At 45.9% G+C, this 72,089-nt stretch overlaps 2 protein-coding genes across 2 annotated transcripts; both read left to right on the forward strand.

Annotated features, from left to right (window-relative positions):
• Positions 1–15,052: 15,052 nt before the first annotated feature.
• Positions 15,053–25,319, forward strand: LOC142922843 (exosome complex exonuclease RRP44-like). Its single transcript, XM_076063785.1, has 8 exons — positions 15,053–15,972; positions 17,172–17,330; positions 19,015–19,125; positions 19,477–19,614; positions 20,766–20,912; positions 22,053–22,169; positions 24,279–24,363; positions 25,205–25,319. Exons 1-7 carry the CDS (start codon positions 15,787–15,789, stop codon positions 24,318–24,320), a joined length of 900 nt encoding a protein of 299 aa, XP_075919900.1. The 5' UTR covers positions 15,053–15,786; the 3' UTR covers positions 24,321–24,363; positions 25,205–25,319.
• Positions 25,320–26,681: 1,362 nt separating this feature from the next.
• Positions 26,682–34,111, forward strand: LOC142922844 (exosome complex exonuclease RRP44-like). The gene is made up of 3 exons (XM_076063786.1): positions 26,682–27,252; positions 28,960–30,298; positions 30,821–34,111. Exons 1-2 carry the CDS (start codon positions 27,109–27,111, stop codon positions 29,179–29,181), a joined length of 366 nt encoding a protein of 121 aa, XP_075919901.1. The 5' UTR covers positions 26,682–27,108; the 3' UTR covers positions 29,182–30,298; positions 30,821–34,111.
• The last annotated feature ends 37,978 nt before the right edge of the window (positions 34,112–72,089 follow it).

The raw sequence follows: 72,089 nt of genomic DNA on the forward strand, positions 1-72,089 counted from the left end.
AAGCAGCAGTACGAAGACCAGGACGCCGTGGCCGACCATGAGGACGGAAATTGGCCTCGCCCGGTCACAACGTACGACAGCAGCACAGGTTTCCCTCCACACATGCACACACCTACGAGTTTCCCACTGCAGAGACGAGGATCCCCCATATAGCCTTAACAGACTGTTGTGGCAAGTGCTGTTCGCAAGCACCAATGAAGGTCGGCATGGTATACCAGGGGGTAGGTGGCCAACACCACACCCGGCCGCCTTTGTCTCCCAAGTGGTGACGTATTACACACACCGCTCCAGGTATTCATTGAGGTTGAATCGACCCAGGACCAGTTCAGATAAATAATCGTTATTGGTGTTGGCCATGAGCGGGACTCCAACTCGCATGTGTGCGGGGTTCGGAGCGCAGCGTACTATCCACTGCGCCACTGCTACCCTCACATAACGCACACAGAAACAACACACACACACAGGGACCCACACGCACGGACACACAGGGACCTGCTCAACATTGAAATGTGCAGCCCTTGTGTGGCGGCCTGCATTGAATTTGGGCGTTCATCTCGTCACCCATACAAAAGGTCTCGACACAATCATTGGCAGTCCCCCTTGCCCTGCCTGGCACGCACATCGGGCCAGTCACCCCACGCACAGCGCACACAACGTGCGCGTTACGTATGCCAAATCAAGAGTCGTCCCCGAGTGTCCGGCAAATTGGACCGACTATCCCGGGCCCCGCGCTTTGGGGGAGGCCCCACGTGTAGACATCAGTGTCACATGTAATGCTTCCGGTTTAGTTTGAAGGCATCGGGGGGGGGGGCCACGCACCCACTATGGACGGCCCTGGTCAAAGCACACGGCAGCGCGGAGCACGCGCGTCACGCGCACGGGCCACGTGCGTCACGGGTACGTGACATCTACAAGGCAAGCACCTGCATCGCGTGGTCATCACTTGTAAGGCATGCCCTTTGTGCATGGGACGTGCGTAGTGTGTGCAACACGTGGCACATGTATGTCACACATGCGCATCGCAATGTGATGTCATGTGTACGTGGACATTTGAATCGCATGTAGCTGTCTGGTGGGCAGGACGGATCTACGCGTGGGCAAGTAAGGGGGTGGCTGAGTAAGACTGATACGGAGACACGTCAAGCCACACACTCACCACACACTCACCGGCACACTCACACACACCACATTCACCGCACACTCACTTACCGGCACACTCGCACACCGGCACTCACTGCACACTCACACACCGCACACTCACCACGCACTCACTTACCGGCACACTGACTGCACATTCACACACACTCACCGCTCTCACCACGCACTCACTTACCGGCACACTGACTGCACATTCACACACTCACTGGACCCTCACTGCACACTCACCACGCACTCACGGCACACTGACTGCACATTCACACACACTCACCGCACACTCACTTACCAACACTCTGACTGCACACTCACACACACCGCACTCACACCGCATTCACACACACTCACACACACTCACACCGCACTCATTCACTCACACACACTCACTCACACACACTCACACAAATTTACACACACTCACCGCACACTCACACACACTCACACTCACCGGCACACTCGTGTGCATGCACACTAGTGAGCTTCCACAAAATGTGCTGCACATTAGTGAGGCCACACACCAGCAGGTTTACACATCAGTGAGCTTACACAGTAGTGTGCACACACAGTCGTAAGCTTACAGATTAGATAGCGTACACACCAGCTCACCGGTGAGGTGAGCTACACACTGGTGAGTTAACACACCCACCTGTTTACGTGCGCAAAGCTCTTAACCCTAAACCTAACATATCCCAAATGTCATGGCTAAATTTCGATTTAAAGCTTTCGTGACTGCAAGGATTCATCTTCTTTGGTTCTTTCGGTAAAGTCATGTAGAATGAGAATAAAATAATAAATTGATAAAATAAAATAACACAATAATATTCTCACGACGTTTCGGCCACAACAGGACAGCGCTGTCTTCCAGACAGTCTCGTCCCCTTCACCTGATGAAGGCCGCTTGTGTTGTGGCCGACACGTCGTGAGAATATTATTGTGTTCTTTTATTTTATCAATTTATTCTTTTATTCTCATTCGTCATGGCTAAAGTTATTTTACACACGCACGTGCATACACACGCATGTGCATACACGCATGCGCATATGAAGGCACGCATGCACACATACGTGCACACAAACACACATGCACGCACATGTTTAAACATATACAATTCCATGGCGTTGGACTTGAGACTCCCAGAAGTTGAATCAGGACTCCTGAGTGTGCGATATAGCTCAGTGGGCCTTACTTGGTAAAATTGAAATAATTAATTTAGTTTCAGGATGTAGGGTTCTGAAGATATTTCATCTTTCAGTCCTTTCTGACCGTTTGAGTGTGGGTGAGTGAGTGACAACTACTTATGCATTTTTTTTATTACAAATACAAGCATTTCCAGCTATTGACATGAAATGTATTAACTCTGGAAGATGATGGTGATACAGGTCGTGGGTAGCGGTAGTGTAGCGTTTAGCACGCTGCGCTACGAACCCGGCGACCCGAGTTAAATTCTCGCTCATGCCCAACGCAGGTAACGACTCTCTGAACCGGTCATGGGCCTCCCCTAGGTCGACTCAGCCTCAAATGAGTACCTGGTGTGGTGTAAACATCACTACTGGGGAGACAAAGGCGGCCGGGCGTGGTGTTGGCCACCCACCCCTCGTGTGCCATGCTGGCCTTCACAGGTACTCGCTAACAGCACTTGCCCCAACAGTCTATTCTGGCTATACGGGGAGTCTTTGCTTTGGTGGTGATGATACAGATGGTGATTGATTATACAGATGGTTAGGATGATGGTAATGATACATTTTGTGATGATGGTGGTGATGATGGTAATATTAAGACACACTAATATAAAATGTAATAATTAAAGCACAATATATAACATTTGTAATTTCTGTTGAGAGCATGTGCTTATAATTGTCACGTGTATTTGTACGTGGTTGTGCATGAATGCACGTGTTTTTTATTTTCTGTATTAGGTGCTTGACGACTGCACTTGGCCCAACAGTCTATATTGGTTGTACAGGAAATCTTTTGTGTTTTGATTTACGAATGTTCCATTCACGAAATTTAGTGAAAACGAAATTGACAAATTAAGGATACTTTTCGACTTACGAAATAGAATTTCAGCGGAAACAATATATCACATGGCACGCACCATGAGATCATCAAGCAAAAAGCTGTCATCCATCCACGACAGTGTCACAGTATCCCCATAGTGCAAAAGTAACGCCTCGTCACCTCTCCAGTCATTCCAACATGCAGATCTTTTGGTGAGTTCCTTGAAGATGTTAATTATTTTTTTAATTGATTATTATTCAACCATTGTAATATTTGTTCTTTATTATTTTTTGCATTGTGAAATATTGGTGTTTATTTTGGGTTTATAGTAGAAATAACTGTCTGAAAAACATCGCAAGTTTTTCGTATCCAATTAATCGGAAAAGCCATTCCGATTTACGATATTTTGTTTTACGTGCGTTTTTCGAAGAACGCATCCCTTTCGTAAGTAGAGGCATACATCTACAGGAATCCATTGCCAACCGCTAATTTACCAACCACGAGATTTTAGTAAACACGGATTGACTACTGGACACCTGTTTACTAGCCACGAGCATCTCGCTTTGAGTATTTGCGAGTCGCGCCGAGTCGTGAAATCAAAACAACACGATGTACCTTATGGGGGGGGGGGGGGGGTTCTTGTATTTGTTCTTGTATTTGTACGAGCTGTTGTTTGTTTATGTTACCGATGTTTACGGGGAGCGTTAGTGCAGCGGGTTAGCGAGCTGTACTATGGAGCCATAAATCCTGGCATAATTCCTGCTCACGGCCAACACCAGTGGCAATTATCTGAACCATTCCTGGACCTACCCTCGGCCTCAAATGAGTACTTGGTGCATTGTGAAAACATCAGCACTGGCAGAGACAAACCCCATATGCTGTGCTGGCCTGCATAAGTGCTCATAACGGCACTTACTCCAACAGTCTGTTACATGGGGGGATCTTTGTCTTTGCGTGTAAGTGAGAGTTTTTGGACTTTGCATGTTCTTCCCCTGTTGTGCACGCGTTTTCTCAGGGTTCTCAGCTTTCAAAAAAGAACAACCCATTCTAATTGTAAGATTTTACTTGCAAATTACTTAAACAGGGATTACACACCGTGGCAACATCGCCCCCTTCTGTGAAAGCTGGACAGGACCCTCCTGCAAAAGAGTGAGACTTCCCTGAATAAACAAATGTAGCACGGTAATCTTTGAAATAATAAAAAAAACTTCACCCCTAGAGTGGACAAGGTAGCGAGGGCGATCCTAGCAAGCGAGGGAGCTGTGCTCGGATGGAACGGACGACGGCTCCCAGCCGACCTCTTCGCCTTTGTCGATCTTGTCATGGTTGGAGGCCGGTCTCAGCTCTGCGAGGATCGCCTCAAACGTGGGGCGCTCTAACGGCGCGTAGCTCCAGCAGCGGTGCATCACCTTGCGGCTGTGGGGCGAGGGGAGGGTGCGGTGAGGGTGCGAGGAAGGCGAATCGCGCACAAGCTCGGTCTGCGCTTTCACCTCTTCCAGTGCGCGTTCGTTCTCAGAATGGTTGAATGAGTGCTGATGATGTTAATGACGTCACAGGGGGAGGAAGGGGGTCAGGTGGCGAGGGAGGTGAGGGGGGGTGAGTAGGTAGAGGGTCATGAAGGCATAAAATATCTACAGTATGGATTCACACAGCGGCGTCTAAATGCCACTGCATCTCCATACGTAGTGCAGAAACACTGGTCATGTTTATCTTGTAGAGAGAGAAGCAGTCTGTGGGTCTCTACAATGAGGGAAAAAGTATTTGATCCCCTGCTGATTTTGTACGTTTGCCCACTGACAAAGAAATTATCAGTCTATCATTTTAATGGTAGGTTTATTTGAACAGTGAGAGACAGAACAACAACAACAAAATCCAGAAAAACGCATGTCAAAAATATTATGAATTTATTTGCATTTTAAGGAGGGAAATAAGAATTTGACCCCTCTGCAAAACATGACTTAGTACTTGGTGGCAAAACCCTTGTTGGCAATCACAGAGGTGAGACGTTTCTTGTAGTTGGCCACCAGGTTTGCACACATCTCAGGAGGGATTTTGTCCCACTCCTCTTTGCAGATCTTCTCCAAGTCATTAAGGTTTCGAGGCTGACGTTTGGCAACGCAAACCTTCAGCTCCCTCCACAGATTTTTTTTATGCGATTAAGGTCTGGAGACTGGCTAGGCCACTCCAGGACCTTAATGTGTTTCTTTTTGAGCCACTCTTTTGTTGCCTTGGCCGTGTGTTTTTTGTTATTGTCATGCTGGAATACCCATCCACGACCCATTTTCAATGCCCTGGCTGAGGGAAGGAGGTTCTCACCCAAGATTTGATGGTACATGGCCCCGTCTATCGTCGCTTTGATGCGGTGAAGTTGTCCTGTCCCCTTAGCAGAAAAACACCCCCAAAGCATAATGTTTCCACCTCCATGCTTGACGGTGGGGATTGTGTTCTTGGGGTCATAGGCAGCATTCCTCCTCCTCCTCCAAACACTGCGAGTTGAGTTGATGCCATAGAGCTCCATTTTGGTCTCATCTGACCACAACACTTTCACCCAATTGTCCTCTGAATCATGCAGATGTTCATTGGCAGGGAAAAAAGTATTTGATCCCCTGCTGATTTTGTACGTTTGCCCACTGACAAAGAAATGATGAGTCTATATTTTTAATGGTAGGTTTATTTGAACAGTGAGAGACAGAATAACAACAAAAAAATCCAGAAAAATGCATGTCAAAAATGTTATAAATTGATTTGCATTTTAATGAGGTAAATAAGTATTTGACCCCCTCTCAATCAGAAACATTTCTGGCTCCCAGGTGTCTTTTATACAGGTAATGAGCCGAGGTTAGGAGCACACTCTTAAAGGGAGTGCTCCTAATCTCAGCTTGTTACCTGTATAAAAGACACCTGTCCACTGAAGCAATCAATCAATCAGATTCCAAACTCTCCACCATGGCCAAGACCAAAGAGCTCTCCAAGGATGTCGTACAAGATTGTAGACCTACGCAAGGCTGGAATGGGCTACAAGACCATTGCCAAGCAGCTTGGTGAGAAGGTGACAAAAGTTGGTGCGATTATTCGCAAATGGAAGAAACACAAAAGAACTGTCAATCTCCCTTGGCCTGGGGCTCCATGCAAGATCTCACCTCGTGGAGTTGCGATGATCATGAGAACAGTGAGGAATCAGCCCAGAACTACACGGGAGGATCTTGTCAATGATCTCAAGGCAGCTGGGACCATAGTCACCAAGAAAACAATTGGAATACACTACGCCGCGAAGGACTGAAATCCTGCAGCGCCCGCAAGGTTCCCCTGCTCAAGAAAGCACATATACATGCCGGTCTGAAGTTTGCCAATAAACATCTGAATGATTCAGAGGACAACTGGGTGAAAGTGTTGTGGTCAGATGAGACCAAAATGGAGCTCTTTGGCATCAACTCAACTCGTCGTGTTTGGAGGAGGAATGCTGCCTATGACCCCAAGAACACCATCCCCACCGTCAAACATGGAGGTGGAAATATGTTTTTGAGGTGTTTTTCTGCTAAGGGGACAGGACAACTTCACCCCATCAAAGGGACGATGGACGGGGCCATGTACCGTCAAATCTTGGGTGAGAACCTCCTTCCCTCAGCCAGGGCATTGAAAATGGGTCGTGGATGGGTATTCCAGCATGACAATGACCCAAAACACACGGCCAAGGCAACAAAGGAGTGGCTCAAGAAGAAGCACATTAAGGTCCTGGAGTAGCCTAGCCAATCTCCAGACCTTAATCCCATAGAAAATCTGTGGAGGGAGCTGAAGGTTCGAGTTGCCAAACGTCAGCCTCGAAATCTTAATGACTTGGAGAAGATCTGCAAAGAGGAGTGGGACAAAATCCCTCCTGAGATGTGTGCAAACCTGGTGGCCAACTACAAGAAACGTCTGACCTCTGTGATTGCCAACAAGGGTTTTGCCACCAAGTGCAGAGGGGTCAAATACGTATTTCCCTCATTATAATGCAAATCAATTCATAACATTTTTGACATGCATTTTTCTGGATTTTGTTGTTGTTATTCTGTCTCTCACTGTTCAAATAAACCTACCATTAAAAATATAGACTGATCATTTCTTTGTCAGTGGGCAAACGTACAAAATCAGCAGGGGATAAAATACTTTTTTCCCTCACTGTATATGTGCTTTCTTGAGCAGGCGGACCTTGCGTGCGCTGCAGGATTTCAGTCCTTCACGGCGTAGTGTGTTACCAATTTTTTTCTTGGTGACTATGGTCCCAGCTGCCTTGAGATCATTGACAAGATCCTCCCGTGTAGTTCTGGGCTGATTCCTCACCGTTCTCATGATCATTGCAACTCCACGAGGTGAGATCTTGCATGGAGCCGCAGGCCGAGGGAGATTGACAGTTCTTTTGTGTTTCTTCCATTTGCGAATAATCGCACCAACTGTTGTCACCTTCTCACAAGCTGCTTGGCAATGGTCTTGTAGCCCATTCCAGCCTTGTGTAGGTCTACAATCTTGTCCCTGACATCCTTGGAGAGCTCTTTGGTCTTGGCCATGGTGAAGAGTTTGGAATCTGATTGATTGCTTCTGTGGACAGGTGTCTTTTATACAGGTAGCAAGCTGAGATTAGGAGCACTCCCTTTAAGAGTGTGCTCCTAATCTCAGCTCGTTACCTGTATCAAAGACACCTGGGAGCCAGACTTCTTTCTGATTGAGAGGGGGTCAAATACTTATTTCCCTCATTAAAATGCAAATCAATTTATAACATTTTTGACATGCGTTTTTCTGGATTTTTTTGTTGTTATTCTGTCTCTCACTGTTCAAATAAACCTACCATTAAAATTATAGACTGATCATTTCTTTGTCAGTGGGCAAACGTACAAAATCAACAGGGGATCGAATACTTTTTTCCCTCATTGTATGTGAGGAGTCTGTGGGTCGCAACAGCACGTACGGCTGGAAGTAGGACATTCCAGACTAAGATGGTTCATAATGGCCGTGTCAACGAGACTGAACGAGCCAGCACAACTCACTGCCAATAACACATCACGTAATTCACCCTTAAGCAATTGTTCAATCAATTAATTGAATCACTACAATTAAAATCAAAGAATATCCCAGAACAAACACTTCGCACTCTCCTCCGTCAGCCACCTGCATCCACAATAGAAACGCATCAGTCCAGCAGTGGATAAAACCTGGTGTGGGAGGTATGGGGGGGCGGCTTACACTTGCGGTGGGCAGCAGGGGGGTGGCTGCATGCAGTAGCCATCGCAGATCAAGCGGTAGAACTTGTCATCGACTGCCATGCGCCAGGGTAAGGGGCCTCTCCTACACCCACACACGTCACACCGAGCGTCACGCACGTCACACCGAGGAGCACGCACGTCAAACCAAGGAGCACGCACATCACACATCCAGCGGCACGCACATCACACACCGAGGAGCACGCACATCACACACCGAGCAGGTTGCACAGGTCTCCTTTATCAAGACAAACGTGGAGCAGATTACACCTACTACAATACGCCTGTCACAATGCCCCGCTCTCCCCCCCCCCCAGTTTATGGGGGGGCGCGGGCCTCACTCCCCCCTTCGCGTCAGCCCCCCCTAATAAATGGTCCGGTTGCATTGTGAATGCACCACTCGAATGACGTGCAGTCCCGTGGTGCACTGTAACGGGCTCGTGATTTACTCAATAAAATTCAACGTAAAAAAATAAAAACGATCCCAAGACATTAGTTAAAATAAAGTATGGCCATCGTGTGTCAGCATCACAGGCGAAAATTGGCATGTAAAAAAAAACTTCACTGCGACTCACTCAATTGGGATTGCTCGCAGCAAACAGCACTTGACCTGCTTACAGGTTAGGTGCAGAATAACCGTGTGTCACACAGAGAACAGTTGCCACTGTGGGTGCCCTTTTCAAATGCTTGAGATGAGACGTGATTATCGCGTATAAATGTACACACTCAAATAACGAAAAAATTATAAGCGAACTATTATCGTTTCAGGTGGCAGGGTGGTGCAGCGGTGATATTTGACCCTCGCAACAAGAAGGGCCTTGGTTAATTATCCGACTGGCACTTTGCGGAGTTTTCTACGTTCTCCCCTTTGTTCTGTATGGGTTATCCAGTTTGCTCACATAGCTAGAAAACACACAATCACAATGTAACTGGGTATTGGCCAAGCATCCCAATGCTAAAGTTACCTGCAAATTACTTCATTGGGATGACACTCGGCAGCAGAGCCGGATGATGGCATTGCTGGGGCCCTATGCCATTGTCAAGCTTAAGAGGCCCCTTCTATGAATGCCTGTATATTTTTGTTAGCAGAATGAAAATAACTGCTTTGGAGAGTCTTTTTTTCTCACCGATCTTTATTTATTAAACAATTATGTTAAAACTCTAAACCTCGTGTCTATTTCTTGTTTCGTATTTAGAGACCCCCCCCCTCTCTTAATGCGAGGCCCTAAGCTGTAAGTGTAGCCGGTGTGAGCTCGCCTGTGATGAATCACACGTATAATTGTGCACTCTTATTTTCTATGGGTGGCCAGGAGAATTTATTATTATTTAAGTGAATGCAATTGTGATCAGGGGATTGGACCCAGAGCCCCACGTAGACAGTAGAGTACAAGGGAACGCCCACAATACAGATTTGAGCTGACCTCCGGATTGAGAAATTGAACTGTTTTGTGACGTGGAGGGTGTTTCTGAACGCTATTGTGACCGACCCGTCCTGACGGGAGGAGAGAGGACAGGGTGGACCGGCTGCATGAGCTTACTCTCCGGCACTGCACAGCACAACATCGCCTCCCTACTGCAATAATAGGACCCTCCTGAAAATAAAAGTCTTCGGAATCAGTGAGGCCTGTCCTTGGGAGGACAGGCGTAGCCTTGGTCGTCACAAGCGAACATTTGTTTCTCCACATTAATTTGTATCCCCGGGTTACCATCAGGGCTGGGCATTGCAAGCTTAGCTTCTGAGATCTGATGAGACTGGTAGCCGTTTTTTAAAAGGTAATTTCGGCATCTGGAGCCCAAGCATGCAACAACTCTATGCAACTTCTTGGTTCTTTTGGTAAAGTCACGTTGAATGGAAATAAAATAATAAAAATAAAACATAATAAAAAAATAAATTCTCACGACGTTTCGGCCACAACGCAAGTAGCCTTCAGGTGAAGGAACAGAACTGTAGGACGACAGCGCTTCAATAACTGCTGCTAAGATTCGCAGCGTCTTTTAAGCTCGCTGGGAGAGGTAAAGCGCCTTGACAAAGGAGTTTACATATCAAACAGGAGAATTTAGCATTGAAATCGCTGTGTTAAAGTGTTGGATCAGCAGGGTGTTAAAGTCAGAAATTAGCATGTAACTGGGAGATTAGCATCATGTTAATGTGAGGGATTAGCATGTGACTGGTCACGGAAATAGCTATGTTAAAGTCAAAGTTTACATCTCAACAGAGGCGTTTAGTTTATGGACGCTAAAGGACTGCAACTACCCAACTATCATACAATAAACCGATGTGAAAAAACTAAGTATAAACTACATCAATATAATAAATGTACTCAATATATTCTTCAATAAGTTGAGCTATAAACATAAAGTAACTGGGTATACACTACACTATATAATGAATACCATATAGTAAACGAATTAATACAACTAAAATATAAACTACATCAATGTTATCAATAAACTCTATATACTCTCCAATCAGCTGAGCTACTAACAATAAGTCATTATACATTACAATGCCATATGGCGAAAAAAAGGGTGGCGGTTTTTTCCTTCTTTCCAACGTTAGCACCACGGAGAGCGACGAGCCTCGTTCAGACGGACGAGTCCATCCATGCTCGGAACGGAGGAGGGGGGAGAAACAGCCACGATGTGCTGCTCTGTCCTGTGTTGCGTTACAACCATGCCATAAACTAGACTACTATACATTGTAATGTTATACCTTCCAATCTAAACTACATTGTATAATATCGTATACACAGCCCAATGTAAGCTCGAACATTATGCAGTATATTGATATGTCTCCAACTAAACTTTTTCCTACATTACACAACTATACACCGTAATATACACTACCATAGACAAACCCACCCTTGAATTATACAATGCGTTACTTTACACTACCCTATACTTTAGACTGTAAAATGTTAGACTTGTAATATTACACTATGTATTATTCTACCAACCCTACTGTATACCACACTGCTGTATATTCACTATACAATTACGATACTATATATTGCCTTATGAATTATGTTAAACATTACAATGTTATACTATTTTGTATTATTATATAACATGCTATAAACCATACCATTGATCGTCGTGTGAAGAGGCAGTGCCAGCGAATGGACTGCGGTCTGAAAGTCACCATAAAATACAAGCCGGATGGCTTGCAGAGAACCTCCGTCTTGGAGAAGTCAATGTCATGTGAGCCCACTGAATTATAACAGTGATCTGCCACGGCTAAGGTGTTCGTCCTACAGTGTTTCAAGTCTGCTTTATGTTCACGGATGCGGTCCGAGATATGTCGTTTGTTTTCTCCAATGTAACTGCTACCACAAAGGCAACTTAGTTTGTAGACGCCCAGGTACTGTATGTCTGGAACCACATCTTTTACAGACGGAACCAGATCACGGATTTTATGTACTGTGTTGAATCGGACCTGGATCTTGTGTTTATTCAGGATTTTGGAGATCTTATTTGTGACCCCCGCAATGTAGGGTAAGGTGATGGTTTTGAATGGCTCCTCAAGAGGATCCTTCTTCATGGCTGGAGTGATGGCTTTGCGGATTGTGTAGTCGGAGTAACCATTAGCCTTGAGAGCTTGGTGTACATGCTTGAGTTCACTGGCAATGTGTTCCTGGTCGGAAATGCATTGGGCTCTATGGTATAGAGTCTTGATGAGGGAGTTCTTCTGGGATGGATGGTGGTGGGAATCCGGTTTTAAGTAAGCATCCGTATGGGTAGCTTTACTGTAGACAGAGTGGCTCATTGAACCATCAGCTCTCCTTTTAATTAGGACATAAAAAAGGGTCCCTTGCCATCTTTTTCGACTTCCATGGTAAATCTGATGGCTGGGTATATGGAATTGATGTGGTCGAGGAATTGGTCTAGAGCAGGCCAGCCATGTGGCCAGATGACAAAAGTGTCATCCACGTACCTCTTCTATAACGTCGGGCGTAGAGTGGCAGTCTGGATGGCGTCAGTTTCAAATTTCTCCATGAAAACGTTGGCTACAACCGGAGATAGGGGGGTGCCCATTGGGGTGCCCTCAGTTTATTTGTAGAAAGTTCCATTCCAGGTGAAATATGTGTTGGTTAAGCAGTGTCTCACCAGGGGGAGTACATCAGTATGCAGTCCTTGATGAACCAAGTCTTCAGTGATTGCGATGGTGTCAGGTATCGGAACTTTGGTGAATAAGGAAAGCACATCAAAACTGACAAGCAAGTCGTCTGGGGACAGGGAAATGCCCTTAACCACACGTCGCTCTGCACCTTGTAGAGCCCATGGAACATGCTTTCTGGAGACATGACCGCATGGCCACAAGCACAACAACAATACGTTCAGTAAATTCAGTTCAGGGCGATGCTTCGCGATTCGTCATACGTTTTTTTGCCTGAGGCCACATTCATCTGGCCAAATTAGCGTAATCTAGCCCTCCACTACCCTGAAGGGTTAAATGTGTAATGATATCACGGGATGTCACTGTGTAGTGCCAGGTGTAGTACCGGCCCTAGAAGGGCTCGGTCAGCGCTGATTGATCAGCTGGATGGCATCACGCTTGGCGTGCAGTGCCAGCCCGACAGGATAGGGTGTGGGAATGCCGGCCGTAGTAAAGGGGTTACTAAAGGCCATGGCACTCTGGTTGACCCGAGAGGACACGTGACCGGCTAAGTCTACAAAGGGGCCCCAAGTGGGGGCTAGGGGTGGTCACGTGGTCGGGGTCCAGATCCTGCTGCTCGAGGATTCTAGAAGGTGGTCGTGGCCAAGGGCGGAGCCAGCCACGCCACAGAGAATATAAGCCGGGTCCCCTAGAGGGACTGGCGTTGTTGTTCATCTTGAAGAAACCTTTGTCTGCGTCTACGTTCTACCGAGTCTCCAACACGTGGACCTGGACCCGAGCTGTGGTCCCGGTCTGTCGTAGCTAGTCATGTTGTAATTAGTGTAGTTAGCCTGGTGGTCACCACCACAGGTTGTTATTCTGGGCCAGTTACCCCGTGTACCACATGGTGGGGGGGGGGGGGAGGCGATTTGTAAAATTGCGCCATATTTTAAACTGTCGGCAGAGCAGAGAGATTGAATCCAATTACCGACCTCTGGATTGCAAGTCCAGGGTGGGAGAGCCATTGCACCACCGTGTGTGGCAGCACCCCCACTCTTTTTTTCTTAGGGGCTGTGCAAAATAAAATAAAAACATTGAGTACAATTAAAGTGATGGGCCTTCTATCCCGATGATGGTGATGACATTAGCGATACTGATAATGATGCTGATGATGCTAAGTAAGGTTAAGGACTCACATTGCCCTTCACCACGTAGTTGGGGTCAAGCTGGACATCCCGTGCCAGCCCAAAGTCGCAAATCTTGGCGATGTGTCCATGGGTTACCAGCAATTTCCTCGCAGCCAGGTCGCGGTGGATGCACTAAAAAAAAGAAAAAAAATCCCTGTGTGGCCTTCAACAAACTTGGGGCAACTTCTGTGAAGGTCGGCCACGGTACAAGACGGGGTGGGTGCCCAGCACCACGCTCGGCCGCCTTTGTCTCCCCAGTGTAGATGTTTACACACCGCACCAGGTACTCATTTGAGACTGAGTCCACCTGGGGAGGCCCAAGACCGGTTCAGATAATTGTCACTGGTGTTGGCCATGAGCGGGAATCGAACTCTGGCCGTTGGGTTCGTAGCGCAGTGAACTAACCACTGAGCGACCACTCGCCACCCAGACAGCCATATTAAGGGCAACAAAGACGTGCACCACAGACACAGTCACATACAAAGACACAGTTAAACACGCACAGTCACAGAGACACAGTTAAACATACTCTTTGGTTCTTTCGGTAAAGTAACATAGGTATAAAATTAAACAAATCACGACGTTTCGGGCGCTAAACCCTGTTTGTTTAGTATGCTTCTCTCTCTGTGTCCCCTGTTGTATCTGTGTTAGTTCCCCCCTACTTGTGTGTCTGTATATACATCTGGGGTTATGTGTTTCCTCTCTCTCGTAAATTTAGCTCTTCTGTACCTGATGATGGCTGCTTGTGTTGCAACCGAAACGTCGTACGCTATTATGTTATTTTATTATTTCTTATTTATACGTGACTTTACCGAAAAAACCAAAGAGTAATTCCTGCAGTCACGAAAGCTTTGAATCAAGTCTGTAGTGCCTCTTGTTAAACAGTGCTTCAGTTGAACAGGAAAATTAATAAATCCAGCAGGCATGACTTGAAAAGTAACAAATTTACATTTTGGGTGGCACTCTAAATCGTCCGGTAAATCGTGTCGCCAATTATAATTTCTGCGTTTATCTGCGCGTGTCTGTGTACCCCCAGTGGAGGAATACGTGCGCAGCTTGCTGGACAACCCTGAGTTGATTGACCGTCTGGCACTGGCCTCGGAGCAGGTGAGACTCCGTATGCGTGCATCAGCTCTGCCCCCCCCTCATATTTTTGGTGCGGGCCTGTACCCTTGTCCGACCCCTCACTTCCGCGTTGCATCCAGCTGCCTCACTGAAGAAAGGGACACTTGCCTTGCGCTGAGTACGACGTTTCGCTGGTTGTAATCGCCAGGGAAACGATATACTCGATTTGTAAGTGTTGTGGGTTTACTCTCCAATACACTGGCGTGCTGCAGTAGTAACTAATTGACACGTTTTGTTTTACGTAACAAACCTTACTAATTGGCTGTACCGGGTTAACTACACCAATTTACGTGCTCTTACCCAAAAAAACCTTTATTATGGATAATATTGGTCGCAAAATAATACGTGTTAAACAGCTCCCTTTTAGAATGTCTCATCCTCACCAGCAATGGTCAATCAATCAAATAAATCGGTTTAACACGTAGGCTTTCGCGACCAATATTATTCATAATAAAGGTTTTTGGGTTAGATCGCGTTATTTATAAATGTCTCGTAACCCTCCACCACCTGACACGGCCAATCAGTAAAAAAAGTGTCACGTTGACAAAAGACAAATAATTCACTACTTTAGCCCACCGGTGTGTTGAAGAGTGAATCCACAACATTTACAGTTTGAGTACTCAATTGGATTCACTCTTCAACACACCGGTGGGCTAAAGTAGTGAATTATTTGTCTTTTGTCAACGTGACACTTTTTTTGCTGATTGGCCGTGTCGGGTGGTGGAGGGTTACGACACATTTATAAATAACGCGATCTAACCCAAAAACCTTTATTATGAATCAAATAAATCCTAGATTTATAACGTGGCATATTTATCAAAAAGCAGAGACGGAAGGGTGAAACTCTAGAGGTAGCTCTATGATATCCGCTTTTGTGGAACGTTCTCTAACACGGATGGCCGTACTGCTCTGAGATAAATCAGAATGGATCCTTCGTTTCGTTACGTGATGGCGGTTGCAAAATTGTTGTTGACGCGTGCATGTGCCGTGCATGTGCTGTGTACGTGTGCAGGATGTGGTGGAGTCCTGGGTAATCTTCCCCGAACATCTCTCGCTGTCCCAGCTGCAGCAAGGTGTGCGCTCCGGCCGGTTTGTCCAGGGAACCTTCCTTGCGAGTCGTGAGAATTACCTGGAGGGGACTCTGAGGGTGCGAGGGGACGGTGACAGTGATAAAGAGGTACACGTTTCACAAGCCTGCGTCCGGAAGGAACAATGCTGTTCGATCGTATCTGTGTGAGTTTTAAAAACAAATTTATAATGAAGCAGTGGCATAGCGTTCTTGGCATGAGCAGTAGCTCTTAACCTTTACTGAAAGGCTGCAGTAAAGGTTAAGAGCTACTGGGCTAAAATATTTGTATTTTGAACGTCTTTTGCACCCTACGTAGGTGTCGTAGCCTGGCTCCTGCCCCCCCGGCCTGTGGGTCCTGGTGCAGTTGCACTGCCTGCACACTCGATAGCTACGCCACCACAACCACAGTATATACGTTAATTGTGACTACTTTAATAATAGGGTTTTTCCCTTTTTTTCTGGCAACAAAACTGAAACCTTTTACAAGGAATCATGTGTGCATTAACTACAATACTTGTGGTCAAAATGCAAACAAAAAACACACTATGATAATATATGCATTGTCCTTGAGACTGATTGGTCCACACCAGGGACGGCTTTCTTTTGAGCCTCGACCCAATTGGTGCGAGGCCAGAGGACGCCAAAAGGCGTACGCATATATGGCAAATATTATCAGTGTGTTTTTGTTTGCATTTTCACCACAAGTATTGTGGTTAATGCACACATGATTCCTTGTAAAAGGTTTCATTTTTGTTGCCAGAAAAAAGGGGAAAAACCCTATTATATTTTGGTACTGGCAAAGGAGGTCTAATGATGGTTGTGACTACTTTGTTAACAAAATGAATGGTCTATTTCCACCTCCAAAATGTAACGTTAAATAACAATTAGGTACATTGGCCCTTTGTTGGAAAAAAAAACCCAGTCCAGAAATTGCCCTGCTTGAACATATGTTACTGAAAAACATTGGTTTCAGAAGATTCATGGGCTCACTCTTGTACAGTAAAACCTTGGATTGCGAGCATAATTCGTTCCGGAAACGTGTTTGTAATCCAAAGCACTCGTATATCAAAGCACTCGTATATTAGTTGTGATCACGTGACGCTCGGCAGTACAAAGCTGCTCGTATTGCAAGACCCTCGCTCGTTTATCAAATTAATATTTATTAAAAATTTTGCTCGTCTTGTAAAACACTCGCAGACCAAGTTACTCGCAATCCAAGGTTTTACTGTATATGCTGCTCTCTAACAGCACTTGGCCCAGCGGTCTGTTAAGGCTATAGGGGGGATCTTTTTTTTTCCTGCGTGCAGGTGTTGATCCAGGGGCTGCAGCATTTAAACCGCGCGATGCACGACGACATCGTGTGCGTGGAGATGTTCCCCGAGGAGCGCTGGGTTGCCCCCTCCTCGCTGGTCCTGCACGATGAGGGCGTCGCAGGGGACGTTGCAGAAGAGAATGAAGAGGATGTGGTGAGTGGAGCGCCAACACTGCCGAACCAAAATCAAACCCAGACACCTGCAGTGTGCGTGTCTCTCTCCCCGTGGTCGCATGGATTTTTCTCCAGGTCCTCCGGCTTTTCCCTCCACAGTTACAATCTGACATGCACTTAGAGTATTTGGCTGCTATCAATTTCAAATGTGATAAGATACTTCATTGAACGATCATTTGTGGCCAGGTCACTTAAAAAGAGCTATATAGCTCTCAGGGTCCTTACCTGGTAAAGTTATTTAGTTTATAGTTTTTAAATAGTTTTAATATAGTTTAAACAAAGAATAACAACAAAGACTCAACCATTTCAAGAGAGACCTTAGACATAATGAACACCGTGTGACCAGACAACAATCCACATTAGAGATGCTGTTAGCTTGATTTTGCGTTTATTAAATGACTTTACATTACATTACTTCAAAATCAAGTCAGGAGTGCTAATCATTTCGTACTATTTTTGTATGTACGTAGGGGTTATTTGACCATACTTCGGTGCGGGTTGGTGAAGGGGGGGGGCATAGATCAGGAGCATAGAAGGACAGGATAACAGTTCATTTTGCTGTACTGCGCTCTGCTGCCAGCAATTTTGGCGCAGAGCCTATACCACCTGTTATGCATATCCAGGCTCAACACGGCGTCGCTTCCACGGTCTGAGCTCCTTTTTAATGTTCATTTTAATTAACTTAATTAGAACTCAAGAGATCAGGACACGTATCATTTGCGAGAGTGACCTGGGTCACAGGGTGGCCTCTATATTGAAAACTAATTTCTTTAGTACTGCTTTTTGTATTTAGATTGTAGTCCTTGCCACGCACCTCTTTTTAGCATGGTTGGCTGTGTACGGTGCGAAATAAGTTCTACATGCATACATACCACAGTGACAAAATGCAAAACATAATAAAGTACAGCAATGAAGTTAATTGAAATTGGCACAAAAACAACCGTGGTTTATGAAAAGTCGACAATATTTCACAAACATAAACAAGTGTTAGATGTGAAATCGCATGTAGTGCAAGTTGGCTTGGGCAGATTATTTATATACTGATCATTGCACAGTTATACTTATAAAAACGTTACGTAAACATTAAACACATATAGGGTGACTGATGTGCTAAGCAGGTAAGAGAAAATGTCAATCACAATTGCAAGTGAAATCATAAAGAATCGAGAGATTAAGCATCAAATTGTGAATTAGATGGGAGGGTAACCTTTGTTGTACATAATATTGGTCGCAACAGCCTACGCGTTTTTTTAAACGTGTGGTATCTGATGGGCGTGTTCCGGTTGATTCTATCAATCGCCAGAACTGTTTTAACTTATAAATATTTACTGAGGACTCCTCACTGTGATCTTTTGTCATTTTAACAAAGCGTCAGTCTCATTATTGACATTGATGAGACACAGCATGAAACCACATCCGCAGGTTAAGCGCTATTGTTTTGGATTGCTCCTTCCCCTGTAAGCCAAATTGTATTGTGTTACGCAGTGAGCTGGTAAAAAAATAGTTATTTAATTACTTCAGTGTGTGAGAGAGACGCCACTGTGGTGAGTGCTCATTTGAGTTTGAGTTGTCATCTCCCGGTGCTATCCCAGCCGCTGCTGCTGCTGTCATCGCTCTTGCTTAGATTAAGCAACACGATGTTTGTTCTTTGTTTTGGTCTCCAGCTGAAAGCCGAAAGTGGGAAGATGCGTCGACCCACTGGCAAAGTGGTCGGCATCATCAAGCGGAACTCGAGGCCGCTGTGCGGCATGCTCATGCCCAGCCCAATCAAGGAGGTGGGCTGATCTTCATGTGTGTGTGTACGTGTGGGGAGCGGTGATGTAGCGGTTAGCGCGCTGCGCTACGAATTCTGGGACCCGAGTTGGATTATATTTATCGCTCATAACCAATAAACAGCGGCAAATGTCTGAACCTGTCTTGGGCCCTTCCCTAGGTCGACTCGGCCATAAATGAGTCTCTGATGTGGCATGTAAACATCAGCGCTGTGGAGACAAAGGCGGTCGGGCATGGTGCTGGCCGTACCCACCCCGTCGTTTGCCGTACCAGCTTGAATAGGTGTGTGCTGACGGCACTCGCCCAAACAGTTTGTTGAATGCCTTACTGGGGGCTCTTTGTGCGTGTTGCAGGCCACCCGCCACCTGTTCACGCCCGCGGACCGCCGCATGCCACGAGTGCGGGTGGAGACAAGACAAGCAGCGTCCCTGCAGGCCCACCGCATCGTGGTGGCCATCGGTGACTGGCTGCGACACTCCCGCTACCCGAACGTACGACTGCACCGTGACGCCCCGCACGCCGTGACACCTCACCCGTCCGTCCCGTGGTCGGCATCGTCGGGCTCATCCTTCTGTCACTTGACGCGCGGCCACGTGGCTCTGTATGCAATACAGCCGTCGAACCCAAAACACGAACGGTGACACGGTGAATTGGAAGTCAGGGTGGATGAGCTGGCACCACTGTGATTTATTTGTTTGAAAGCATGGCAAACTCACCTGTGATTCAACCTAGGTTATTAAGGTGTTGTAAGTTGATAGTCTCAGCCCAGTCACCAATAACTGCACCAAAAACGATATTAAATTTGGTCGTGCACTTCTATTGTTTAATTTCAATCTCTGAGAAAACTACTGCGTTTGACTGCCATGTGATGAACATTACTTTGATTGGCAGAGTGGTTGGAAAAGCACTGCCCCCCTACAATTTGGACTGCATTTCACTTCAATGGATCTTAGAAGTAGCTCTGTTATGTCTGCGCCTGTGGGTCGTCCTTGACCACGAAGGGTTTGTATAGATTGCTTGTTTTGTGTGATACCATTAACACAATGAGAAACAAAATTGGTGAAAAGTTAAATATATTGTTAAGATGTATTCTTTGGGTTGTATCTTTGTTTAAACAGATGCCGGTTAATATTCTACATAATGTACGTTAGGTACAAGGTTGGCATTGTGGTTGTGCTTTTCATACCTATTTGCCACTGCACAACCGAGCGGCACCATGGCTGGCACGGTTTAGTAGGCTGCAGGTTGTTTATCCACTGCAAAAGCAGATCCATGCCATGGACGGTCAATGCTTTGAACAAGTCTAGGCACATGCAGATGACGCTGTGGTGCCACGTCCCCGTGGTGTACCGACTGCCGTCACACAATTAACGTGTCTCTAGCCCCGCCCCTGGCCTTCCTCGGCCCCCGGATAGATTTGGATGCCTTGTGGGGCCAGCATATCACGGTTTGGTTCTGGTTCAACACGGCAAAAAGCCAGTGGGTGACCACAGACACCTCGAGAGCTCTGCGCTGTCTGGGTTCCAATGTACCGGTGGAACAGGGATACCGGTGACGATTGGCCACGTATGTGCATATGCATGTTGAACTTCTTCCGTACCATACGTAGACAACCGTGCTAATCGTCGGTGTGCTTGTGCAGGGCCATTTTGTGCGCTCTCTGGGCGAATGTGGGGATAAGGAGACGGAGACAGAGGTGCTGCTGCTGGAGCACGACGTGCCACACCAGCCCTTCAGCCAGGCCGTACTTGCATGCCTGCCCCCTCCCACGTTCAGCATCACAGCAGAGGTACGCATGAGACATGTGACGATATGTCAATTCATCGATTGAGTTCAATTCTTACGCCTGCGGTGTGTTGGTGTGTTCGGTCGTGCATGTGAGAATCCTTTACTTCAGTGCTCTTTATTACAAGGCCCACGGGCCACTGGTGGCCCCTGGGTGGCCTTTGGTGTGGCCAATGACGTGTGGATCCCCGACGTATAGGCCCCTGACAATAGACAAATGCGAAAACACCCCCCATCATCATCATCGTGCTGTCAAACCTCAATAGTTTCAAGATGTTTGGCCTGCGTAGAATACCTTCTAGAGGGCCTCTCTGGAGCTCTCCCTCCAGTCGAGGTCCTTCCGCTGCACTGGCATAAACGAGAAGCCACGGGGCTCTACACCTTTACCGCAGACCGGATATAGAAAAGCCGTCGACCTGAAAGAAAGTCGATGGCTCGGACACATTATCGTAAGAAGAGAGGAAATTCACATCGGAGGAAGGAAGGCGACGGACTTATGGAAGCACCAGGGCGGAGACCCGAGAGGCAGGCCTCGAGAGATGCGGATCAAAGTGGTGAGCCAGGATATGGAGGACTCTGCAGTAGCCGTGGAGATGGTCCAGTACAGAAATAAATGGAGCAAGGGGACTACAGACTTTTTTCCTATAACGCTGTACTTGCGTTCCTGAACAACACCGAATTGTGGAAAAATCGCATAATAAATAATATAGGGTAAAGCACAGTCCGCGATAACACGTGATATGCGTACGCAGGCTTAACAAAGACTTCGGGTACGTGAGTAGCATCTAGAAGCATCCAGAAACATCCCGCCTTGTGTGATGCTACACCGAGGCAACCGTACAACCGCTTATTCTGCCTCGCACAACGCAGTTCTGTTCACTCGATCGCCTTTTATCCAATTCGCATCCATGTTATGAAAAAAATGTGTTCCCTAATGCATTCATCGCATTATATCTAATTCACGATATGAAAACACGCAGAGTTATAGGAGAACGGACTGTACTTTCAAAATATTCAGTCGCCTATTGAGAAGATAGAACGCCATTAGCATGAAGTTGGTTTACCCATGTATGGCTCACCCTGTATTTTGTTTGTTGTAAGGCAGCGTTTTGTTGAACCTGGTGCTGTGTGTGTCCCGTACAAGGACCAGGCTGGCAGGGAGGACCTCCGTGCGTTGTCCATCTGCAGTGTGGATCCTCCAGGCTGCACAGACATCGACGATGCCCTACACTGCAAACCGCTCGACAATGGGAACACCGAGGTATTCATTTGGTGGTGGTAATCGTGGTCACGGTCGCGGTAATTCGTGCCTATTCCTTTCATGGTTTTGTCAATGCTAGCGGAGGTGACAAGGGGAGTTTAGTGGCACAATGATAAGTGCACTGCACATTTATCCTGTCAAGCTGGTTTAGTTCCAGTCATGGCTAACACCGGTACAGAGTGATATCTAAAAAAACTGCCCAAGTTCTCCCCTTCACCACCTGCATTGACCATCGTAATAAAGCAAGGTCAAATGACAATCGCGACCAATTACGGCATGGAGAAGCCCTCATCCTGCAGTGGATTGACAAAGGGGTGGACAATATTCCCGTTATTAAGTTTCCAAACATTGTTGCCTTAGTGCCCGTATTCTTGGTCTCTGCTCGGCTCAGGACTGACTTCAAAATGGCTCGGTTCTGGCTTGATCTGCTCCGTTGCCTCCAAAGAAGTATGAGTGGCTCAGCTGTGCCTTGGCTCAGGCTCAGCTCACGGAAATTCTGAGCGTGGCTGGGAGCATGCAGAGATATACGAGGAGGCACAAGAGACACAGAGGCTCAGGGCTGGAACCATGCTTAGAGGCAGCTGAGGTTTTAAGTGTTGATTTGATGTGGCTTATTGAGAATTAGAATCAGAATATTTATACTGGAGGAATCCAATGAGCTATAAAGCTATTTTTCACATGTCCAGTAGAGTCGGGTAAGAACGTTACAACAACAAACAGTGAAACAACATAATAGTAGTGCAAAGTACAAGAAAGATAAACAAATAACCCAAACACAAACAAATACAACGAAACCATCCCCATCCTACCAGGCAAAGCCCACTGAGGCATTGATTTATTTTTGATTAGTGACCTGGCCACAAATGAATAGCTCAACAAAGTGGCCCATCATTTGCACATTTATAGCAGCCAAAATAATAGAAATAATCTCAATGCATGTTGCGCGAGAGCCAAGCCTGAGCCAAGCCATGGCTAAGACCCCACTGGCCTAAGTGTCCACGTCACTGACCGAATGCCTGGTTCACAATGAATGCACCAGGTAGTAATGGATGTGCATTTCATTTCACATTATTGTGCTTTGGTTGAAGTGGCTATGGTGGAGGTTATACATGCATGTGGAGTGAGCGACTTCCGACAGACGTCTAGTAGAAGGCGTCTTCTCCTCCCTGTTAGTGAATGGGTTTCCTCTGCATTCATCAGATTTCCTCTAAATAAAACCCATACAATCTTAACTGGCATTCACGAAAACATCTCCTTGCTGAACAGTTACCTGCAGGCGACTTAATCATGTGTGGGTTTGCTTGCAAAACACTCGTTGAGTTGGTGCATATGTATTCGCCAGATTGTGTTTATTGACAGAGAAGTGTTTGCGTTTATGTGTTTGTGTGCCTGCAGAGGATTGATATGGTGCCAGAGTTATTGAGCTCAAACCTGTGTTCGTTGAGATCCAACATCGACCGTCGAGATGCACCAACAACTGTTAACTCGCGAGTGCGCACATTGCAACCCATACTCAGCAGCTAACGTGCGTTGTTGCCAGGTGCACATGTAATCCCATGATGCGTGGCACTGTTAAAGTGTCATTGTACAGATCCACACAAGCATGTGTACATACATAAGCAGCCAAACCAGGATGGCACAATAGTAACACGTGTCTCACAGCAAGAATGGCCTAGGATTGATGCCCGACTTGGTTGCCTTTCCATGTAGATTTTGTATGTTCTCCCCCTATTTAGCATGGGTTGACTCCAGGTTATCAGGTTTCCTCTCATCGCTAACATAAACGTGTTATTACTACTATGATCCTTAACCAAGGAAAGCCTCACTGAATCTCATAACTTCGGGAGGGTACTGCAAAGCTTTTGCAGTCGAACAATGGTTGCTACGTATATATTCCAGTTGAATAATTTGTAACAACCCAAACCGGTATTTGGCCAAACATCCCGCTGCTGAAAGAATGACTCGACTACCAAAAACTTGGCAAGACCCTCCTGAAAAAGAGTCTCGAGACTTTGCGAGGCTTTCCTGAGTGAACACCCTGCACCACTCCAATGACGACTCCGCCACTCGACGGTGAATGGCGACGGTGCATGTGCTGTGCGCGTGCAGGCTGGCGTTCTCGTGCATATGGGAGATGACTCCAAAGGATGAGATCGTGAGCACACGTTTTACCAAGAGCATCATCAATTCCAAGGTGATTTCCCCCCACCCCCACAGACGTTCAGTTTTTGTAAAACTCTCGTTTGCTTTCACGTTTATTGTATCGATGCCTTGCTATGTTGGTGCAGTTGAGGTTTCCGGATGGCTGAGAGGTCAGAGCATTGAGCTTGCACCTCTGGGTTCACAAGTGGAGCGAGAAGAACCGGGTTCACAAGTGGCAGTATGTATGTTGAACTTCTTTTGCACCGTACGTAGCCAACTGTGCTAATCGGAGGTGCGAGGTAGAACATGAAAGTAGTGAGTTGATGGTCTCTGTCCAGTCAACAATCACTGCACAAAACACAGGTTTTTTTTTAGGTTAGATCGTATACATATGTAAATGTGTCATTAAACCCACCCCCACCCGACACAGCCAACTAATAAGGGTTGTCACGTAAACAGAACATGCCAATTCGTCACGAGTACAGCACACCGGTGTGTTGTACAAGTGACGAATTGGCCACGTTCTGTTTATGTGACAACCCTTACTAGTCGGCTGTGTCGGGTGGTGGCGGGTTTAACGACACATTTATGTATTTACACAATCTAGCCCAAAAAACCTGTATTATGGATGATATTGATCACGAAAGCCTACGTGTTAAACTCACTGCACAAAAAACCACCAAATTACATTGCACTAAATTTGGTTAAATTCCAGCTTTGAGAATTCAAAAAATATCAATTTTGCTGTCTTTGGGTGAGCGTAACCCTCAGTGGTCATCGGGAGCCACGTAGACATCTGTTGAGTTCTGGCTTGGGCTTGGATCAGGCGTGGGCATTGTGTAATTGCGAGGACCCCATGATTCACCCGTGGTGTGTTCATCGTATCCCCGCAGGCGTCTCTGACGTACGCAGAGGCTCAGCTAATGATGGATGACGCCGGGCGGAAGGACCCGGTCACCAGCAGCTTGCGTGGCCTCAACTCCCTGGCCAAGATCCTCAAGCAGAGGCGCATTCAAAACGGGTAACTCATTGTCAAGATCCTCATCCCCTCCACCGCCTCTGGAGCGCTGAGCAGTATTAATGGGTGCACCACATTTAGTCGATCGGCAGGTCGCCTGTGGCGCGGTAAAGTGTGGTTACTCCCGTGTCTTCTAAGACATCCGGCCAGCGTGAAAGAGTAGGCTAAAATACATTGAGAGGGACTGTAAAAGGGTGTATCTCTAGAGGGGCCCCCTCTTATGGGAGCCCCCTTCTTCCAGAAGTGGCTTGAGCAAGCAATTGCAAGGCTGCACCTGTAGCTTTTTTTGACCCCATGATGCATGAGGCTTGGGTGAATACCATGCACAAACAAGTGTTACAGGATTCATACTCTTTGTTTTTTTTTCAGTAAAGTCACGTAGGTAACCTCCTCTTCTTTGGTTCTTTCGGTAAAGTCACGTAGAATGAGAATAAAATAATAAATTGATAAAATAAAATAACACAATAATATTCTCACGACGTTTCGGCCACAACACAAGCGGCCTTCATCAGGTGAAGGGGGCGAGACTGTCTGGTAGGACAGCGCTGGAGGTAAAACTATAAAATAACTAAATTAAATCACGACGTTGCGGGCGCAACACAAGCGTCCTTCTTCAGGTGGGACAACCACAGACAGAAAAAATTGCTGAAGTGGGCAAAAAAGGGCTGTTGTAACAAGAGGCTATATAGGTAAGAGAGTGTTGGGAAGCAAGGGGGGAGAGATAGAGAGGGGGGATGTGGGATAGGGGAAGTGGGGTGCTGCTAGAGGGATTAAAGGGGCGAGCACGGCAAAATGCCGGGGGGGGGGGGGGAAGTGAGCGGGGCTGGGAGTGGGAGGCTGAAGAAGCTGGAGATGCGGAAATGAAGGCAACAATAAAGAAGTTAAGGTTTTACCTGGTTAATAACATCCTTTTAGATTGGAGTGTTACAGGCTGCTGCGGGGCTACATTGTGGGCAATAGAGGACAATGCAGTGACACAAATTGTTTTACTCTTCTTAATGCTCCCATGTCTGTGCTCCCCCACCTTTGCCAAAGCGTACTGACCACCACGGTTAAGTACCACCCCACGACCCGCATGACATGGGGCGGCCCTCATCCAGCAGTGGATTGACTTAACGAGCTGTGCATGTTCAACTCAAATATCTGAGTTTGTGAAGTGTCTTATATTAAGATTCTGTGTTGTTTTGGCTGGACATGATACTCGCTCATGTCCCTTCTCCACCCGTAGGGCATTGACTCTGGCAGCCCCTGAAGTCCGATTCCACATGGACAGCGAAACCCACGACCCGATCGACCTGCAGACCAAGGAACTCAAGTGAGTCTCGTCAACAAGACACCTCCCATGACTGCAATCCGACTGTTGTGCAGATCTCTCTATCAGAATCAAAATATATTTCTACTGGAAGAATCCGATGAGCTATAAAGCTCTTTTTTCACAGATGTCCAGTTGGGGCAGGTCACAACGTTACAACAACAAACAATACAAGCACACGTTAGGATTGCAAAGTATTGGAAAGGTAAACAAATAACTTAAACAAATATACAAATAAAACTAAACTATTTTTATCTTATTCTTAGTTTTTTCGGTAAAGTCACGTTGAAGAGAAACAACAAAATAACAAAAGTAAAACCCTGACCACAAACGATAGCTGAACAAAGTGGCTTATCACGTAGGAAATTTATTATCGGCAAAATAATCTAAGATAAAGATTCTTGACCCTTGTGGTTGATGTGTTGTGGTGGCGGAAACTGGTGCGTGTACACAGGGAGACCAACTCGATGGTGGAGGAGTTCATGTTGCTCGCCAACATCTCCGTGGCGGAGCGCATCGTAGGCGAATTCCCCGAGTGTGCGCTGCTCCAACGCCATCCGGCGCCTCCGCCTTCCAACTACGACATCTTGGTGAAGGCGGCGAAATCAAAGGTAGAGTTAGAACCCCTTTTAACGACCACCCTTGTTAACTAATCGCTTAACAACGGGCCTCCATAGAGCTCAATGTGTAGGCTTAACCGACCATTTCCCTGTTAACGACGAGCTGTTGTAGGTACAATAAATATGAATTAATGCCACGTAGAAGGAAAACAATAAAATAAAAAAATATATAAAACAATAAAATTGTCACGACGTTTCGACTGCAACACAAGCAATCATCATCAGGTGTGAAAACCACAACAAGAAAATTTGAAAAAAGTGGCAGTTATTTTTAATGTTAGCACCACGGAGAGAGATTTGACAGTTTGTTCAGATGGACGAGTCCAACTATGTTCGGAAAAGAGGAGGGGGGAGACAAAAAATAATGGATGCGTTCTGACAGCCACCTTAAGCGTGATCAATCAATTAAGACCCGAAATGGTTTATCAAATCTCTCTCCGTGGTGCTAACGTTAAAATAACCACCACTTTTGTCACATTTTCTTGTTGTGGTTTTCACACCTGATGATGATTGCTTGTGTTGCAGTCGAAACGTCGTGAGAATTTTATTGTTTTATATTTTTATTATTTTATTGTTTCCCTTCTACGTGAATTTACCGAAAGAACCAAGAATATGAATCCCTGCAGTCACGAAAGCTTTAAATCAAAATGAATTAATGCATTTATTCACAGTGTTTATTTTAATATGATGTGCTTATAATGTTAGTATCTTTATGTATTAATATCCATTGTTTAAATATTATAAAGTACGTTTTTTGGGTGAACAAGGGAAACTTTCGATGCTATCGGACCGAATTAAGCTTTTAACACGTATTTCCTATACTCGCTTAATGACCAAATCCTTTAATGCTCGGGTTCGTGGAACCAATTACCGTCTTAAAGAGGGGTTCTACTGTCTCTAGATTGCTGTTAACCTAACTTCAATATCATCCTCCTCGCAAGGAATTCAGAGGTCGCCGGGTGTCTCAAATTTTTGTTTGAGGTCTTTTGGTTTAACCGGGTGAGAACTCAAGAGACCATAATAGTCTCATTTGCAAGGGTCACCTGGGTCACCCTATGACCCAGAGATTACAGCTGGGACCCTGGCTTCAAAATCCAGCAGCCGCATTGAACATACTGTGTTATCAAGTGTAGGGAGTTGAAGGACTCGGCTCGTTTCCCAGCTACTCCACAGAAATAAGCAACAAAAAACCATCACGATAAATGTAGTACTGTATTTAATTTTAGATAAATTCCAGCACTGAAATGTTTAAATATCAGGTCGACTTATTGTGATGAACATTATGCTCAAGATGGGTGGGAATGTGCTACCCCCTACTGTGAAGCAGAGGTGTCTTGAAACGATGTCAGTATTGGCCTGAGCGAGCAGTTGCAGGGCTGCACCTTTTACCTTTATCTTGAGATGTAGCCGTATAGTTTCCACTCGCCCTTAGAGGCAGAACAACTCAAAAGCTGTGACGAACCACAGACAACGCTGGAAGGCAGCCAGGCACTGTGCCAGATGTAGATTAATCCACTTGCTGTACTGCCTTCTCCTGGCAAGCCAGGTTATGGAAACCTGAATGCCTACAGGAAGTGCGCTGAATAACGTTTTCTTTCCAATACACCACAACCCTTGCTGCTTCCCCAGCACTGAACTACAAGCCACGTGTGGGATAGTCACCTCACAAACGCCGGTGTGCCCGATTTTTTTGCGCAGAACATCGAGATCCAGGTGGATTCAGCTAAGGCGTTGGCCGAGTCCCTGGACCGGGCGGCGGTGCCGGGAGCGCCACCATACCTCAACACTCTGCTGCGCATCCTGGCCACGCGCTGCATGATGCAGGCCATCTACTTCTGCTCCGGCATGGAGCCCGACACCCACCACTACGGGCTCGCCACCGCCATCTACACCCACTTCACGTCGCCCATTCGACGGTGACGTGCTCTGGCGTCAGGCACACGCGTGAAATCGACCTTCGCGATTATTGAGGGGACTATGTTGTTGTCTTGGTGTGGTCTGGGACTGTGCTGCCTTTCCCAAGTTTAGGAATTTATTCATTAATTGATGTACTTATGCAATGTTAATTTGTCATTATGGCACACCTCCGATTAGCACGATTGGCTACGTACTTGTATATCTTTTTTCTATTATTTACTTTTAGTGATTTGTTTACCTTTCCTATTCTTAGCACTCTCTATCATCTACCAACTGGACATCTGTCAAAAAGAGCTTTTATCACGAATCGGATTTCTCCAGGATAAAGATTCAGATTTTGACTTATTTTTCTAAAAGGTCCTATAAACGGGAAGTTTGGCCAATTCCTTAAATGGTTGTTTGGCTTGTGTTGGAGAAAAACTAGAGGATCGGGAGAACACCAACGCCTACAAGGACGGTGACAGTGTTCCACGTGCAGAATCAAGAATCCATTGCCGTGTTGTAGCGGCGGCCAAAAGTGAATTGCAATTCTGCCATGGATCGCTAACGATTTTGTTGTGGATCTTAAATAAGAACACAGATATGAGCAGGCAGCAATTTGCATTACATCTGATGACAAATTAAAAATCCTCAACAAAGAATTAAATTCATACATTAACAAAGATAATTTCCACCAGCAGATGGTGCTAGAACGTGGTATGTCCAGAGTACAGTATTCTATCACAGCGTTAAATCCATCTGAGTCATTGTTTGCGTAGCTTTCTGGTGGATCGTGAAACCCGCTGAGATCCACCAGAATGAATCGCGGTGCTTGGTGGATTAATACCGCTGCTCCGTTGGCATCTCGTGGCCATACCGCAGCCTGTATCTACTGTAAATTTAATCTTCATATTAAATAGAGGCTACAACAAATGTGAATATTGTTGTTGTCTCCCTGTACAGTTACAGATACTCGGATGTGATTGTGCACCGGCTGCTGACCGTGTGCGTGGGCGCCGACCCCACGTACCCGGCGCTCACCGACAAGCAGAAGCAGCAGCAGCAGCTCTGCAACAATCTCAACTACCGCCACAATATGGCGCAGTACGCCCAACGCTCGTCTGTAGCTTTCCACACGCAGGTGGGAGGCGGAAGTGTCGGCCACGTGGAGCTTGCACGGCTTGTGCTTAGGCACCTGATAATGTGTCCATTCGTCTCTTGAAAACCATTTTTAAGGTCACGAAAGCAGGCATCGTATTGTGCGTGTAGTAAGAATCAATTGTTTTCTATTCGCACGCTTACGTGTGGTGGTGCCGTGGCTGTACTGGTTGGCTACACTTGACATTGCTTTTCAGCATTCTTCTGTGTTTGCTGAAAAACCTAGTCACTTGGCACATTTGCCCATGATGTGACAACTTTATTTGATTGGCTCTGTCAGGTGATGGAGGATTATAGTCAATACAATTGACATTGTACCTTCACGATTGAACTCAAACTAATCCCCATGACATGATGCCAATAGCACAACTGGAATAAATTAGCGGGGGGATGCAGAAAAATACCTTAAATTTTGTTAAGTAATTATGGGCTTGGTAAGTGATGCGCGTGTGTCTGCTCTTGGCCACGTAGCGGTGATTAACGGCTGCTGTTGTTGTGGTCTCAGTTGTTCTTCAAGAGCAAGGGAGTGGTGAGCGAAGAGGGCTTCGTGCTGTTTGTGCGCAAGAACGCCGTGGTGGTGCTCATTCCCAAGTACGGCTTGGAGGGGACGGTTTTCTTTGACTCCAAAGATCTCAAGCTCAACGTTACCTTCGACGAGGAGGTAGGGCATGTGTTCACTTAACCGGGAGGCATTGGCATTTCCCGAATGGCTGAATTCTGCATTTAAACCCAGGACTGGCTTAATGCACTGGGACCCAAGCCCCCTGACCATCTCTGTACGATTAGGTTTCTATCAGACACACAGACACTTGGTTTAAGGTGGAAGAACGCAGTGAGATACGAAGCTCCGTTTTTTTGCCATTTGGCAGTGTGGACTATTACAGAGGAAGTTACACCGGTGGATACATTAGAGTCGGATGGCTCACAGGGCTATACCAAAATAAACTGAAACTGAATTAAATGATGTAAATGCGTTTCAAATATAAAACGGTCACAATTAAATGTGCTTTGGAAATAACTGCCATGACGGAGCCCGTATTGTCACGGAGAGGACATCACATTAAAAATACTGTAAAATCCCTCAGATCCGGAAGAATTATAGAGAAAATTTAATGCTTTCTGTAAACAATGAGAAACTCGAAGGGCAGAAAAGTACTTGTAGAATAAAAACAAATGAGGGAAATAGTAGTTGATGCAAAAAATGATCTCTAGATGGCAAAAAGCACATTTGTGACCAGTGGATCTGGTCCTTTCCAGCATGCCTTGTATGCCGCATTACATTGTCACTCTGCGTGGATAATGCACACAGCCTAATTTGGACCAGAAGCTCAAAAGGGTCAACATTTGCAGCCATATTTTAGGTATGTTCTTAACTGCAATTGTACACTCCATATAACCTAAGGGGGGTTGCATCTACTCCTTAATGATGGCCAAATAAGGCTTTAAAATTCCTTGGCTGGCCCGCACATCACGATCCCTCGGTTGGTTTGGTCATTGCAGCCATCGGCTTCTCATGCCTGGTTTTCAGCTCGCGGTGTTGTACGTTTGTGCCATTTGTGTGTCCGCTGTCACAGATTCCAGGCTACAACCCTGTGGAGTCCACCCCATGGGGCTCGCCTTCTCCCCGGCCTAAGAAACCCAGACAGCACTAGTGTATCGTGGATGCGGTGTCAACAAGATGTCGGAGGAGGTGCATGAGTGGGCACACACTCTGGGTTTTACATCTGCAGAGTTAATTAAGTGTACATTTTGCTCGCAAGCAGAGGTGAACAATTGAAAAAAAAGCAGTGGCGGTTATGAGAAATGCTACCCTGAAGTAACAGACGGTTTGGACTCTGAATTTGCAATCCAGAGGTCACCGGTTCTTCGTTCTCCTGTCGCAGCGGTTCAAATGGTAGCGCAATTTTTTTTTTAATTTAGAATTTTTACCTTGCCAACCAGTACAATCAGCCAATTAAGGTGTATACGCATCAAGATGTATGAAAGGTTTAGGATATCTTATGCCTCACTTCTTTGCCAGCCAAGACACTGACCCCCTTGTGATGAAGGTGATTTCACAAAAATATGGGTTACTGAATCGGTGGTGTTTATTGACTAACGCAGCAGTGTCCAACCCACAAAGCACTGTGATCCATTCTGGTATATCTCAACATGTTCCGTGATCTACCAGCAATATATGACCAACAGTTACCCGGATGGATTTAACCGACTAATAGAACACTGTAGACATGCCAAGTGCTAGTGCGATCTATTGGTTTAAAATATATATTATTTATCCATTAATTCTTAATCGGGGATTTTGTTTTGCCATCTGCTATAACAAGAATTGCTTTATATTAGAGGTGTTTATTCCTATTTGTCCCGAGATCCACAATCAAAATCTTTTGCGATCATCCACACATGGATCGCGATTCACATATCGGCTACCACTGATCTAACAGTTGAAAACCAGTTTAAGACGTAGGCTTTCGCGACCAATATCCATAACACTGGTTTTTTGGGTTAGATCGCGTAATAAATATTTAAATGTCGGTAAACCCGCCACCACCCGACACAGCCAATTCGAAAGGTTTGTCACATTAACAGAACGTGCCAATTCGTTACTAGTAACATCACACCGGTGTCTTGGAGAGCAAAGCCACAACATTTACAATCTGAGTACAATGTTTCACCAGTAATTACAACCAGCTTCATCAGGCGACAGCCAGATTCGTGGAGAATCCTCGTTCCTTAATGCGCATGCATAATGTGTGTTGATTAACATATAAATAACCCAATCGGCAATGGATACCCATAGTCATATGCATTCATTGATTCCCCTCCCAATTCGCGAAAGAAGTGCTCACAAGTGATGGCTGTCGCCTGATGAAGCTAGTTAGTGCTGGCGAAATGTTGTACTTAGATTGTAAATGGTGTGGCTTTGCTCTCCAACACACTGGTGGACTGTACTAGTAACGAATTGACATGTTCTGTTTATGTGACAAACCTTACTAATTGGCTGTCGGGTGGTGGTGGGTTTAACAACACATTTATATATTTAAACGATCTAACCCATAAAACGTGTATTATAGTTGAAAACCTACAATTGTTCCAGGTTTGGCCTGTCGGAGTGGGCCATTAGGGTGGCCACTCGGAGGGCAAAGCTCTGGGGAATCCGAGCAAGAGCGTCGAAGTATGATTGTGCACGGTGACACCCGCAGGGGTCTCGTGATGGATGGCAAATGGAAGATTTTTTATCGCGAGAGGATTCCCTGCAAGGGATGTTAGGTTACTTATTCTTGTGAGGATGCCATTTACTGTATGAAGGGGCAGCGGTCAGCTGCATAGAACAGAGTATAAAATTCCCCGAGCTGTTGCTGTTTAAATCGTCGGTTTAACGGAGAATTTCACCGCAGGTTTTTTTACACAGCTGCCCCACCCCTCATCGGACTCTGTGCAATTACACAAGGAATGTTTTTGGAAAAAATGTCGGTGTCAGAAAATTTTAAGGTTTAATCGTTTACAAATGCGCATTTCGTTACAGCTTCTCTTGTCCTTTAGACGTGCAAAGATAATTTCTGACAAAATATTGACACGTTTTCAAATTTTTTCGTAAATGGTCGTAACTTTGCTCACGTATATACAGTACTTGGGCAATAATTCTGAGCTCCTGGAGTAATGGTAAAGATTTAAGCGAGTTGATGTCTTTGCGACTTTGTGTAAATGTGTTTAACATTTTTTAGCTGAATCGTATATTTACAAGCATGTACACATGAGTTATACGCGTTTATATACAAAATTAAACCGATTTATTTTCCATGCATCTTCTGTTATTTTGGTTACTTTAAGTTACGTTTTCCACTGCTGGATGAACATCTCGCCACGTGATGTTGGATGTCAGGTTTAGTTTGACCATACTTCACCATGCTGGTCACTGTTGGATGATAATAATGTCCACTTGCAATGCACCACTGCGCAGTATTCACTTGCCTTCGAATCGAGTCCTGCACCGCCGTTTCACATGCAAATTTGATTCTCAATCCTTGGGCCAACTTGCTCCTAATTAGCATGCGATTTGCCACATTTCGATCTCGGAGGTGATTAAACGCGCCGGCTTCCAGGCTTGTTGAGCCGCTCGGAGCCCAATTAACGAAAATTGTTGCCAAAGCAAAAGCGTGAGCTTGAATGTTTGTCCGTGTTCTTTTCAAACCACCAGTCGAACGCCGGCCTCTGTCCACACCGACCGTGCGGAGGCCCTGGCCGTCGGGGAGGCCCTCATGGTGCCTCACAGCAAACGTGGGGCCCGGGTGGGCGCGTCGACGGTTGATCGCGTACAGGCGGTGCAACTCCCACAAATGAAACATCACACCTTGCTGATCTCGTGTCCAGGAGCATAAACGGTCATCACGCAAACTCCGGTCATCCTCGCAGCAGCAGCTCTTGGCCATCGAACAAAGACGATCACCGCTTCCTTCCGATATTAGAAGCCACGAGCTATGAACGACTCGGAGGTTCGAGCAACCACAGCCGAGTGGGAAGGCAGCAGCAGCCCAGGCGGTGAGCCAGCTCCAAAATCCCCCAAGCACTGAAGTTCTCGATTTAGTACATTGAAAAACACGACAGTAAGTGAAACAACGTAAATCGAAACCAATTTTGCCATTCACTTGAGGGGCCGTCCATAAATGACGTCACGCAATTTTTAACCTCGTCACTCGGCGTCACAAAAAGTCAGACCCCCCCCCCTCAAATATGGCGTCACAAAGCTCTGCCCCCCCCCAAAACCATATTTCCATTTTGAAAATAAAACATGCTTCAACTATTGCCATTGTAGTGCGTGGCGCTGCACTGATGTAGGAGTGTTATAACAATTAGTGTTATAACAATTCTATACTTAAAGTTGCGCATTTTGATGTGACGTCACATTTCTCAAACCCCCCCCCTCCCCCACGTCACACATCGTCACAAATGTCTGACCCCTGACCCCCCCCCCCCCCCGAGGTGCATGACCGCGTTACCGTGTTCATTCTGTGGTGAAGGGATGAGGAAAAGGAAGAGGGAAAAGCATCCAGCGTCGCCGCACGCAGGCAACGTGTATATCACAGTGGTAAAAATATAAAAATACACATGTAGTGGGTTCCACGGAGACTGGAGACGTCTTTAGAGGCAACACGGTTTATTTGTAACTATGAACAGAACTCCCCTTAACTCCCACTATCTAGGGAGGTACAGCCTCCGGGCTAGCGTGCCCTCGCACTGATCAAACCTGGCTCTCAGCCCTCTGGCTATCTGTGCCCTAGGGGAGGCTAACTGACCCGACCCAGCCAAGGTACGGGTCCTGACCACTGGTCCGAGCTCGGCGCGGCCCTTACAAGGACGTTGGGCTCGAGGTCCCAGGGTCCTAGCTAGGGAGGCTACTCTGACCCGACCCAGCCAAGGTGCGGGTCCTGACCACTGGTCCGCGCTCGGCCCCGACCCTTATAAGGATGTCGGGTCCCAGGGTCCTAGCTAGGATGGTCTTCTGTTCTTCGTCTTCGGAGCACTGCCCCGAGCTGTCCCAGAGGTGCCCCTTTAATACACCTCTCGGGGGCTCTCCGCCCCCGGTGCCGCCCCCTCTCTAGAACCTTCCAGGGGGCTCTGGAAGAACCCCCCAACCCCTCACCTGGGGCCTGGCTCTCTCTGTCCTTCCCCAGCTCAGGGTGGCACCCCCTATGGGCTTGTGCCCGCAACTGCAGGTAAGTATACCGACGGTATAGGATGTGCATTTATTACGCTACATCTATGCGAGAGAGGTTGTGGACAAGAGTCTGCTCTGCGGGAAGCAAGCATTGCCATACGAATGAGATGAGCTCGCGTTCGATGCGGGCAGTCTTGAGGACGACCGTCGACAGGCACGCGTGGAGGCACGCCGTGGTCACAGCGCAGCGCCGACTAGTGTAGGTGGTGATGGCCCAGTTGTAGAGAGGAATGCCGGAGCTTCGAGCAGATGTAGCCGAATGTAGGATAGAGCATCTTGAGGAGCGTTGCCCTCGACCCCCTCCGGGAGGCCGTATGGTTTACTTGGCACTCCCGTCCCTTAGAGTCCAGTCTGATGTAAGCCTCCTCAGGTTCCAGCAGCCTGGCTTCGTAGGTCTTCATTGCACCGCTCTGCTCGTCTAGCATAGTCTGAAGGGTCATATGTGGCTGCCTCCTGAATCTTCACCCTCCTGCAAACCTTACTCGACATCTCGTTGAGGACCCGAAGAAGGGCAGTATTCTCTTTGTTTTTTTTTTTACAAAAGGGCTTGTAAGAGCTCTCGTTCCTCCCACCGGGATCTCTGGTGTCAACTTGAACAGGGTGGGGGGGGGGGGGGAGACAAAGCTATGGCTTTTTTCCCAGGGGATCTGTCTTCCATGGAGCACAAAGATACAGGCGGAAGGTCCCCTTGGCCTAGCCATGAGGTCAGGCTCGAGTTGCTTACTGAGGACCCTACACCTAAGGAGGCTGTGGATCGCCCTAGGAAGCTCCAAAGTAAAAAAACAGCTTTCCAAGGCCCCCTATAAAGTGCCTGAGGCCAGGTAGAAAAATAAGAAAACTATCAAACAGGAAAGCGAGTGGTTATGTTGGGTCGAAAAAGGTAATGTTCTAATGTAGGGGTTGGAGCGGTCATTGCTGCTTACTCGACCATGACGTCACTGCAACTCGTTTGATTAACACTTTTAAAAGAAAAAATCACAACGTGCACTGAACATATTATTCCGAATCGGTTTTACCACCACTACCACCATGACACAGTGGCAAGGCTGGCACATCGCAGTGCAGCTGCTAGGCTGAATCATATGAATAAATATAATCAAATCTAGAAATATCCTGTATGTACCCAGGAGAGCCACATTGAGTCTCGAGACTCATTATTAGCTCCGTGCTGCATTAAGATGTTTGGACAATTTCAAGCATCAGGGTTCGGCACGTAGGAGGAAACCGGAGAAACGCGCAGATGTTGTGAAGCTGGCTTGGTGGTAGAAGTCAGTCCAGAACATTTGGCCCCACACCTATCACTGTAACGAATCAGTGTTCTACGGGAGCATTCTAAGCGAGGACTGATTGTATTAAAATCTACTTTGATCTACGAATCGTAATGTATCAATAATGTTAACGTGTAACATGCCCCATGGTTTTTCTTAATCTGGAAGGAGGGAACAACGGATGATCTGTGTGCTGGTGATGTTGGTGATGATCTCGTAATGGCTGTTCACTTCAAGGAGTGGGAGAGTCTGATGGTGAACCTGGATCGTGCCAATAAGAGGTAGGGCCTTACCATTCGCCCTACCAAACAAATCAAAGCAGTACCTGCCTTGATATTTTGTATGTCTTCAAGGACTCCACCCCCTCAACTCTGCATGATAGGTAGTTGTGGAAAGAGTGGAGGTATTCCCATATCTGGGCAGTTGTTTATGACCAGCTCCGATTTCAGAGCGGAGGTCTTACTCTGAATTAGTTCAGTGGCATATCCTTTTTTTCAGCTGCTTAGTGCTGTATAAAAGTTACATGGCCTATCACTTCATACAAACCTCTGGTTCTTTTCTGCCACACTTGTCCTCTCCCTCCCAGCTATAACCTCCCGAAAGCAACATTTGACCTTTGTTTTGGCGTGACAAACACCAGTGAAAGCAAAACACCGAAAGTGTAATGACTACACGTAATGCAATAATCTCAGTTGTATTTCTCAACGGGTATTGAATATGAAGTCCCAGGAGTGGTGAAGGTGCATCAACCTGCAGACCCACAGGTGGCAGCGGTGGATTGGCCTGCAGACGTTGGGGTGGTGGTGGATTGGCCTGCAGACCTTGGGGTGGTGGTGGATTGGCCTGCAGACGCTGGGGTGGCGGCGGTAGATCGGCCTGCAGATGTAGGGGTAGCGGCGGTGGATCTTCCAGCAGTAGCCGACCAGTGAAGTTCTCGAATAAATTTACGCAATTTGCCGAACCTGGTGGCTTTGGCACAGGCGGTGGTGGATCTCCCAGCAAAAGCTGGGGAGGCAGTGGTGCATCTGCCAGCATGAGCTGGGTTGGGATGACAACGTTGGATCTCCCGGCAGCAGCCGGGGCGGTGGTGGCGGTGTTGGAGATGCCAGCAGCAGCCGGGGTGGCAGCGCTGAATCTGCCAACATCAAGCGCCATGGCGGTGGGGGTGAATAATATGCCAGAAGCAGTCGGGGTGGGGGTGTCGATGCATCTCCCAACAGCATCCCTGGTGGTGGCGGCGGAACTGCATGTGGCTGCCAGGATGGCGTTGGAGGCAGTGGTGGTGTTGGTGGAGACCGTGGCCGTGGCTTTCTCCAGCTCCTTGAGCTATCAACGCATCATTTCCAACTGCAGATGGCGCTCCACATTCTCCCGTTTGTATACTTGAGTGCAGGGAAACATTCGACAGTTTGATCAACATTAGCCCCTACACGAGCCTTCTAATCATCGCAACTCTTCAAACTATATCGCTTATATAATGTACATCATTTCACAACAAAAATTACATAAACACATCGGGGCTGTGAAAATTACGGCTTCGTATTACCAATATCTTGCCTGTCCAGAGAAGCCCATGAACTAACGTTGTACATACAAACTCATAGACTCAGAGGCCCATAGACTGAGTCACAAATAGCAGTGGATAGGGCCCGGAACGGTGTGGTGTTAGTGAAAATATGAACCCAACTGCGTCCTTTTCAATGGAACCAGGGACCCAAGTGTCATCATAGGCTTTCCCTCGCAATCGAGGATTGCCTTCCAGAGAAAATTTGGATTTTCTGTGGGTCCAAAGATGGCTGAAGAGACCAATCTGGGATCGACAGATTCTGCCGCAACTCTGGCACATGTGTCCAGAAATAGTGGTGGGTGGAACTGCATTAGTCGGGCTGCAGGCTGTTGTTTCCGCCATTCCCACTTTTTCTGTTTCTGCTATTAAGTTTTAAAATGTTTGGCTTCTTGAAATAGACTGTCTCCATCTGAGGTGATCCTGGGAAAGATACTCCCTTGAGTTAGTGTCGATGGAGCACTTCTTCATGTTGGACTTGAGGACATCCTTGAAGCACTTTCTCTGACGAACTACATTCTCCCACTTTTGGTTAATCAAGTTTGACAGTTTTTCATTGAGGCATTGGTGGAAGAGGTCTTGCTTAATGGAGTCCTATAAAGCTTCAATGTTAATCTTCTGTAGACATCTCTTCTGATGAAGCCGTCACTTGCGAGCCAGTTTTATGAGCATGGTTGAGCAGATGAGTCAATGATCAGTCCAGCCACCAGCAGCTACTAGAACAGCCTGGATGATGCAGACATCTTTGGGATCCTGTTCATGGACAATGACGTAATCGATCAAGTGGCGGTGCTTAGATCACGGATGATGCTATGATGTTTTGTATTTGTTTTTTCTGGCGTAACAGGGTGTTGATGATGATGACTCCATTTTCCGTGCATTTAGTCAAGGGAAGGATGCCGTTGGAATTGACTTTACCCACTCCTTCTTTCCCGATGGTTCCATTACAGAGGTTTATGTTTCTTCCAACTCTGGCATGCATATCACCGAGCAGAATAAGTTTGTCTCCCACAGGAACAGTAGAAAGGACCTGATCAAGGTTGACGTAACATTCATAATCGGAGTGAAGAATCAGGGCATATACGCTGATGACAGTAGAATATTGGCTCCCCACCAGTTTGAGACATAGAGTCATGAGGCGCTCACTCATCAAGTAAATTCTTGATGGAGAAACCAACTCTGTGCAGCCGCCGCTGTTCTTCCTGTCTGCCTTTCCAGAAGAGGGTACAGCCGGCTCCTTGTTCCTTGAGCTGCCCCTTCTCTTCTCGTCGAGTATCATTGAGGGCAGCTACGTCAGTGTTGTGTCATCTGAGTTTCCGGGCCACGATTAAGGTGCAGCATTCTGGGCGTTCACTTTTAGTCTTGTCCATAAGGGTCCTGACATTCCAGTTCCCAAAGGTAATTATCTGACTTTTAGTTTTGTTTCCACCACAGTAATGGGGATCCTTCTGAACGTGGTTATCCAGTCCGGAAGAAGTGAGACAGACTATGTTTAGGGCCACTTTCCTAGCTCCTTCCCCACGTGGGGTGAGCAGAGTGGATCATTTGAAAGGACTTCTTAGTCGCAGGTACAGCTGCAGAAACACACTCTTGTTTCTGCTGAGTGTTAGACGACCTTCTTGTAGCTGCCACTAGAAGCTTCCAGACTTCACAATCAAGCTCCCGTCGTCACTAGCTGGTCACCAAAAACACTGTATTGAATGGGCCAGAAGATGTTGTTCCTTTAATGAAACACGCCTGTGCATGATTTATTTTATTGTGGAGAAGCTAATAATTGTTTTTTACCCTGTTATCTGGCAACAAAACTGACACCTGTTTTTTACAAGGAGTCATGTTTGCATTGACCACAATACCCGCGGTCGGAATGCAAACAAAAAACATAACTCTGATAATGTATGCACTGTCCTTGAAATTGATTGGTCCACACCCGAGACAGCGTTCCTTAGAGCCTAGTCTCACATGGTGTTGGACCAGATGACGCCAAAAAGCTGTTGTACAGTAGCTTCCACACAGTTCTTGAGAGAATGGGACCATGAATCCAATGGCAAGGAGACCAGTACGATTGGAGATATCGTTTTGCTGCAGTCTTGGTCCGCCTTCACAGCTGTTGAGATGTTAACATCTTTTTCCTCCTGCTCTGCCGTTGAGGACTTGTTAACCCATGGCTGGTGGCAGACATGCTTATTATAATGGCGGCCTATACTCGCAATGTGGCAGCATCGTTAAAGGGTATATGTCGCTTTTCAAGAGGAAAACCATTGGCATTTTCAGTCCTAACCACACCCTGGTGGTGCTGTCACTGCTTGGTCCACAACTGCTTATCCGCCAGGGTTGCCGCTGCTTATTTTGCAGCTAAAGTTCACAGAAGGTCGTTCCACTATCCACCACCTGCGGATACGCTGGGTCCCTGATATACAATACCCTGGCGTCTACAAACTAAGCCGTGTCTGTGGCAGTAGTTACATTGGGGAAACTAACCGACATGTCTCGGACTGTGTTCATGAGCATAAGGAAGATTTGAAACACGGTAGGACCAACACGGTAGCCTTGGCTGATCATTGTTTTAATGCGGTTGGCTCACACGCCAATTGATTTCTCTAAGACGAAGGTACTTTGTAAGCCCACTGGCTATCAAAAAAATTCGTTCATGAAGCCATCCACATATACAGACACAGTCACATTTTCGACCGAGACGATGGGTACAAACTCAGCAATCATTGGAAGAACGTCATCAACCAGTTTAAGTCATAACTGGTGTTGTTCTCATCCTGCCACCTTCTGATGTTAGTTTTTATTTTCCCCGTAGGTTCGGCTCTCCGATCTTACATTAACAGGTGAAACAAATTTCACACCAACATAGCCCCTTCCGCATGCTGACCTAGACGTGGCGGCAGCTCTGCGATCTTACATTAACATGCCAATCTCTCACATTAACCTAACCACCTCCGCGCCCTCGTCATGAAGGCCGCTCTCCGATCTTACATTAATGTGCTAATTTCTCACATTAACATCACTAGCCACGTCGTTTATGACCCTTGGGCTACACCCATTTTCAACCTTTAAAACAGTCTGCCTCAGCAGCTTTCCCCCTCTTTCTTCTTCCTGATGACGATCACTTGTGTTGTGATTAAAACGTCAGAACTTTTTTGTTTATTTTATTTTTATTAATTTGAACCTATCTACGTGACTTTACCGAAAGACCCAAATAATATGAATTCCTGCAGTCACGAAAGCTTTAAGTCAAGATTTATAGTAATAACTCTTCCTCAGATCTAATTAGATGAAATCATTACCAGATGTATTTGCACCATTCCTACAATGCAAGGCTCTCACGAAGGTGATATGTTTTACAGACGGGTAGAGTGTGCCATGGTTTCACATTAAGGGCAATGCTGCTCTGTGGTTTTAACCAATTGGATAATTGGAAAGTATTATTTAAAGTCTGGTAAATTTGGACTGTGGCACTGACGCAAATGGCCGGCTCTTTTTCGAATAACAACCACCATTAGTTTAACAAGCCTAACTGATGAAACCCAAATGGGAGCCGGTATAATTATATTGCTTAAAACAAATGCTGCTGGGGAATGTTGGTGGGAAAAGCCATTAGGGTGATGTATTTAAACATCGTATTCTGATTTATGTGGAGACACAAAAAGCGAGTTATGCTTCTACAGTATTTGCTTGTGCAAAGCATGGACAATCATTGCCACAGAGACTGAATCAGCTCGGTGGCTAGGAGATGTTAACTACCTCAACTGGTATGGAGGAGGCCGAGGGTTTGATCCCGACCCTGATGCCTTTATAAGGAGTACCTTGGATATCGAGGTGGTTACATTTTTGGAAAGTGTAGCAAAAGCCAAAAGCGTGATATTCAATACTTAAGCTTGACCTAAATAATGAGCTTACATACACGCAACCAAAAATAGACACATCACAATGGAAATGTGCTGTACTGAATGCCAAATTTACTACTATAATGAGCCAATAATGTCGGTGTCCCGCACGTGACGTCACTCCACGTCGAGCAGGCCCCCTCATTAATACTCATGAATAGACTAATCTCTCACAATACAAAGGCCACTGCCACAGCCATTGACATGCTAATCTTACAATACAAAGGCCACTGCCCCAGCCTCTGTGGTTGGACCATCTCTAGCTCCACCCACCTACCTTGATGCACTCATCTCAGGCCTATATAAGACCTTGTCTCAGCAACTTTCGGGTGACGTCACTCCACATGGGTGGGGGCGAGGTGCCTCCTCCCCCCTCCTCAGCGTCAACTTAGAAACTCACTACAAAGGCAGAACCCTCACGTCACGCGATCTCCCTAACGCTATTGAGACATCAAAGTAAAAAGGACGTCATGATGAACAAGGGATTATAACCTTTAAATGAAATAGGTCTGTCACCGCGGCCTTACAAATTGCACACAAATGGATGCAATGAATATCATTTCGCGGTCTGATTTACTGCAATAGATTTACTGCAATACACCCATCCTTGGACGGGCAAAAGGCTAGTAAACAAATAATCCCCTCGCCTGCTCCCCACCACAATATCACACAATGATATAGTACTTCCTTGTACAGTATACCCGCTAAAGACCAAAACTAATCCCCATGATAGGTAAATTGATATACATAGAGCTTGCCGGCGATAGGTCTAAACCACGAACTATGAACTCGTGATATTCAAGGGTCTCCCGTATCTGGAGTGTGCATGTTCTCCCCATGGTCACGTATCCTTTTCTCCAGGTCCTCCGGTTTTTTTCTCCACATCTAAAAACATGCGTTAAGATAATTACTGCTATAAATATTCACATAAGCCACTACGTTGAGCAATCATATGTGGCCAGGCTGCTTCTGGAAAAGAGCTATATATCTCGGTGGGCCTTACCTGGTCAAATAAAAATAGGTCGCTTACAGGAGCTGAATGGATTGCCACATCACAGCGACGCAAGGAATCGCAGCATGGAGAGGGCTTCATCCAGCAGTGGAATGATCCTGGTTTATGTTTTGCAAATAGTAAACGTAAGCGTGCACTTCCAAATGAAGGTGTTTAAAGTATCTGTTTATCTTCTTTGGTTCTTTCGGTAAAGTCACGTAGAATGAGAATAAAATAATAAAATAAAAATAAGACAATTAAATTCTCACGACGTTTCGGCCGCAACACAAGCGGCCTTCTTCAGGTGAAAGAACATAACTGTCGGGACGACAGTGCTTCAATGAGTGCTGCTGAGATTCGTGGCGTCTTTTAAGCTCGGTGATAGGTGTGAATGACCTAGAAAGCAGGAGAATTTAGCATTGAAATAGCTAGGGATTAGCTTGTGACAAAAAATAGCTGTGTTAAAGTCAAAGTTTACATATCAACAGAGGCATTTAGTATATGGACGCTAAAGGGCCTCCAACTACCCAACTATCATACAGTAAACCAATGTGGGAAAAAACTAAGTCTATATTACATCAGTATAATAATTGTACTTGATATATTCTTCAATAAGCTGAGCTATTAATCACAAAGCAACTGGGTATACACTACACTATATAAACAGGTCCCTGCAGGGTGGGCTGGTAGGAACATTGGAATTTTGTCTATTGCAGGTTGGTACACTCAGTTTACAACTTCGTTCCTTTCAGTATTAATACCATATAGTAAAACCAATTAAAACCAAAATATAAACTACCTCAATGTTTTGATTTAAAGCTTTCGTGACTGCAGTAATTCATATTCTTAGTTTTTTCGGTAAAGTCACGTTGAAGGGAAACAACAAAATAATAATATATATAAAACAAAAAATTCTCACGACGTTTCGACCATAACTCAAACGGTCGTCTTCAGGTGTGTTGGTTTGCATAAATTTATTTTTAAACGGCGCATTTATTTATTTATAAAAACGTTAGCGCCACGCGCAACGATTTGGCAGTTTATTTAGGACTAGTCCATCTATATTCTGAAAAGAGGAGGGGGGAGACGAAATTTTTTATAATGTATGCTGTCTGAAAGCCACTGTAAGCGTGAACAATCAATTAAGACCTGAAATGGTTTATCAAATCTTTCCAATGATTGCTAAGATAGAATCCATCTTCTCGGTTGAAATTGTCTCTGTGCTTGTATATGTGGATAGCCTCATGAACGAATCTCTCATGGAAGCCAGATGGCTTACAAAGAACCTCTGTCTTGGAAAAGTCAATGGCATGTGAGCCTACTGAATTAGAACAATGATCTGCCACAGCCGAGGTGTTGGTCCTACCGTGTTTAAGGTCTGCTTTGTGTTCACGAATGCGGTCCGAGACATGGCGTTTGGTTTCTCCAATGTAACTACTACCACAGAGGCAACTTAGTTTGTAGACACCAGGGTATTGTATGTCCGGAATCACATCTTTTACAGACGGAACCAGATCACGGATTTTATGTAATGTGTTGAAACGGACCTGGATCTTGTGTTTATTCAAGATTTTGGAGATTTTTTTGTGATCCCCGCAATGTAGGGTAAAGTGATGGTTTTGAAAGGCTCCTCAAGAGGGTTCTTCTTCATGGTTTGAGTGATAGCTTTGCGGATTGTATAGTCGGAGTAACCATTAGCCCTAAGAGCTTGGTGTACGTGCTTGAGTTCACTGCTTATGTGTTCCTGGCCGGATATGCATTTATAAATAAATAAATGCGCCGTTTAAAAATAAATTTATGCAAACCAACACACCTGAAGACGACCGTTTGAGTTATGGTCGAAACGTCGTGAGAATTTTTTGTTTTATATATTTTATTATTTTGTTGTTTCCCTTCAACGTGACTTTACCGAAAAAACTAAGAATACCTCAATGTTATCAATAAACTCTATATACTCTCCAATCAGCTGAGCCACCAACAATAAGTCGTTATATATCACAATGCCATATTGCAAAAAATGGCGGTTTTTCTTCCCATCAACGACCAGCACCACGGACAACGAACGAGCTTCGTTCAGACGGACGACTCAATCCATGCTCGGGAACGGAAGAGGGAGAGAGACAGCCATAATGCGTTGTTATACTCCATGTTATAAACCATACCATTAACCGTGGTGTGAGAGGTATTAAGAGGCAATATCAGCGAAAGAGCTGCGGTCTGACGGTAACCGTAAAATACAATTAATTAAGAACCATTGTAAAGATGTTTTAAACCATTTCGGAACTTCATTAGATTTATTGGCTGGTTGGGGAGGCTATATTAAGTTTGCGAGGTCTGAAACTCCAGGCCAAACATAAACTTCCGTTATCTCCGAAAAAGTAAGATGGATTGATGACCAAGCTGTGGAGGTCTGCCTAAATTCATGAGATGTCCATTGTTTCACAAGAGATAGCATGACTCGGATAAGAAATACACTATTAATTCTTATACACTGGTCCATGCATACAATTAGTATATTAGTGGACTACGTTAGAGAAGGAGAAGATCAAGGGAGTAGAGGAGAAGAGGAGGGCCAGGGTGCCCGGAGCCCAGAGAGTGCCCAGCGGGGCCAGAGAGCCAGGGGCAACCCTCATGTTTATGTTGGCTGGATAGCATGTGCTCCCGTGCATGTGAGGTTGCTCTCAACAGAAGTCATTCCTTGTACGAGAATGGCTGAAACGCTGAGTAACCACTCAGAGGTATAGTGGTTAAGCAGTGGAGACGATATAGTGGAAAAACAGTGGAGATTTCTGAAATATAGAAGACTTAAAGTGTGTTGCTAAAAAAATCTTGGAGGAAAGAGAGGATACATGTGTGCCTCTTGGAGAAGGAAAGGCATTGCTCAAAACTGTGCTGCAAGGTCACATGCCATGAATCACATGAGTTTAGAAAAAACGTGACTGTAAACCAACAAGCTTGTGAATAATTATCATGGTGAAGACACCTCTATACGTTGGATACTGAAGGAAAACCATCGTGCTACGCATCGTCAAAGCACAACAACACCTGACATTTGAGAAGTACAATTTCATCGTTCTACACATCGTCAATACCCTACAACACCTGGAAAGTCACCAGCTGCATCAAGCATCTGACTGTTGTATTGTTCGAAAGACACTGTGTGTAACGACTTTACATCCACCGGCACAGTGGATTTCTAAACGCCTGCCATGTCACCTTCTCAACACTAGCGTCAGAGACCGTCTGATACAGACTGAAAGCTTATTCCCTTTGTTGCACTGTTTGTCTTTTCATGAATGTCATATTGTGCACTGGGTTATGCCTTATTAACCTAAATTCTGAATTTAGCTATTCATGTATTTCTATTACAGTATCACATATTCTTTGGACCAAGTGTCAATTGCCTATTTGATGACTGGTACTCTGATTATTTTTTACAAATAAGGAACTTGTTTTATTTAAAATGTGTATGTGTGTGTGGTTGAACAGTGTAACAAATCCATGCGTTACATGTGTAGTGTTGCAGCGCCGACCTGGGCAAGGCCTATGATACAATCAGTAGGCCAGGGCTCTGGATTGTTATTCGTGTTTTCAGAGTCCCTTACCATCTGCTCACAATGAGTAAGGACCTTCACGATGGTGGGCAGGCCCGGATAAAGTTGCGTGCCCGGGAGTCAGATCAATTGCCTGTTTACAGTGGGGTGTGACAGGGATCTACAGTGAGGGAAAAAGTATTTGATCCCCTGCTGATTTGTACGTTTGCCCACTGACAAATACATCATCAGTCTATAATTTTAATATTAGGTTTATTTGAACAGTGAGAGACAGAATAACAACAACAAAATCCAGTAAAACGCATGTCAAAGATGTTATAAATTGATTTGCATTTTAATGAGGGAAGTGAGTATTCGACCCCCTCTCAATCAGAAAGATTTCTGGCTATCAGATGTATTTTATACAGGTAATGAGCTGAGATTAGGAGCACACTCTTAAAGGGAGTGCTCCTAATCTCAGCTTGTTACCTGTATAAAAAACACCTGTCCACAGAAGCAATCAATCAATCAGATTCCAAACTCTCCACCATGGCCAAGACCAAAGAGCTCTCCAAGGATGTCAGGGACAAGATTGTAGACCTACACAAGGCTGGAATGGGCTACAAGACCATTGCCAAGCAGCTTGGTGCGAAGGTGACAACAGTTGGTGTGATTATTCGCAAATGGAAGAAACACAAAAGAGCTGTAAATCTCCCTCGGCCTGGGGCTCCATGCAAGATCTCACCTCGTGGAGTTGCAATGATCATGAGAACGGTGAGGAATCAGCCCAGAACTACACGGGAGGACCTTGTCAATGATCTCAAGGCAGCTGGGACCATAGTCACCAAGAAAACAATTGGTAACACACTACGCCGTGAAGGACTGAAATCCTGCAGCGCCCGCAAGGCCCCCCTGCTCAAGAAAACTCATATACATGCCCGTCTGAAGTTTGCCAATGAACATCTGAATGATTCAGAGGACAACTGGGTGAAAGTGTTGTGGTCAGATGAGACCAAAATGGAGCTCTTTGGCATCAACTCAACTCACCGTGTTTGGAGGAGGAGGAATGCTGCCTATGACCCTAAGAACACCATCGCCACCGTCAAACATGGAGGTGGAAACATTATGCTTTGGGGGTGTTTTTATGCCAAGGGGACAGGACAACTTCACCGCATCAAAGGGACGATGGACGGGGCCATGTATAGTCAAATCTTGGGTGATAACCTCCTTCCCTCAGCCAGGGCATTGAAAATGGGTCATGGATGGGTATTCCAGCATGACAATGACCCAAAACACACGGCCAAGGCAACAAAGTAGTGGCTCAAGAAGAAGCACATTAAGGTCCTGGATTGCCCTAGCCAGTCTCCAGACCTTAATCCCATAGAAAATCTGTGGAGGGAGCTGAAGTTTCGAGTTGCCAAACGTCAGCCTCGAAACCTTAATGACTTGGAGATGATCTGCAAAGAGCAGTGGGACAAAATCCCTCCTGAGATGTGTACAAACCTGGTGGTCCAACTACAAGAAACGTCGAACCTCTGTGATTGCCAACAAGGCTTTTGCCACCAAGTACTAAGTCATGTTTTGCACACGGGTCAAATGCTTATTTCCCTGATTAAAATGCAAATCAATTTATAACATTTTTTACATGCGTTTTTCTGGATTTTGTTGTTGTTATTCTCTCTCACTGTTCAAATAAACCTACCATTAAAATTATAGACTGATCATTTCTTCGTCAGTGGGCAAACGTACTAAATCAGCAGGGGATCAAATACTTTTTCCCCTCAATGTATGTGAGGAGTCTGTGGGTCGCAACATCACGTACGGCTGGAAGTAGGACATTCCAGACTAAGAGGGTTAATGATGGCAATGTCAACGATACTGAACCAGCCAGCACAACTCACTGCCAATAACACATATCACATAATTCACCCTTAAGCAATTGTTCAATCAATTAATTGAATCACTACAATTAAAACCAAAGAATCTCCCAGAACAAACACTTCGCACTCTCCTCCGTCAGCCACCTGCATCGACAATAGAAACGCATCAGTCCAGCAGTGGATAAAACCTGGCGTCGGAGGTATGGGGGGGGGGCGGCGGCTTACACTTGCGGTGGACAGCAGGGGGGTGGCTGGATGCAGTAGCCATCGCAGATCAAGCGGTAGAACTTGTCATCGACTGCCATGCGGCAGGGTAATGGGCCTCTCCTACACCCACACACATCACACTGAGCGGCACACACGTCACACCGAGGAGCACGCACGTCACACACCGAGGAGCACGCACATCACACACCGAGCAGGTTGCACAGGTCTCCTTTATCAAGACAAACGTGGAGCAGATTACAACTACAACTCTTCTACGCCTGTCACAATGCCCCCCTCTCCCCCCCCCCCAGTTTATGGGGGGCCGCGGGCCTCACTCCACCCCTTCGCGTCAGCCCCCCCTAATAAATGGTCCGGTTGCATTGTGAATGCACCACTCGAATGACGTGCAGTCCCGTGGCGCACTGTAACGGGCTCGTGATTTACTCACTAAAATTCAATGTAAAAAAATAAAAACGATCCCAAGACATTATTTAAAATAAAGTATGGCCATCGTGTGTCAGCATCACAGGCGAAAATTGGCATGTAAAAAAAAACTTCACCCCGAATCACTCAATTGGGATTGCTCGCAGCAAAGAGCACTTGACCTGCTTGCAGGTTAGGTGCTGAATAACCGTGTGTCACACAGAGAACAGTTGCCACTGAGGGTGCCCTTTTAAAATGCTTGAGATGAGATGTGATTATCGCGTGTAAATGTGCACACTAAAATAAAAAAAAATCATAATTATAAGCGAACTATTATCGTTTCAGGTGGAAGGGTGTTGCAGCGGTGATCTTTGACCCTCGCAACAAGAAGGGCCTTGGTTAATCATCCGACTGGCACTTTGCGGATGTATGGGTTATCCACTTTGCTCACGTAGCTAGAAAACACACAATCACAATGTAACTGGGTATTGGCCAAGCATCCCAATGCTAAAGTTACCTGCAAATTACTTCACTGGGATGACACTCGGCAGCAGAGCCGGATGATGACATTGCTGGGGCCCTATGCCATTGTCAAGCTTAAGAGGCCCCTTCTATGAATGCCTGTATATTTTTGTCAGCAGAATGAAAATAACTGCTTTGGAGAGTCTTTTTTTCTCACCGATCTTAATTTTTTTAAACAATTATGTTAAAACTCGAAACCTCGTGTCCATTTCTTGTTTCGTATTTAGAGCCCCCCCCCTCTCTTAATGCGAGGCCCTAAGCTGTAAGTGTAGCCGGTGTGAGCTCACCTGTGATGAATAACACGTATAATTGCGCACTCTTATTTTCTATGGGTGGCCAGGAGAATGTATTATTATTTAAGTGAATGCAATGGTGATCAGGGGATTGGACCCAGAGCCCCACGTACACAGTAGAATACAAGGGAACGCCCACAGTACAGATTTGAGCTGACCTCCGGATTGAGAAATTGAACTGTGTTGTGACGTGGAGGGTGTTTCTGAACGCTATTGTGACCGACCCGTCCCGACGGGAGGAGAGAGGACAGGGTGGACCGGCTGCATGAGCTTACTCTCCGGCACTGCACAGCATAACATCGCCTCCCTACTGCAAAAAAACTCGGCAGGACCCTCCTGAAAATAAAAGTCTTCGGAATCAGTGAGGCCTGTCCTTGGGAGGACAGGCGTAGTCTTGGTCGTCACAAGCGAACATTTGTTTCTCCATATTAATTTGTATCTCCGGGTTACCATCAGGGCTGGGCGCTGCAAGCTTAGCTTCTGAGATCTGATGAGACTGGTAGCCGTTTTTTAAAAGGTAATTTCGGCACGTGGAGCCCAAGCATGTAACAACTTTATGCAACTTCTTGGTTCTTTCGGTAAAGTCACGTAGAATGGAAATAAAATAATAAAAAATTAAACATAAAAAAATTCTCACGACGTTTCGGCCACAACACAAGTAGCCTTCTTCAGGTGAAGGAACAGAACTGTCGGGACGACAGCGCTTCAATAACTGCTGCTAAGATTCGCAGCGTCTTTTAGGCTAGGTGTGAGAGGTAAAGCGCCTTGACAAAGGAGTTTACATATCAAACAGGAGAATTTAGCATTGAAATAGCTGTGTTAAAGTGTTGGATCAGCAGGGTGTTAAATTCAGAAATTAGCATGTAACTGGGAGATTAGCATGATGTTAATGTGAGGGTTTAGCATGTGACTGGTCACGGAAATAGCTATGTTAAAGTCAAAGTTTACATCTCAACAGAGGCATTTTGTATATGGACGCTAAAGGACTGCAACTACCCAACTATCATACAATAAACCGATGTGGAAAAAAAACTAAGTATAAACTACATCAATGTCATCAATAAACTCTATATACTCTCCAATCAGCAGAGCGCTTCATTGAACGCTGCTAAGATTCGCAGCGCCTTTTAGGCTAGGTGTGAGAGGTAAAGCGCCTTGACAAAGGAGTTTACATATCAAACAGGATAATTTAGCATTGAAATAGCTGTGTTAAAGTGTTGGATCAGCAGGGTGTTAAAGTCAGAAATTAGCATGTAACTGGGAGATTAGCATGATGTTAATGTGAGAGATTAGCATGCGACTGGTCACGGAAATAGCTATATCAAAGTCAAAGTTTACATATCAAGCGAGGCATTTAGTATATGGACGCTAAAGGACTGCAACTACCCAACTATCATACAATAAACCGATGTGAAAAAAACTAAGTATAAACTACATCAATATAATAAATGTACTCAATATATTTTTCAAAAAGTTGAGCTATAAACATAAAGTAACTAGGTATACACTACACTATATAATGAATACCATATAGTAAACGAATTAATACAACTAAAATATAACTACATCAATGTTATCAATAAACTCTATATACTCTCCCATCAGCTGAGCTACTAACAATAAGTCATTATACATTACAATGCCCTATGGCGAAAAAATGGGTGGCGGTTTTTTCCTTCTTTCAAACGTTAGCACCATGGAGAGCGACGAGCCTCGTTCAGACGGACGAGTCCATCCATGCTCGGAACGGAGGAGGGGGGAGAAACAGCCACGATGCGCTGCTCTGTCCTGTGTTGCGTTACAACCATGCCATAAACTAGACTACTATACATTGTAATGTTATACCTTCCAATCTAAACTACATTGTATAATATCGTATACACAGCCCAATGTAAGCTCGAACATTATGCATGATATTGATATGTCTCCAACTAAAATTTTCCAACATTACACGACTATTCACCATAATATACACTACCATAGACAAACCCACCCTTGAATTATACAATGCGTTACTTTACACTACCCTATACTTTAGACTGTAAAATGTTAGACTTGTAATATTACACTATGTATTATTCTACCAACCCTACTGTATACCACACTGCTGTATATTCACTATACAATTACGATACTATATATTGCCTTATGAATTATGTTAAACATTACAATGTTATACTATTTATTATATAACATGCTATAAACCATACCATTGACCGTCGTGTGAAAGCTATTAAGAGGCAGTGCCAGCGAATGGACTGCGGTCTGAAAGTCACCATAAAATACAATCAATTAAGAACCGAAATGGTTTATAACATCTTTCTAATGGTTACTAAGTCAGAATCCATCTTCTCGGTTGAAATTGTCTCTGTGTTTGTATATGTGGATGGCCTCATGAACGAATCTCTCATGGTAGCCGGATGGCTTGCAGAGAACGTCCGTCTTGGAGAAGTCAATGTCATGTGAGCCCACTGAATTATAACAGTGATCTGCCATGGCTGAGGTGTTCGTCCTACCATGTTTCAAGTCTGCTTTATGTTCACGGATGCGGTCCGAGATATGTCGTTTGTTTTCTCCAATGTAACTGCTACCACAGAGGCAACTTAGTTTGTAGACGCCCGGGTACTGTATGTCTGGAACCACATCTTTTACAGACGGAACCAGATCACGGATTTTATGTACTGTGTTGAATCGGACCTGGATCTAGTGTTTATTCAGGATTTTGGAGATCTTTTTTGTGACCCCCGCAATGTAGGGTAAGGTGATGGTTTTGAATGGCTCCTCAAGAGGATTCTTCTTCATTGCTGGAGTGATGGCTTTGCGGATTGTGTAGTCGGAGTAACCATTAGCCTTGAGAGCTTGGTGTACGTGCTTGAGTTCACTGGCAATGTGTTCCTGGTCGGAAATGCATTGGGCACTATGGTATAGAGTCTTGATGAGGGAGTTCTTCTGGGATGGATGGTGGTGGGAATCCAGTTTTAAGTAAGCATCCGTATGGGTAGCTTTCCTGTAGACAGAGTGGCTCATTGAACCATCAGGTCTCCTTTTAATAAAGACATACACAAAGGGTAGCTTGCCATCTTTTTCGACTTCCATGGTAAATCTGATGGCTGGGTGTATGGAATTGATGTGGTCGAGGAATTGGTCTAGAGCAGGCCGGCCATGTGGCCAGATGATAAAAGTGTCATCCACGTACCTCTTCCATAACGTCGGGCGTAGAGTGGCAGTCTGGATGGCATCAGTTTCAAATTTCTCCATGAAAACGTTGGCCCCCGTGGTGCCTCACCACAAACGTGGGGCCCGGTCAGCCGCGTCGACTGTCGTGATCGCGTACAGGTGGTGAAACTGCCACACATGAACCATGATACCTTGCTGATCTCGTGTCAAGGAGAATAAACCAGCAGCCCGTCGCTAGCAATGGGAATGATCGGTAAGGGAACACATTGGGCTCTACAGAGGCACTCCACTATTATACACCACTACTATACAGTAAACATTGGGCTCTATGGAGGCCTGTCGTTAAGGGATTACTCGTTAACATGGGGTGGTCGTTAAGAGGGGTTCTATTGTATATAACAAGTTTAAATATTTAATAAGTTAATAGAGAGTACTCAACTGAGATGGCGGAGGAGTTTGCTAAACTCACAATACAAAGACCACTGTCCCAGCCTCTGTGGTTGGACCATCTCTAGCTCCACCAACCTACCTTGATGCACCTATCTCAGGCCTATATAAGACCTTGTCTCAGCAACTTTCTCTCTCACCTGACCTGAAGACGATTGCTTGTGTTGCGATCGAAACGTCGTGATATTTTTATTATTTTTTATCTACGTGGCTTTACCAAAGGACCCATAGAATATAATCATAAACAGGTTACGTCCTCTACATGGACCCCCCCCCCTCATTATTAATCATGAACAGGTGACGTCCTCCAAATGGACACCCCCCTCCATTGATAATAATTAGCGGGTGACATCACTCGACATGGGGGGGGGGGGGGGGGCGAGGTGCCTCCTCTCCCCTCCTAAGCGTCAACTTATAAACTCACTACAAAGGCAGAACCCTCACGTAACGCGATCTCCATAACGCTATTGAGACATCTAAGTAAAAACAACGTCAAGATGAACAAGGGATTATAACCTTTAAATGAAATAGGTCTGTCACCGCGGGCTTACAAATTGCACACAAATGGATGCAATGAATATCACTTTGCGGTCTGCTTTGCGCTTGCAAGTTTCAGATTTACTGCAATACACCCATGCTTGGACGGGCAAAAGGCTAGTAAACAAATAATCCCCTCGCCTGCTCCCCACCACGATATCACACGATGATATAGTACTTCCTTGTACAGTATACCCAATAAAGACCAAATGTAATCCCAATGATAGGTAAATTGATATACATAGAGCTTGCCGGCGATAGTTCTAAACCACGAACTATGAACTCGTGATATTCAAGGGTCTCCCGTATTTGGAGTTTGCATGTTCTCCCCATGGTCACGTTGGGATAATGACTGCTATGAATTTTCACATAAGCCACCTCGTTGAGCAATCATATGTGGCCAGGCTGCTTCTGGAAAAGAGCTATGTATCTCAGTGGGCCTTACCTGGTCAAATAAAAATAGGTTGCTTACAGGAATTGAATGGATTGCCACATCACAGGGATGTGAGGAATCGCAGCACGGAGAGGGCTTTATCCAGCAGTGGATTGAGTGTTCTTGTTGAAACGTGTGTATTTAATATTTCTCTGATGTTCTTTTAGTCTCGTGCTGATCATTAGTCCTGTTTGCCCAACATAACATTTGCCACAAGTGCAGTTAATCCTGTACAAACCTTCTGTTGATAGCTTAGGTAATACATATTTTATACCAGAAGTCGAGTTCAAGAAACATAAGTACGTTTTTATTTCAACTGAAATGTATATATACATATATAAATATACATGTCCATACAACCACGTCTCAATGTCTATGTCTGGGAGAACACGCTAGTTTCTCCCTCTGTGGAGTCTCCACCACTTTTCTTTCTTCTTGTTTCCCAGCTCCTCGTCTTGGTGCTCCTTCCCTCTGTCTCCTCCTCGTTCATTCTCCTCTTCATCTTTCTCCAGCTGCCGTGTGCAGCACATGAAGCTCCAAATTGCCCAACGCCAGAAACTGTTCTTTCTCTCTCCCTTAGAAGATGGGATGTGCTTAATCTCTTTCTTCTCTTCCTGAACACTCTCTGCCCTCCAAGGTTGCTCACATCTTCCTTCCTCATTCACCACTTCCTGCTTTGTATCGTCTTCAATCGTGTCGACCTCCTTCAGCTCTACCTCATTTGCCTCTAACTCAATAGCTCCTACTTCTTTTGCGTCTACCTCTATTGCCTCTACATCATTCGCCTCTACCAAAATCGCCTCACTCTCCTCCACCTCAATATCCCCTACCTTCACTTCTACCTCAATCACCTCTACGTCATTCGCCTCTAACTCATTCGGCTCTACCTCCATAACCACCTCCTGCTTGGCCTCTCCCTCAATCTCCTCTACCTCTTTTGCCACTTCCTGGATGGCATCTACTTCATATGCCTCAACCTCATTTGCCCCTTCCTGCTTTATTTCCTCCACCACGTTCTCAACTTTTGTTGCCATTTCCTGTTTGGCCTTTAGCTCATTCTTGTCTACCTCATTGATCAAGACCTGCATGGCCTTTTCTTCGATCGTGTCGACCTGAATTTCCTCGACCTGTTTCACCAATTCCTGCTTTGTATGTCTCGCAATCCCTTCTACGACATTGGCCACAACCTCTTTCACCACTTCCTGCTTGGCCACTGCATCTACCTCAATCACCGCTACCTCTACCTCACTCGCCACTTCCTTCTTGGGCTCTACATCATTCCCCTCTCCCTCAATCTCGTTTTCCTTCATCTCTTCTACTTCGCGAAATTTCATCTCAGTCCTTCGTAGCTTCCTATTCCTACGTTTCCTCTGAACACCATCCTCTCCTTCTTTCTTTGTCTCCACAACATCATCAACTTTCTTAGCCACTTCCTGTTTGGCTATTCCCTCATTCCCATCTACCTCACTTGCCTCTACCTCTTTCCCTAAGTCCTCCTTGGCATCTCTCTCAATCCCTTCTACGACATTGGCCACTACCTCTTTCACAAATTCCTGTGTGGCCACTGCATCTACCTCAATCACCGCTACCTCTACCTCATTTGCCTCTACCTCACTCGCCACTTCCTTCTTGGGTTCTCCATCATTCCCCTCTCTCTCAATCTCGTTTTCCTTCATCTCTTCTACTTCCCGAACTTTCATCTCAATCCTTCGTAGCTTCCTATTCCTACGTTTCCTCTGAACACAATCCTCTCCCTCTTTCTTTGTCTCCACAATATTCTCAACTTTCTCCGCCACTTCCTGTTTGGCCATTCCCTCATTCCGATCGACCTCATTTGGCTCTACCTCTTCTGCTAATACCTGTTTTGCATCTCTCTCAATCCCCTCTATGACATTGGCTGCTATATCTTTCACCACTTCCTGCTTGGCCACTGCTTCTACCTCAATCACCGCTACCTCTGCCTCATTCGCTAATTCCTGCTTGTCATCTCCTTCTAATACCTCTACCTTATTCAACTCTACCTCATTCATCACATCCTCCAAAGCCACTGCCTCAATCATCTCTACCTCAATCGTCCCAACCTCCACCACTTCCTGCATGGGCTCTCCCTCACTCCCCTCTCTCTCAGCCACCTCTTCTTTCACTGTCTCCAGAACTTTCTTCTTGTTCTTGTGTTTCTTCCTATTCCTACGTTTCCTCTGAACACAATCCTCTCCCTCTTTCTTTGTTTCCAAAACATTCTCAACTTTCTCCGCCACTTCCTGTTTGGCCATTCCCTCATTCCCATCGACTTCATTTGGCTCTACCTCTTCTGCTAATACCTGTTTTGCATCTCTCTCAATCCCCTCTATGACAGTGGCCGCTATATCTTTCACCACTTCCTGCTTGGCCACTGCTTCTACCTCAATCACCGCTACCTCTGCCTCATTCGCTAATTCCCGCTTGCCATCTCCTTCTAACACCTCTACCTTATTCAACTCTACCTCATTCATCACATCCTCCAAAGCCACTGCCTCAATCATCTCTACCTCAATCGTCCCAACCTCCACCACTTCCTGCATGGGCTCTCCCTCACTCCCCTCTCTCTCAGCCACCTCTTCTTTCAATGTCTCCAGAACTTTCTTCTTGTTCTTGTGTTTCTTCCTATTCCTACGTTTCCTCTGAACACCATCCTCTCCCTCTATCTTTGTCTCCACAACATTATCAACTTTCTTAGCCACTTCCTGTTTGGCTATTCCCTCATTCCCATTTACCTCACTTGCCTCTACCTCTTTCCCTAAGTTCTCCTTGGCATCTCTCTCAATCCTTTCTACGACATTGGCCACTACCCCTTTCACAAATTCCTGTGTGGCCACTGCATCTACCTCAATCACCGCTACCTCTACCTCACTCGCCACTTCCTTCTTGGGCTCTCCATCATTCCCCTCTCCCTCAATCTCGTTTTCTTTCATCTCTTCTACTTCCCGCACTTTCATATCAGTCCTTCGTAGCTTCCTATTCCTACGTTTCCTCTGAAGACCATCCTCTCCCTCTTTCTTTGTCTCCACAACATTATCAACTTTCTTAGCCACTTCCTGTTTGGCCATTCCCTCATTCCGATCGACCTCATTTGGCTCTACCTCTTCTGCTAATACCTGTTTTGCATCTCTCTCAATCCCCTCTATGATATTGGCTGATATATCTTTCACCACTTCCTGCTTGGCCACTGCTTCTACCTCAATCACCGCTACCTCTGCCTCATTTGCTAATTCCCGCTTGCCATCTCCTTCTAACACCTCTACCTTATTCAACTCTACCTCATTCATCACATCCTCCAAAGCCACTGCCTCAATCATCTCTACCTCAATCGTCCCAACCTCCACCACTTCCTGCATGGGCTCTCCCTCACTCCCCTCTCTCTCAGCCACCTCTTCTTTCACTGTCTCCAGAACTTTCTTCTTGTTCTTGTGTTTATTCCTATTCCTACGTTTCCTCTGAACACCATCCTCTCCCTCTTTCTTTGTCTCCACAACATTATCAACTTTCTTAGCCACTTCCTGTTTGGCTATTCCCTTATTCCCATTTACCTCACTTGACTCTACCTCTTTCCCTAAGTTCTCCTTGGCATCTCTCTCAATCACTTCTACGACATTGGCCACTACCTCTTTCACAAATTCCTGTGTAGCCACTGCATCTACCTCAATCACCGCTACCTCTACCTCACTCGCCACTTCCTTCTTGGGCTCTCCATCATTCCCCTCTCCCTCAATCTCGTTTTCCTTCATCTCTTCTACTTCCCGCACTTTCGTCTCAGTCCTTCGTAGCTTCCTATTCCTACGTTTCCTCTGAACACCATCCTCTCCCTCTTTCTTTGTCTCCACAACATTATCAACTTTCTTAGCCACTTCCTGTGTGGCTATTCCCTCATTCCCATCTACCTCATTTGCTTCTACCTCTTTCCCTAAGTCCTCCTTGGCATCTCTCTCAATCCCTTCTATGACATTGGCCACTACCTCTTTCACAAATTCCTGTGTGGCTACTGCATCTACCTCAATCACCGCTACCTCTACCTCATTTGCCTCTACCTCACTCGCCACTTCCTTCTTGAGCTCTACATCATTCCGCTCTCTCTCAATCTCGTTTACCTTCATCTCTCCTACTTCCCGAACTTTCATCTCAATCCTTCGTAGCTTCCTATTCTTATGTTTCCTCTGAACACAATCCTCTCCCTCTTTCTTTGTTTCCAAAACATTCTCAACTTTCTCCACCACTTCCTGTTTGGCCATTCCCTCATTCCCATCGACCTCATTTGGCTCTACCTCTTCTGCTAATACCTGTTTTGCATCTCTCTCAATCCCCTCTATGACATTGGCCGCTATATCTTTCACCACTTCCTGCTTGGCCACTGCTTCTACCTCAATCACCGCTACCTCTGCCTCATTCGCTAATTCCCGCTTGCCATCTCCTTCTAACACCTCTACCTTATTCAACTCTACCTCATTCATCACATCCTCCAAAGCCACTGCCTCAATCATCTCTACCTCAATCGTCCCAACCTCCACCACTTCCTGCATGGGCTCTCCCTCACTCCCCTCTCTCTCAGCCACCTCTTCTTTCACTGTCTCCAGAACTTTCTTCTTGTTCTTGTGTTTATTCCTATTCCTACGTTTCCTCTGAACACCATCCTCTCCCTCTTTCTTTGTCTCCACAACATTATCAATTTTCTTAGCCACTTCTTGTTTGGCTATTCCCTTATTCCCATTTACCTCACTTGACTCTACCTCTTTCCCTAAGTTCTCCTTGGCATCTCTCTCAATCACTTCTACGACATTGGCCACTACCTCTTTCACAAATTCCTGTGTAGCCCCTGCATATACCTCAATCACCGCTACCTCTACCTCACTCGCCACTTCCTTCTTGGGCTCTCCATCATTCCCCTCTCCGTCAATCTCGTTTTCCTTCATCTCTTCTACTTCCCGCACTTTCGTCTCAGTCCTTCGTAGCTTCCTATTCCTACGTTTCCTCTGAACACCATCCTCTCCCTCTTTCTTTGTCTCCACAACATTATCAACTTTCATAGCCACTTCCTGTTTGGCTATTCCCTCATTCCCATCTACCTCATTTGCTTCTACCTCTTTCCCTAAGTCCTCCTTGGCATCTCTCTCAATCCCTTCTATGAGATTGGCCACTACCTCTTTCACAACATCCTGTGTGGCTACTGCATCTACCTCAATCACCGCTACCTCTACCTCATTCGCCTCTACCTCACTCGCCACTTCCTTCTTGAGCTCTACATCATTCCGCTCTCTCTCAATCTCGTTTACCTTCATCTCTCCTACTTCCCGAACTTTCATCTCAATCCTTCGTAGCTTCCTATTCCTATGTTTCCTCTGAACACAATCCTCTCCCTCTTTCTTTGTTTCCAAAACATTCTCAACTTTCTCCGCCACTTCCTGTTTGGCCATTCCCTCATTCCCATCGACCTCATTTGGCTCTACCTCTTCTGCTAATACCTGTTTTGCATCTCTCTCAATCCCCTCTATGACATTGGCCGTTATATCTTTCACCACTTCCTGCTTGGCCACTGCTTCTACCTCATTCACCACTACCTCTGCCTCATTCGCTAATTCCCGCTTGCCATCTCCTTCTAACACCTCTACCTTATTCAACTCTACCTCATTCATCACATCCTCCAAAGCCACTGCCTCAATCATCTCTACCTCAATCGTCCCAACCTCCACCACTTCCTGCATGGGCTCTCCCTCACTCCCCTCTCTCTCAGCCACCTCTTCTTTCACTGTCTCCAGAACTTTCTTCTTGTTCTTGTGTTTCTTCCTATTCCTACGTTTCCTCTGAACACCATCCTCTCCCTCTTTCTTTGTCTCCACAACATTATCAACTTTCTTAGCCACTTCCTGTTTGGCTATTCCCTCATTCCCATTTACCTCACTTTCCTCTACCTCTTTCCCTAAGTTCTCCTTGGCATCTCTCTCAATCACTTCTACGACATTGGCCACTACCTCTTTCACAAATTCCTGTGTGGCCACTGCATCTACCTCAATCACCACTACCTCTACCTCACTCGCCACTTCCTTCTTGGGCTCTCCATCATTCCCCTCTCCCTCAATCTCGTTTTCCTTCATCTCTTCTACTTCCCGCACTTTCATATCAGTCCTTCGTAGCTTCCTATTCCTACGTTTCCTCTGAAGACCATCCTCTCCCTCTTTCTTTGTCTCCACAACATTATCAACTTTCTTAGCCACTTCCTGTTTGGCCATTCCCTCATTCCGATCGACCGCTCTTGGCTCTACCTTTTCTGCTAATACCTGTTTTGCATCTCTCTCAATCCCCTCTATGACATTGGCCGCTATATATTTCACCACTTCCTGCTTGGCCACTGCTTCTACCTCAATCACCGCTACCTCTGCCTCCTTCGCTAATTCCCGCTTGCCATCTCCTTCAAACACCTCTACCTTATTCAACTCTACCTCATTCATCACATCCTCCAAAGCCACTGCCTCAATCATCTCTACCTCAATCGTCCCAACCTCCACCACTTCCTGCATGGGCTCTCCCTCACTCCCCTCTCTCTCAGCCACCTCTTCTTTCACTGTCTCCTCCAGAACTTTCTTCTTGTTCTTATGTTTCTTCCTACTCCCACGTTTTTTCTTCATACCATTTCTCTCCCCCACTTTCTCCATCTCTTCGATCTCGTTCTCAACCTTGTTGCTATTCTGCATTGTCTGCTTCACATCCTCATTATTGGTGCTGACTTCTGCCTGCTGCTGCTCTTCTGCCTTTTGCTGCTGCTGCTGCTGGTGGTGGATGATGAAGCTCTTCAGCTCGGTGCTGTTCTGGAATTGCAGCAGCTCCCGCTGATATTTGGCCTGCTGCTGTGCACAATGATCCAGCAGGATCATCTCAAGCTCCAGAATCTGGCGCTTAGCTTCTAGTCTTGTGTCAACGAGGAACCTCTTTCGCTGCCCCTTCGAGCGACGGTCTGGGGAGTCACATGGGGAGGAGAGAGCAGCACCACAATTGATTCGTTAATGGGTATTTGAGTATTTCCTGTATGATAATAGGTTTTTCCCGTTTTTACTGGCAACAAAACAGGTGTTAAGATGTTAAAACACCAAACTGAAACCTTTTACAAGGAATCATGTCTGCATTAACCATGATGCTTGTGGTCAGAATGCAAACAAAAAACATACTCTGATAATATATGCATTGTCCTTGAAACTGATTGGTCCACACCAGGGACAGCTTTCTTTTGAGCCTCGTCTCAAACGGTGTTAGACCAGAGGACGCCAAAAGGCGTATTTCCTGTATGTTATTTTGGTAAAGAAACTTGGCACCATTGACAGGAATCTAACTTAACTTGAGACCGATGTAACAATGATAACACTGTAGGGAGGTCTGGAGGTTGACTCATGTGCCGGAGACACCTCCTCCTCCAAATAACTTCATTAGGATTATGGGCTGGTTGGGGAGGCCATATTAAGTTTGCAAGGTCTGGAAACTCCAGGCCAAACATAGAAAAACTTCCGTTATCTCAGAAAAAGTAAGATGGATTTATGGGCAAGCTGTGGAGGTCTGGCTAAATTTAAAAGATGTCCATTGTTTCACAAGCGAGAACATGAATTGGATAAGAAATACACTATTAATTCTTATACACTGGTCCATTCATACAATTAGTATATTAGTGGGCTACGTTAGAAAAGATAAAGGGAGGAGAAGAGGAGGGTGCCCAAAGGGGCCAGAGAGCCAGGGGCAACCCTAATGTTTATGTTGGCTGGATAGCATGTGCTCCCGTGCATGTGAGGTTGCTCTCAACAGAAGTCATTCCTTGCACGAGAATGGCTGAAACGCTGAGTAACCACTCAGAGGTATAGTGGTTAAGCAGTGGAGACGGTATAGTGGTAAAACAGTGGAGATTTTAAAAGCAAAGTTTAAGATTTGCATTTGTCACTTTATATTGAGCCGATACATATGGCAAGTGAAATTAAGAAGACTTAAAGTGAGTTTTACAGAAAGAGAGGATACATGTGTGTCTCTTGGAGAAGGAAAGGCATTGCTCAAAACTGTGCTGCAAGGTCACGTGCCATGAATCACATGAGTTTAGAAAAAACGTGACTGTAAACCAACAAGCCTGTGAATAATTATCATGGTGAAGACACCTCTATACGTTGGATACTGAAGGAAATCCATCGTGCTACACATCGTCAAAGCCCGACAACACCTGACATTTGAGAAAGAAGTACAATTGCATCGTTCTACACATCGTCAATACCCCACCACATCTGGAAATTCACCAGCTGCATCAAGCACCTGACTGTTGTATTGTTCGAAAGACACTGTGTGTAACGACTTTACATCTGCCGGCACTGCGGGTTTCTAAACGCCTGCCATGTCACCTTCTCAACACTAGCGTCTGAGACCGTCTGATACAGACTGAAAGCTTATTTCCTTTGTTGCACTGTTTGTCTTTTCATGAATGTCATATTGTGCACTGGGTTATGCCTTATTAACATAAATTCTGAATTTAGCTATTCATGTATTTCTATTACAGTATCACATATTCTTTGGACCAAGTGTCAATTGCCTATTTGATGACTGGTACTCTGATTCTTTTTTTTACAAATCAGGGACTTGTTTTAATTAAAATGTGTCTGTGTGTGTGGTTGAACGGTGTAACAAATCCATGCGTTACATGTGTAGTGTTGCAGCGCCGACCTGGTCAAGGCCTATGATACAATCAGTAGGCCAGGGCTCTGGATTGTTACTCGTATTTCCGGAGTCCCTAACCCTCTGCTCACAATCATTAAGGACCTTCACGATGGTGGGCAGGCCCGGATAAAGTTGCGTGCCCAGGAGTCAGAGCAATTTCCTGTTTACAGTGGGGTGCGACAGGGATCTACTCTGGCTGACACATTATTTAGCATCATCTTCGACCACATAGTTCGAGAAGTTTTTTTTTATGGCTGTACCGGTGGATTTTTTAATATTTGCTACAGATACAATGGGAGGCTGATTGATGCCTGGGTGAGGTCAAGGGATGGCTCCCTACTGGTCAACCATGTTATGTACACTGATCATTTGGAAGTTGATGCTCACACTGAAAAATAGTTGGAGGTTCTGCTGCTAAGCCTGGAGCGTGTGACAAAGAGGTGGTGCCTTACCATCAGCCCCACCAAAACTAAGCACCCGCCTGAGTATTTTGTGTAATTTAATACTCCGCCCCCTCAACTACTCTTGAGTGATGGGGTAATTGTAGAGAGAAGTTTACGTACCTGGATAGTGTGCTTATGCAAAAATTCTGGTTTGGCAGCAGAGGTCTCACTCCGAATCGGTCAAGTGGCATATTTTCATCAGGTTCGTAACACTTTGGGGTATCAACCTGGTCTGTCACTCGACACAAAACGCTGGGTCTTCTTGGCCAATGATAGAATAAATGAAAAATCTGAACCAGCTTTACACTTTCAGACTGGCCTGCCTACGATCCACCCTGGGTTTAACTACGCTGGAATGTGTGAACAGCTCACAGTGAGCTCCACTGGTGGGCAGGGCTGCATTGCCTGGGTCATGTAGCCTGCTTGTTCAGCCACCGCATCCCCAAGCAGCCTCTGTTTTTCCAGATAGAGGGGGCTAAATGGGCGTGGCACGGCCTGGAGAAGAGATGGACTGATGCAGTACAGGAGGATACGGAACTAAGTGGACTTGCCAAAGACTGGTACCACTGGTGTCAAGATCTGCCTCTATGGAGGAAGCTCGTGAAGGATGCTTATGGGAAGTTGGTGGCAGTTGCCCTCAAGCAAAAAAGGAGGGTGAGAGGAGCGACGCTCACAACAACAGACGGTGCACTGGATGACTAAAACGCAGCAAGTTGGCACAGTAGGATGCAAAGGTGGTGCGTCTGCCAGTCATCTCAGTCAGTCAACCCATCGCACTGGGGTCTGTCCCCTGATCTCCTGTCGGTAAGCCTTCGACACTTCAAGTGGCCTCGGAGTGCACCAGGCCTGGCACAAGCGCCATGGTGACGTCTCCGTCACTTAGTGGCGAATGAGGGCTGTTGTTGTTATCTGAGTCGGTTAGGGGCCTCCCCTAGGTCCACTCAGCCTCAAATAAGTATCTGATACGGTGTGTAAACATCGCCACTTGGGAGACAAAGACGGACAAGTGTGGTGCTGGCAACCCACCCCTCGTGTGCGGTGCCAGCCGTCATAGGTGCTCACTAACAGCACTTGCTCCTACAGTGTTTCAAGGCTATACACAAGATTTCTGTCTTCGTTTGTGTCTATGTGCAGTGTCTGTATGAGTGGTTGGGAGCAGTTGTGTCTGTGGGGATCGACCTGAGTTCGATTCCCATTCACAACCATCAGTGACTAATAAATAAAACCGGTCGTGTGCGTCCCCTACATCTACTCAAACTTAAAATAGTACCTCGTGCAACGTATAAACATCAAATGTGGGGAGACAAAGGCATCCGGATGCGGTGCTGACCACCCACCCCATCATAGGTGCTAACTCGCTAACAGCACTTGACTCAATAGTCTGTTAAGGCTATACGGGGATCTGTCTTTGTATACAGGTGCATGTGTCTGTGTGTATGTCTGTGTGTGGAATTACAGTACTCACTTCCCGTCGGCTTGCTCATCTCTCCACCCTGCAACAAAATCACAGCAGCGCACGTTAGACTCTAATCATATCACAGCTTACAACCACCACCACCATCATCATTACCGTCCTCATCATTAAACATTTCGAACAGACACACATTCACATATAGATGTTCTCTCAGATTAATGTTATCCTGATACAGCGCGCGTGTGGATGTACTCACGGAAGACATCGCCTTGAAGGCAGAACGAGAAGTCACGGATGGTCACGTTTTGTCAATAGATTTCGTTAACTGTGTTAATGAAGTGTTCAACCTCACGGATGTTTGTCAATGAGGTTTACCAAGTAATTTAACCGCGTTATCGATGTTCACTGACGACGTTGTCGAAGTGTGCTCCCGAATGCGATCTTTAAGCACACAGAGCGCGCGTCCACCTCCGTCTGTAACGATCGACCGTTGCTAGGGAAGTGACGTCACTTGTTAAGGTAACGAACCCCGGAAACCACGTGGTCCACTGTATCCTCCAGGCCTGATTAGTTACACGACTGTCAAATTTTTACTTTAAACTTTCGTAACTTGCAGTAATTCATATTTTTGGTTCTTTCGGTAAAGTCACGTAGATAGAAAATAACATTTTAAGTGAAGGCAAAAAACCCACGAGGTTTCGGTGGCAACACAAGCGGTCTTCATCACGTGTTGCGATCGAAACGTCGTGGGTTTTTTTATTTTAATTTATTTTTATTGTTATTATTTTCTATCTACGTGACTTTACCTGAAAGAACCAAGAATATAGTAAGGATTGTACTCTGGTCGCCACGGATGAAGAGGCCGAGCGGGCTCGGTTCGACTGTTGCCAGGTACCTCCACCACTCAGCTCGCAACACACACACACAGTGTCCACTATGTAAAAATCAGGCTAAACTAAACCTTTCTAGAAGTTACTAAAATAATGCTATAAAACAATGCAACAGTGATCATAAGAAATGTGATTGAAAGTTAACAATAGCGACATATATAACATATATTACTAAACTTAGCATCCTTCGCTAGCTGCTTGAGTCAATCCATAATAGCAGGAGTAACAATTATGTATGTTGATTAACTGCGAATAACCCAATCAATAACAGATATCCATTGTAATTTACATCAATACATTACCCCCCCCCCCCGTCTTCGTATCGGATCTGCTTACAAGCGACGACGTCACATTTATCCCCCGTCTACGTCTATTAAAGACCGAAACAGGGGAAGGATTTCACCACAACTCTGGCTGTCACCTGACGAGGCGGGTTGTTGTTGTAGTTACAGGCGAAACGTCACGGTACTTGAATTGTAAATGTTGTGGGTTTACTCTCCAACACACCGATGTGCTGAATTAGTCACTAATTGGCATGTTTTGTTTACGTGACAAACTTGACTAAGATTTACGCGATCTAACCCAAACAAACAAAAACACCCTCTAATAAGTAAATATTTGTATTAATTCCACGAATGGACCTTGGCCTGGGACTGTGCGGATTGAGAAGTTATGGATGCAGCTTCTGTTTGTCCTGCCATCAGAATGACAAATAAATAAATAATACGCACGGATTGGTGACTACAGTACTAGACCCCCAGTGCTTTTATATTTAAAAGTGTATGTGCTTTGTGGTTGCTTTATTGCGCATGTTGTTCATACTGTGTAACACTTGTTTGAATGCAGGTGATGGGGTTGTCCATGTTGGGTGTCATTACAGGCAAAAACAAGCAGCAGTACGAAGACCAGGACGCCGTGGCCGACCATGAGGACGGAAATTGGCCTCGCCCGGTCACAACGTACGACAGCAGTACAGGTTTCCCTCCACACATGCACACACCTACGAGTTTCCCACTACAGAGACGAAGATCCCCCATATAGCCTTAACAGACTGTTGTGGCAAGTGCTGTTCGCAAGCACCAATGAAGGTCGGCATGGTATACCAGGGGGTAGGTGGCCAACACCACACCCGGCCGCCTTTGTCTCCCAAGTGGTGACGTATACACACACCGCTCCAGGTATTCATTTGAGATTGAATAGACCCAGGACCAGTTCAGATAAATAATCGTTATTGGTGTTGGCCATGAGCGGGACTCCAACTCGCATGTTTGCGGGGTTCGGAGCGTAGCGTACTATCACTGCGTCACTGCTACCCTCACATAACGCACACAGAAACAACACACAGGGACCCACACGCACGGACACACAGGGGCCTGCTCAACATTGAAATGTGCAGCCCTTGTGTGGCGGCCTGCATTGAATTGGGCGTTCATCTCGTCACCCATACAAAAGGTCTCGACACAATCAATGGCAGTCCCCCTTGCCCTGCCTGGCACGCACATCGGGCCAGTCACCCCACGCACAGCGCACACAACGTGCGCGTCGCGTATGCCAAATCAAGAGTTGTCCCCGAGTGTCCGGCAAATTGGACCGACTATCCCGGGCCCCGCGCTTCGGGGGAGGCCCCACGTGTAGACATCAGTGTCACATGTAATGCTTCCGGTTTAGTTTGAAGGCATCGGAGGGGGCCCCACGCACCCCCTATGGACGGCCCTGGTCAAAGCACACGGCAGCGCGGAGCACGCGCGTCACGCGCACGGGCCACGTGCGTCACGGGTACGTGACATCTACAAGGCAAGCACCTGCATCGCGTGGTCATCACTTGTAAGGCATGCCCTTTGTGCATGGGACGTGCGTAGTGTGTGCAACACGTGGCACATGTATGTCACACATGCACATCGCAATGTGATGTCATGTGTACGTGGACATTTGAATCGCATGTAGCTGTCTGGTGGGCAGGACGGATCTACGCGTGGGCAAGTAAGGGGGTGGCTGAGTAAGACTGATACAGAGACACGTCAAGCCACACACTCACCACACACTCACCGGCACACTCACACACACCACATTCACCGCACACTCACTTACCGGCACACTCGCACACTGGCACTCACTGCACACTCACACACCGCACACTCACCACGCACTCACTTACCGGCACACTGGCTGCACACTCACACACCGCTCTCACCACGCACTCACTTACCGGCACACTGACTGCACATTGACACACACTCACCGCACATTCACCGCACACTCACCACGCACTCACTTACCGGCACACTGACTGCACTTTCACACACACCGAACACTCACCACGCACTCACTTACCGGCACTCTGACTGCACATTCACCCACACTCACCGCACACTCACCGCACACTCACCACGCACTCACTTACCGGCACTCTGACTGCACATTCACACACCCTCACTGCACACTCACCACGCACTCACTTACCGGCACACTGACTGCACTTTCACACTGCACTCACACCGCATTCACACACACTCACACACACACCGCACTCATTCACTCACACACTCACTCACACACACTCACACACATTTACACACACTCACCGCACACTCACACACACTCACTTACACACACCGCACACACTCACACTCACCGGCACACTCGTGTGCAAGCACACTAGTGAGCTTCCACAAAATGTTCTGCACATTAGTGAGGCCACACACCAAAGAGCACACACCAGCAGGTTTACACATCAGTGAGCTTACACACTAGTGTGCACACACACAGTCGTAAGCTTACAGATTAGATAGCTTACACACCAGCTCACCAGTGAGGTGAGCTACACACTGGTGAGTTAACACACCCACCTGTTTGCGTGCGCAAAGCTCTTAACCCCAAAACTAATATATCCCAAATGTCATGGCTAAAGTTCTTTTACATACGCACGTGCATACACACGCACGTGCATACACGCATGCGCATATGAAGGCATGCATGCACACATACGTGCACACAAACACACATGCACGCACATGTTTAAACATATACAATTCCATGGCGTTGGAGACTCCCAGAAGTGGAATCAGGACTCCTGAGTGTGCGATATAGCTTAGTGGGCCTTACTTGGTAAAATTGAAATAATTAATTTAGTTTCAGGATGTAGGGTTCTGAAGATATTTCATCTTTCAGTCCTTTCTGACCGTTTGAGTGTGGGTGAGTGAGTGACAACTACTTATGCATTTTTTTTATTACAAATACAAGCATTTCCAGCTATTGACATGAAATGTATTAACTCTGGAAGATGATGGTGATACAGGTGGTGGGTAGCGGTAGTGTAGCGTTTAGCACGCTGCGCTATGAACCCGGCGACCCGAGTTAAATTCTCGCTCATGCCCAACGCAGGTAACGACTCTCTGAACCGGTCATGGGCCTCCCCTAGGTCGACTCAGCCTCAAATGAGTACCTGGTGTGGTGTAAACATCACTACTGGGGAGACAAAGGCGGCCGGGCGTGGTGTTGGCCACCCACCCCTCTTGTGCCATGCTGGCCTTCACAGGTACTCGCTAACAGCACTTGCCCCAACAGTCTATTCGGGCTATAAGGGGGTCTTTGCTTTGGTGGTGATGATACAGATGGTGATTGATTATACAGATGGTTGGGATGATGATAATGATACATTTGGTGATGATGGTGGTGATGATGGGACTGTAAGAGTGGTCCTTGAAGATATTTACTGTGTAATATTAAGACACACTAATATAAAATGTAATCATTAAAGCACAATATATAACATTTGTAATTTCTGTTGAAAGCATGTGCTTATAATGGTCACATGTATTTGTACGTGGTTGTGCATGAATGCACGTGTTTTTTTATTTTCTGTATTAGGTGCTTGACGACAGCACTTGGCCCAACAGTCTATATTGGTTGTACAGGAAATCTTTGTGTTTTGATTTGCGAATGTTCCATTCACGAAATTTAGTGAAAACGAAATTGACAAATTAAGGATACTTTTCGACTTACGAAATAGAATTTCAACGGAAACAATATATCACATGGCACGCGCCATGAGATCATCAAGCAAGAAGCTGTCATCCATCCACGACAGTGTCACGGTATCCCCATAGTGCAAAAGTAACGCCTCGTCACCTCTCCAGTCACTCCAACATGCAGATCTTTTGGTGAGTTCCTTGAAGATGTTAATTATTTTTGTCTTAAATTGATTGTTATTCAACCGTTATAATATTTGTTCTTAATTATTTTTTGTATTGTGAAATATTGGTGTATATTTTGGGTTTAGGAGCATAGCAGAAATGACTGTCTGAAACACATCGCAAGTTTTTCGTATTCAATTAATGGGAAAGGCCATTCCGATTTACGATATTTTGTTTTGCGTGCGTTTTCAGAAGAACGCATCCCTTTCGTAAATAGAGGCATACATGTACAGGAATCCATTGCCAACCACGAATTTACCAACCACGAGATTTTAGTAAACACGGATTGACTACTGGACACCTGTTTACTAACCACGAGCATCTCGCTTTGAGTATTCGCGAGTTGCGCCGAGTCGTGAAATCAAAACAACACGATGTACCTTATGGGGGGGGGGGGGGTTCTTGTATTTGTTCTTGTATTTGTACGAGCTGTTGTTTGTTTATGTTACCGATGTTTATGGGGAGCGTTAGTGCAGCGGGTTAGCGAGGTGTACTATGAAGCCATAAATCCTGGTATAATTCCTGCTCATGGCCAACACCAGTGGCAATTATCTGAACCATTCCTGGACCTACCCTCGGCCTCAAATGAGTACTTGGTGCATTGTGAAAACATCAGCACTGGCAGAGACAAACCCCATATGCTGTGCTGGCCTGCATAAGTGCTCATAACGGCACTTACCCAACAGTCTGTTACATGGGGGGATCTTAGTCTTGGCGTGTATGTGAGAGTTTGTGGACTTTGCATGTTCTTCCCCTGTTGTGCACGCGTTTTCTCAGGGTTCCTAGCTTTCAAAAAAGAACAACCAATTCTAACAGTGAGATTTTACTTGCAAATTACTTAAACAGGGATTACACACCGTGGCAACATCGCCCCCTTCTGTGAAAGCTGGACAGGACCCTCCTGCAAAAGAGTGAGACTTCCCTGAATAAACAAATGTAGCACGGTAATCTTTGAAATAATAAAATAAACTATTCACCCCTAGAGTGGACAAGGTATCGAGGGTGATTCTAGCAAGCGAGGGAGCTGTACTCGGACGGAACGGACGATGGCTCCCAGCCGACCTCTTCGCCTTTGTGGATCTTGTCATCGTTGGAGGCCGGTCTCAGCTCTGCGAGGATCGCCTCAAACGTGGGGCGCTCTAACGGCGGGTGGCTCCAGCAGTGGTGCATCACCTTGCGGCTGTGGGGCGAGGGGAGGGTGCGGTGAGGGTGCGAGGAAGGTGAATCGCGCACAAGCTCGGACTGTG

Source organism: Petromyzon marinus, unplaced genomic scaffold (assembly GCF_048934315.1).
Source record: "Petromyzon marinus isolate PM22_M1 ecotype Great Lakes invasive population unplaced genomic scaffold, UKy_Petmar_22M1.pri1.0 PM_Scaffold_19, whole genome shotgun sequence".
In the NCBI taxonomy this organism is placed as follows: domain Eukaryota; kingdom Metazoa; phylum Chordata; class Hyperoartia; order Petromyzontiformes; family Petromyzontidae; genus Petromyzon; species Petromyzon marinus.

What these genes read in the sequence shown, in the direction of transcription:
- LOC142922843 (XM_076063785.1), top strand. Translation starts at nt 15,787, where the DNA reads ATGTGCTGTGTACGTGTGCAGGATGTGGTGGAGTCCTGGGTAATCTTC. An exon ending in TGCCCAGCCCAATCAAGGAG is followed by an intron (nt 19,126 to 19,476) that starts GTGGGCTGATCT and finishes TGCGTGTTGCAG; the next exon opens with GCCACCCGCCACCTGTTCAC. An exon ending in GACACTCCCGCTACCCGAAC is followed by an intron (nt 19,615 to 20,765) that starts GTACGACTGCAC and finishes GTGCTTGTGCAG; the next exon opens with GGCCATTTTGTGCGCTCTCT.
- LOC142922844 (XM_076063786.1), top strand. Translation starts at nt 27,109, where the DNA reads ATGGTGGAGGAGTTCATGTTGCTCGCCAACATCTCCGTGGCGGAGCGC. An exon ending in TGAAGGCGGCGAAATCAAAG is followed by an intron (nt 27,253 to 28,959) that starts GTAGAGTTAGAA and finishes TTTTTTGCGCAG; the next exon opens with AACATCGAGATCCAGGTGGA.